Source organism: Lethenteron reissneri, chromosome 59, assembly GCF_015708825.2.
Source record: "Lethenteron reissneri isolate LAM-NWPU_2019-01 chromosome 59, ASM1570882v1, whole genome shotgun sequence".
NCBI lineage: Eukaryota > Metazoa > Chordata > Hyperoartia > Petromyzontiformes > Petromyzontidae > Lethenteron > Lethenteron reissneri.
The window spans coordinates 3,882,243-3,954,331 of record NC_083837.1 but is presented as its reverse complement, the minus strand read 5'-3'; the positions used below and the strand labels follow the sequence as shown (position 1 = coordinate 3,954,331).

Below are 72,089 nucleotides of genomic sequence, written 5' to 3'. Positions count from 1 at the left end.
GTTTCCTCCTCGCTGGCGGTTCCGTGCCTGCTGGCCAAAATGCCGATTAGGATATTAATCGACCAGGGATGTATTGAGCTTCCGTCGGGCAGACGCATGGCGTTTCTGCCATCGCCAGTTACGACTCGGACGGCGTTCGCCACGGTGCCGGCATTCGTAGAAAGAACGGTGCGCGTCCCTCCGGGGGCGCAAATGTTGATTCCTTTGAAACTTCGGCGGCCCTTCGCTAAGGGTATTGGGGCCCGAGGGGTTCTGTTGGGGCCGTCTAGGGCCGGGGTTAGTGGACCTCATTTACTTCCGCCCAGACCATAGTAAGAGGGGACGGTGAACCCTTCATCGCGGTCCTCAATGTGGGCTCGCAGACGGTGGTGGTCCCACAGGGGACCGTACTTGCTCACGCAACGCCGGTGCCAGGTGAGGAACCCGTCGCAAATCACGTCAGCGTTGTCCCTGCGCCGCGACCGCATTCGGACAGCGATGAAGGGTGGCTCGAGGCGCTTTGTGCGGGATCGACGGACCTGTCAGATTCAGAGCGTCAACAACTTAAAACACTACTGCGGGAATTTTCCGACGTTTTTAGTCGGAATAAATACGATTTGGGTTGTACTCACCTGCTGCGTCACCATATTGACACGGGTGACAGCGCGCCAATTCGCCAAAATCCGTTTCGGTTGAGTCCCGCCGAAAAGGACCATGTCAAATCGGCTGTTGATGACATGTTAGCCGCCGACATCATTTCTCCTTCCACCAGCCCTTGGGGAGCGCCGATCGTCCTGGTTAAAAAGCAGGACGGTTCGTTGCGGTTTTGCGTTGACTTCCGGCGTTGTAACAAAATTTCGGTTGCCGACGCATACCCGCTCCCTCGGATGGATGAATCGCTGGACGCCTTGGAGGGAGCGCGATTCTTTTCCACACTGGATTTACTTTCGGGATTCTGGCAGCTTCCTCTGGACGATGATTCTAAGCCTAAAACTGCTTTCCGAACACCGCACGGCCTGTTCCAATTCAACCGGTTGCCGATGGGCTTACACTCAGCGCCGGCAACTTTCCAGCGTTTGATGGAATTGGTTTTGGCTGGATTGCAATGGGAGTCGTGCCTCATTTATTTGGATGACGTTATCGTCTTTAGTAAAACTTTTGACGAACATCTCCAGAGGTTGCGGGCGGTTTTCCTAAAGATGCGGGCTGCTAATTTGAAATTCAAGCCCCAAAAATGCCATTTGTTGCGCGATTCGGTGCGTTATTTGGGGCACATCGTGGGACGCTCAGGTATTGCTACCGATCCCGCCAAAACGCAGTGTGTCAGCTCCTGGCCGACTCCCACCTCGGTGGGAGAGGTCAGGAGTTTCATTGGGTTCGCGTCGTATTACCGACGGTTCGTCGCTGATTTTGCGACAATTGCAAAACCCCTGCACGCTTTAACATCTAAAGGGGTTCGGTTCCACTGGGGTCAAGAGGAGGAGGCTGCTTTCTGCTCCCTTCGGGACGCCCTGGTAAAAGCCCCTCCCTTGATTTACCCAGATTTTTCTAAGCCCTTTTTGCTCGACACCGATGCGAGCAACACGGGTATTGGGGGTGTGCTTTCCCAGGTGGTTGATGGCGTGGAACGGGTGGTCGCGTACGGTAGTCGGGTGTTGTCTCCTGCGGAGCAAAGATATTGTGTCACCCATAGGGAACTGTTGGCAATTGTCTATTTCATCCAACAGTATCGCCCATATCTGTACGGTCGGCATTTCACCGTCCGCACAGATCATGCGGCACTACAGTATGCCCTGCGAGTTCAACAACCATCGGGACAGTTGTCTCGATGGTTGGAGGTTCTCCAGGACTTTGATTTTGAAACCACCTACCGTAAGGGCGTTCGCCATACGAATGCGGACGCTCTGTCGCGCATGCCAACCACCTCCGAATGTGCATGCCTCCTGGGGTCGGGACGTTGCAGGCCTTCAGGGGACGCATCGGTTCCGATCTTGGCAGCCACCGACGACGACGAACCATTGGTTACAAATTCGATCGAACAACAGGGAAGAGATTCCCTGTTGGGGTTGCCCGTCACCGAATGGGGGCGCCTCCAAATGGAGGATACCTCCCTCCTCGGGTGGCGTCGTCGCGTCGGGGGTGCTGGGCGGGTGAAGGGTGATTCGGATGCATGGGAAATGGTGCAAGGTCTGCTGATGCATTGGGACGGCAAATCCCAGCGACATCGGCTGGTGGTCCCTTCTGAGTTGCGAGGCAAGGTGGTGTGGGCCGCGCATGAGCGCCTATTACACCTGGGGACCCAAAAGACTCTTGCACTGTTACAACTTGATTTTTTTTGGCCTGGTATGACGAGGGATGTTGGGGATCTATTGGGATCATGCCCTCGGTGTGCGCAACGGAAACCGCCGGCGCGGGAGTCCAACCCGCCCTTGCAATCGATCAAAGTATCCAGAATAAATGAGCTTGTCGCGCTGGACATTTTGGGCCCATTTCCCGCCACCCCCAGGGGCAATAGGTATTTGTTGACAGGTGTCGAGTATTTTACGCGCTGGCCTATGGCCTGGCCCCTGGCCAACCAGTCGGCAGCAGCCATCGTGGAGGCCTTTGTTCAGGGATACGTCCTGGACAAAGGTGCTCCGGAGCGGCTGCTGACCGACCAGGGCAGACATTTTTCCGGTAAATTACTCAAACAAGTCTGTGACCTCTTAGGCACGAAGAAAATTCGTACCTCCCCGTATCACCCGCAAACTGACGGAATGGTCGAGCGCCTGCATCGCACCATAACGTCAATGATGTCACAGCAGGTCTCGGACTCGCAGACTGACTGGGACCTGCATATTCAAGGGGTCTTGGCGGCATACCGGATGGCACCCCATGCAGCTACGGGATTTTCCCCCTTTTACCTCATGTACGGTCGCGAACCCGACCCGCCTGTTCGCGCCCAGCTGCAGATCCCCGACCCGCAAGGGAAAACTAAATTGGCTGACGACGTCAAATTTAATCTGGCCAAATTAACAGAGGCGCGGGATGCTGCTATGCTAAACTCGGACCTCCGTCAAAAGGCGAATGAGCGCCTCAGGCTGGGTCGGGCGCACGTAATACAGTGGAAGCCGGGGGACAAGGCATGGTTACACTGTCCCCAAGTGCCCCTGGCTACCTCCCCTAAGCTGGCGCGGCCGTGGCGGGGCCCTGTGGAGGTGGTCGAAGTTTTGCGACCACAGTGCGTGCGCATTAAATGGGGGAAGCGGCGATGGTTCGTGCACCCCTCTAGGTTAAAACCCTTCGTTGCGGTACACAAACCCACTTCACACATGCGTGGCCGAACGTGTGGGGGGGTTGACCGACTCACTGGGTCCGTCTCCGTCGTTCTCACCTAATGCCTTGCCGGCCGTGCCACCTCCAGGTGCATCAGGACTGACGGGCTCACGCCCGACCACCCCTCCTGGGGATACCGACGGTCGCGCGGCATCGGATGAGGTCTCACTCCAGGACGGACAATTGCCACCTGACGGTCCGCCACCCGGGGTTACCCCGTGTGAGGGGCCCGCTGCAAGGACGCGCGCAAAAATGCGCAGACTGTTATGAGACCGGAAGATGTGTACATAGGTTGTGTTCATTGTGTGTTGTGTGGGTGGTGTGTTCCCTGCCCATTGAAATGTACATACGTTGGATTCACCTGGTGTTGTGTGTATGGTGGGTTCCCTGCAAATTGTATATAGGTTGTTTTTTTACGGAATTCGTATTTATTCAAGGGGGGGTGCGTCGGGTTGTTTTCTCTTCTTGCTGTTGCCTTTTGTTGTGTTCTTGTTGCTGTTCTTGTTATTGTTGGAAAATAGTGAGGCACACGCGCGGTCAAGGTGTAAATGCACTTTTATTGTCATTTTTGTATGTTGGCAGCCGGGACGGCTGCAAGCTATGCGGGGGGGGGGTGATGTAGGGGTGTTAAAGAGAGGGCCCGTTATGCATGGCAGCCTATGGAAAACAAACACAGTGGGCGGGGCTACGTAAGCGCACGGGGAGGTGCCCTCTACGACGTCCGAGCCAGACACCCTGGGGGGGGCTGGTTCGAACGTTATGATCCCCCGGGGCCCCACCCCTCAGGGAGGGGTTGGGTATAAAAGGGGATGTTCAAAGGGGCTCGAGTCAGTTATGTTAAGCTAAGGGAACAAGAAGGAAGACGTCTTAGATAGAGCCCTGGACTCCCCTGTTTCGATGTCCTTTTCAGGGCCGGACAGGATTGAGCCAGCGGCGTGGTCCCGAAAGCCAGAGCCGGTGCTCTTGTAAGAGCTGGTCTGGAACTCCGGGTACCGGGCCCGACTTACCAGTGTCGGGCCAGTTAGCCTCCCCTAGCCCATTAGTGGAGGATTCGGGGCTAGGACAGAGTTAGCTAGGGGTGTATTCCGAGTTATACGGGTGAGGGGGCCGAATACCCCTCGAGTGTTATATGCCCACTGTTGTACTGTAAAATAAACATACGTGTGCCTCAACCTCGGCGTCAAGCGTCTTCACCGGTACTTCACTAATGACGATGCTTCTGGAGGCGAGCTTGCGTGGTGCTTTAACCTTGTCCAAAACACGCACGCCTCGTATCGAATGCGTCTTGAGCCAGCAATGTCGACATCCCTGGGCTCATACTCTTAGCTCTTTCGGTAAAGTCACCATGTAGGTAAAAAATGAAATTAAAATTAATAAAAATAAAATAATAAAATCACGACGTTTCGGAGGCAACACAAGTCTCCGTCATCAGGTGGGACCGTCACTTGATGCGGCAAATCTGGCTGTGACGGTCCCACCTGATGACGGAGACTTATGTTGCCTCCGAAACGTCGTGATTTTATTATTTTATTTTTATTAATTTTAATTTCATCTTTTACCTACGTGACTTTACCGAAAGAACTAAGAGTATGAATCCTTGCAGTCACGAAAGCTTCAAATCTAGAATCCCTGGGCTCGTGTCCAGCACAGCAGAAGCTCTTCGTGCGTGCTTCGGAAAAAGGGGGACTGAGCACGTAGATTTGTTTTTGGTTTTTAAACCCACTGGGGTCTGATAATTGTTTTTTTAGCCTTCTATCTGGCAACAAAACTGACACCTTTTTTTACAAGGAGTCATGTTTGCATAGACCACAATACCTGCAGTCATAATGCAACAAAAAAACATAACTCTGATAATGATATGCACTGTCCTTGAAGTTGATTGGTCTACACCCGAGACAGCTTTCCTTAGAGCCTAGTCTCACATGGTGTTGGACCAGATGACGCCAAAAGGCGCACAACTCAAAAACAATGCACCATCAGAGTATGAGAGCTGGGGTTTGTTTATACTTTCGGTCGAAGCCAGTTACAATCTTCATAATCAACGTTTTTGGGTTTAGATCGCGTTATTTATAAATGTGTCGTAACCCTCCACCACCCGACACGGCCAATCAGTAAAAAAGTGTCACGTTGACAAAAGACAAATAGTTCACTGCCTTAGCCCACCGGTGTGTTGAAGCCACAACATTTACAATTTGAGTACGACGTTTCGCTGGTAATTGCATCATCGGGCAATTGCCCGATGATGCAACACACCAGTGGGCTAAAGCAGTGAACTATTTGTCTTTTGTCAACGTGACACTTTTTTACTGATCGGCCGTGTCGGGTGGTGGAGGGTTATGACACATTTATAAATAACGCGATCTAAACCCAAAAACGTTGATCATGAATACCATTGGTCGCGAAAGCATGCTACGTGTTAAACCAGTTACAATCTGCTTGCGCGTCTACCGACCGCGAGACATTTAAACCACTTTCATTGCTGCCAGCAGCAACATCAATGGAGCCGATTTGGAAACGAAACAAATTCAACAGCGACAAATAACCAAACACAATTCTAGATTTTAAGCTTTCGTGACTGCAATGATTCATATTCATAGGTTTTTTCGGTAAAGTCACGTAGGTAAAAAACATTAAAAAGTAAAATAAAATAAAAATCACGACGTTTCGGAGGCAACACAAGCTTCCGTCTTCAGGTGACTTTACCGAAAAAACCTAAGAATATGAACCAAACACAATTTTAAAAAAGCCTCGCGCTTCGGCACGTGGCTTTGCAAGCGTCACGTGGTGGTGGTCGTCGCGCCCGCCACGCCCTAAAGAGCTCCTTTCAAGGATACCATAACCGGGGGAAACAAAATTCAACGTAAGGTATTTTCGTAGCGTGCCCGGAGATTCTGCTGACAAGTCTCGAGCCAGACGCAGGCCAGCGCGATTGTGATTGAAGTGGAAAATATGATAATTGGTTTTTTACCCTTTTATCTGGCAACAAAACTGACACTTTTTTTTTACAAGGAGTCATGTTTGCATTGGCCACAATACCTGCGGTCGGAATGCAAACAAAAAACACAACTCTGATAATGTATGCACTGTCCTTGAAATTGATTGGTCCACACCCGAGACGGCTTTTCTTAGAGCCTAGTCTCACATGGTGTTGGACCAGATGATGTTTTTGTTTGGATTTCGACTGCAGGTATTGTGGCCAATGCAAACATGACTCCTTGTAGAAAAGGTGTCAGTTTTGTTGCCAGATAAAAGGGTAAAAAAACAATTATGATATTTTACTACTGGCAAAGGAGGTTCCGATGGTGGAAAATATCAGTTTCACAACCGTAAACACATTTGTTGTTGTTAATTAATATTCTTGGGACTTTCGGTAAAGTCACGTAGGTAGAAAATAAAAATGAATAAAATATAATAAAATAAAAATTACGAATAATAAATAGAAAATAATAAAAGCAATAAACCCACGACGTTTCGATCACAACAAAAGCGGTCTTCATCAGGCGGAGAGTAAAAGAGGAGAAATAAGAGAAGACTATGAATTCCTGCAGTCACGAAAGTGTTAAGTCAAAATGTGTTGTTCATTTGTGTGACCTGAACTTCTTTCGCACCGTACGTAGCCAACCGTGCGTACTTACTGGGCTTAGGGCAGAAGACATCGCTCGGAGGGGCAGTGGCAGTTGGTCAATGCTGATGGTGGCACGGCAGCGAGAGGATGAAATATATTTACATCTTCTTGGTTCTTTCGGTAAAGTCACGTAGAAGGGAAGCAATAAAAACATAAAAATAAAACACAATAAAACAATTCTCACGACGTTTCGGCCACAACGCAAGCAGCCGTCCTCGGGTGAAGAATGAAACGTCGTGAGAATTGCTTTATTGTGTTTTATTTTTATTATTTTATTACTTCCCTTCTACGTGACTTTACCGAAAGAACCAAGAAGATGAATCCCTGCAGTCACGAAAGCTTTAAATCGAAATTTTATTACGTTTTATTTTTTAATATTTTATTGCTTCCCTTCTACGTGACTTTACCGAAAGAACCAAGAAGATGAATCCCTGCAGTCACGAAAGCTTTAAATCGAAATTTTATTACGTTTTATTTTTTAAGATTTTATTGCTTCCCTTCTACGTGACTTTACCGAAAGAACCAAGAAGATGAATCCCTGCAGTCACGAAAGCTTTAAATCGAAATTTTATTACGTTTTATTTTTTAATATTTTATTGCTTCCCTTCTACGTGACTTTACCGAAAGAACCAAGAAGATGAATCCCTGCAGTCACGAAAGCTTTAAATCGAAATTTTATTACGTTTTATTTTTTAATATTTTATTGCTTCCCTTCTACGTGACTTTACCGAAAGAACCAAGAAGATGAATCCCTGCAGTCACGAAAGCTTTAAATCGAAATATATTTACATACATTGATTGATAGCTATTTTTAACACGTGTATTTATATATGGCTGAGCCATGCCCAACCCGTGGTGTTGGAGCAGCAGCACCAGCCAGAGAGGGACCCTTGCGATGGAGACTGTGCATGGGAGCTCTTCATCCAGCAGTGGATGGATCACGGCTGGTTACGATTTCAGCACTATCCCCATAATGCATCTTGCACAATGAGAGCGGATGTACACGCGTACGGCAATGGTGGTGACAAAAACCGGCATTTCACCGGCATCTGTACAACACGCAATCTGTACAACACACCAATCTCATTTGTCGAGTTCGACCGAGTCAATGGGCATCCAAACAAACACTCCGCTCGCGAAATGGACACTCGCGCGGCCAGATTCCTGTATAGACAGTCGTTTTTTTCGGAGAGAGAACCCAATGTGCTCTCCATTAAGCCCGACGTTCCGAATCAGAACATCGGCGCCACAGTATGCGCGGTCAGAAAAAAAAAATGAAAAAAATCCCCAATCGCCAGACGTGTAGGGCTTGATTTAAGGGACTTGAAACATGTGCCACTGAGTGAACTTAGGGGGGGGAGGTGGTGGCTCTGAGTGGGTGGGGGCGGTGGGGGGGGGTGCGTGTGAGTAGCAGTCAAATCGTGGTGCGGTAATCACCACGATTTGCCGGTGAATTTATTTCTGGAACAATGTTGAACTCGTTACCGGGGGAGTCTCTTGCACCGACTCGATGCGGGAGGAGGCCACGGTGGCTAGGAGATGTCGACTACCTCGCCTAGTATGCAGGAGGTTCGTGGCATCGATCCCTGACCCTGACCGCCTGCTGTGTATTTGAAGACAGCCAATTCGCGTGGAATTCTTCTCCGGGACCTCAAAGTTTTTCCATCCACATTTAGCAACGTCAATTTGGATGATGTGGCTGTTATCTGGCTGCTATGATAAGCCACGTTCGGTGAGCCAGCGTTTGTGGCCGGGTCGCTACCGAAAAAGAGCCACGTAGCTCAGTGGGTCTTACCCTGGTAAAACAAAGAAAATATGATAATTGGCTTTTTACCCTTCTATCTGGCAACAAAACTGACACCTTTTTTTACGAGGAGTTATGTTTGCATAGACCACAATACCTGCAGCCATAATGCAAAAAAACATAACTCTGATAGTGCATATATTATCAGAGTTATGTTTTTGTTTGCATTATGGCTGCAGGTATTGTGGTCTATGCAAACATGACTCCTTGTAGTAAAAAAAGGTGTCAGTTTTGTTGGCAGAAAAAATGGTTAAAAAAAAACTATTATCATATTTTTTACTGGCAAATGAGGTACCAATGGTGTAAATGCTTGCCCCGAGCTCTCATACTCTGATGGTGCATTGTCTTTGAGTTGTGCGCCTTTTGGCGTCATCTGGTCCAACCCATGTGAGACTAGGTTCTAAGGAAAGCTGTCTCGGGTGTGGACCAATCAACTTCAAGGACAGTGCACATATTATCAGAGTTATGTTTTTGTTTGCATTATGACTGCAGGTATTGTGGTCTATGCAAACATGACTCCTTGTAAAAAAAAAGGTGCCAGTTTTGTTGGCAGATAGAAGGGTAAAAATAACAATTATCATATTTTTTACTGGCAAATGAGGTTCCAATGGAGAAAGAAAATAGTTTGGTAGTTTTAGTTTAGACTGCGGCACAAACAAACGGTGATGCGGTTGCTCGACTCTGATGGCTCTGAACCGTTGGTGGGAATTCCACTTTCCTCTGATTGAGGGTCAGAGCTAAGTACACATTGTGGGTCGATAATGATACCCTTAAATTAATGCAAATTACTGCAGGTTTTACTTACACTCGCCGAGTGCCCTGCAGCTCAAGCTCTGAGTTATCACTGATGATTACAATGTGCTTCGTGGTGCTTTCAAAAGCAGGAAATGGCTCCAAATTTCTTCCGTGTGTATGCACGGCCTGTTTCCCCGAAAACGCGGCAGTTGCGTTCCTGAAGGACGCCGCGTCATCGAAAGATCACGTTCTAACAAAAATTAGAAATTTCGATTTAAAGCTTTCGTGACTGCAGCTACATACCGTTAACATTTCTTCCCTTTATTAATGCTACCCCTATCCCCTCCCTTTGATGCTAATCCTGCATAATGCACGGGCATAATATGACTTTGAAACCCCCCGCCCACCTTTTACGCATTTCACAAGTAGTACTAATCCCATATCTCAATTTCCCATAAATATGCTAAATTCCTCTTGATATGCAAATTATTTTGTCAAGGCGCTCTTCCCCCTCCAACCAGCAGCTTAAATATGCGCTCCAAGGCTGGGGTGCTTCATTCAGACGCTGTCTCCCCGACAGACCTGTTCTTCACCTGAGGACGGCTGCTTGCGTTGTGGCCGAAACGTCGTGAGAATTGTATTTTATAATGTTTTCTTTTTATTATTTTATTAGTTGGTAAAGTCACGTAGAATGGAAATAATAAAATAATAAAAATAAAGCCTAATAAAATATAATAATAATAAAAAATATTCTTTCATTATTTCCCTTCTACGTGACCTTACCGAAATAACCAATTAAATAATAGAAGATCAAGGGGCAAAGCGGAGTCCGTGATAGCACGCGAGGTGCGTAACGCAGGCCGGACAAAGACCGAGGGCGCGCGTGGGTAGCGTCTGAAAACATCCAGCAGCATCCCAAATGCCTCGTGTGATGACGACGACGACGATGATGCTGCTACTCGTGCTGCGACGTCGTTCCGTTCGCTCGATCGCGTTACAGCCAATTCGCAACCGCGCTATGAAATAAGTATAACCCGTAAAAACAAAGTTTTTCACTCTAAATCCTTTATATGGGTGGCGGCGAGAGTCCTCTCGTCCTCTGGCTTGAGATGGCTGCCACCTATGGGTCAGATGATTCTGCCACCATTAAGCAATTGGTAATTAAATATTTAATTTGTTTTCCCTAAACAGTGTAAAATTTTTGAAAAAAATTTTCACGAACATTAATTGTCTCGCACAACGAGTCTGTGTGCAAAATGTCAGCTCGATTGGATCACGGGAAGTGGGTTAAAAAACGACCGAAAGATTTGCATGGTCGTAAGCAAGCACGCAAGGAAGCAAGCAAGCATGCGAACTTAATATAAAGGATTTAAAAACAATGTGTGACCTCGTACGTTCGTCGCGTTATATCCAATTCGCGTTTGGAAAACAAGCGGCGTTACACGAGACCAGAATGAATGCACGTTGGACTTCTTTCGCACCGTACGTAGCCAACCGTGATAATCGGAGGTGCAGGGGTGTGAAGGACAACAAACAAAATACACAATGAACTAAAAACAAGAAACGCTGATTCTTAGGTTATTTCGGTAAAGTCACGTAGATAAAAAATTTAATTTAAATAGCTGTATCAGCTATCGTGCTGTGACGGTTCCACCTGAAGACGGAAGCTTGTGTTGCCTCCGAAACGTCGTGATTTTTATTTTTATTTTATTTTACTTTTATTAATTTTTATTTTTTACCTACGTGACTTTACCGAAAAAACCTAAGAATATGAATCCTTGCAGTCACGAAAGCTTCAAATCTAGAAAAAACTCAGAGCATTGCTGCTGGGGCCAGGAGAGGTAAAATGTCCACGTTCTCATGCCAGGAGCCGGTTTCTCCAAATGACGGCTGCTGCTGCTGCTGATGCTGCTGCTGATGTTGGCTGCTGCTGACACACCACACAAAGATTGCTGCTTCTCATTGCATCGAGTCGAAGGGCTTTGTTGTTGATGAGTTGGTGCCGGGGGGCGGGGGGGGTGAGGGATGTGAACTCTGCATCATCGAACTGTGAGTCACCCCACTCTGGGAGGCTTGGATCGTGAGCGCCCCAAGGTTCCTCGGCCTTGCAGCCAAACAGCCTCTCCAGGCCATTTCCCACAGCTCCAGTGCTTTGTGGGAATTGGCTTGAAGGCCACGTGGCTGGCACAGTCTGCATTGAAATTTCAACAAATGAACGTCATACAACGATAATATTAATGAATAGCAACGGGCGGTTGCGTGCGTACGCTTTAGGGACCTCGGGTGAACGACTCGTCAGCGAGCTGAGCCAAGAAATCACACAGAGTTGCTGGGCCACAATCTGGCAATCGTGTTCGGTGGGCGTCGTCTCTGACCGAGAAGAGATTTCAAATTGGTGTGGCGGAAAAATTCGCTCCGACTGATGTCTTTACTGGCAAAAGAGTCTCTCCCCCCCCCCCTACCACCACCTCCCACACCCCTCTAAAAATGAGTCAACACCAGCTGGCTAGACCCTTGCATCGGCATGACGGAAGCAGCAGACACACATCGAAAGTGACCCGGATTGCTCAGGGTCTGAACTTTAATCGTTGAGCAAAGGAACTTTCGTCAGCGTTTTTGCGCACCGAAAACCAACCACGTGGTTGAAACCCTTTCGTTGTTTCTGGCTCGCGGAATGGAATTTTCGGCGTCATCCACCGGGATAAACCTGTATCGCTAAGCGGCGAACTACGACGCCGAGGTCTGTCAACGTGCTGGATATGCTGTCCTCTCTCTTCTCCGGGTCCTCCGGCTTGTTTCCCCCTCCGCATGTAGAATCCACGTGCGTTGAGACTCGTCGGATTATTCGGCCGCGGTAAAATTGCCACGCGCGGTGAGCAACTTTGTCGCGCCGCGGTCGTTGATTTACCTGCAATATTTTGCTGTCTTTTCTTGGATTTTCTGTTTGCACATAGTCACTTGAAGATTTTTCGATTTAAAGCTTTCGTGACTGCAGGGATTAATCTTCTTGGTTCTTTCGGTAAAGTCACGTAGAAGGGAAGTAATATAATAAAAAAAAAACATAATAAAGCTCCTAGCTTGGCAGTGTCTCATTCTTCACCTGAAGACGGCTGCTTGCGTTGTAGCCGAAACGTCGTGAGAATTATTTTATTTTATTATGTTTTATTTTTATTATTTTAGTACTTCCCTTCTACGTGACTTTACCGAAATAACCAGCAAGATCACTTGAAGATGATTTCTTGTTCATGTTTATTGTGAAAATTCGGTCACAGTTCCTATGACCTGCACTGTTTCATTGCTTTCATGGCTTTATTTTGGTGATTTTCAAAAAGTTATTTGGTTTGGCCATGTTTGTTTGTTGTAGTACAGAGTTAGACTGATGGCCTTAATCTAAGTTGTCTTGTGGTTGTTGTTGTTGCTTGACTTGCATCCCACTGGGATTTTTTGGCACATTTTTGTGTACGGTGCTTTTTCTGCAATATTTTACTGTCTTTTCTTGGATTTTCTGTTTGCACTCAGTCACATAGTCACTTTAAGATGTTTTCTTGTTCATGTTTTTGTTTTTTTGTTTGTTGCGGTTGCACCCGATTCAAGAGCCGAATGGCTCACAGGGCTACACCTAATACATGAACTTTGAACTTTGTTTGTGGCCAGGTCGCTTCTGAAAAATACGTGAATGCCTTCAGTTGGGCTTCACCTGGTAAGATTAGAAAAAAAATCTTAGTTTTAGTTGCATATTTTAAAGTTATTTGTTTACATTTTGATTTAAAGCTTCCGTGACACTGTTTTTCAGACAACTCTGTTCTTCACCTGAGGACGGCTGCTTGCGTTGTGGCCGAAACGTCTTGAGAATTTTATTTTATTATGTTTTAGTTTTATTATTTCCCTTCTACGTGACTTTACCGAAAGAACCAAGAAGATGAATCCCTGCAGTCACGAAAGCTTTGAGAATTATTTTTTTATGTTTTATATTTATTATTGTATTACTTCCCTTCTACGTGACTTTACCGAAAGAACCAAGAAGATGATTTGGTTACCTTTCCTATACATTGCACTCCTGTCGTGTTTTTGCGTTGTGTTTGTTGTTGTAACTTTCTGAACCCCGTGCTCCTAATGGACATCTGTGCAAAAAAGAGCTTCGGCGCTCATCGGATTCCTCCTGCAGTATAAACACTGATTCTAATTCTCACAATCTTAATTTTGGAGCTTTCGTGACTGCAGGAATTATTCTTTGGTTCTTTCGGTAAAGTCACGTATGAAGATAAAATAATGGCTGAAACCCTTTTATCTGTATACGTGACTTGACCGAAAGAACCAAATAATAATTATCACAATTTTGCTCGTACTTTGCACAGTCGCCCTGAGCTAAGTACATTACATTTGCCATCCACTAAGAAGGACTTCGGAGATACGGCCGCGGCCACCCATCTGCACTAACAACAAGTTCCATCCTCCCACGCATGCTAAAAATCCACAATTACGCACCCACGGCTCCCAGCCAACGCTGCCATCCATCATCCCGACCTCCATCTGTTCTTGTGCACACCCTTTAGAAGAATCATCGTGACAATTTGGTTCCAGTTCGGACGACCACTGCCAAAACTCGGCCGTCCGTCTCCCCCCCCCCCCCCCCCGTTCGGCTCGCTTACCTACCGGGAAGTGAACCCTGCCGTGTCAGCCGCATTGCCATGGGGTGAGAGGGTGACCTACAATAAACTCAGTTGCAGGTTGAAGGGTTCCAGAAAATAAACAAGTCGAAGTTCATGTATTTGGTGTAGCCCTGTGAGCCATTCGGCTTTTGAATCGGGTGCAACCGCAACAAACAAAAAACAAAAACATGAACAAGAAAACATCTTGTAGTGAATATGTGACTAAGTGCAAACAGAAAATTCAAGAAAAGACAGCAAATTATTGCATAAAAAGCACCGTACACCAACGCTGTGTGCACAAATCCCGGTGGGATGCAAGTCAAACAACAACAACAACCACAAGACAACTTAGATTAAGGCCATCAGTCTAACTCTGTACTACAACAAACAAACATGGCCAAACCAAAATTTTTTTCGAAAATCACCAAAATAAAGCCATAACAGCAATGAAACAGTGATCATAGAAACTGTGACCGAATTTTCACATTAAGCGTCGTAAACAACATGTACTACCAAACTCTGCAGCCATAGCTGGCTGCATGAGTCACTCCACAACAGCAGCAGGAGCATCAGTCGGAGTATCAACATTTTTCAATGCACCTTTGAGATCAGCACACTAAATCAAAACACAGATCATACTTTGCAGCGATCATCCGGAGCGAAACATTGTATATTAGGCCACTAAATTGCAGTGGCAGCTACAACAACTCGACAATCATCATAACAATAATGACAACCAACATTAATACGACTTTGCTCGTTTCCCCCCCAAAACAAAAACTGACGATAACCATCCATCCCACTCGCTTCCCGTAAATGTTCATCCTGTCATCCGGCTGACGTAGACTTGCAGAGCAACCACAAACTACAATTTCACATTCGGGTGGCGTGGAAGGCAACCAGCGGGAACTACGCGGAGACTGAAACACATCGACCGCCGATCTCCACCAGTCCCCAGTGCGGCAACACAACTGGGAAATCACAGAAACAAACAAAATCCGCGAGCAATAATAACTATTATTATTGCCTGCTGTCATAATGATGACAGCGGACAAAAATGCAAGTTTGAAAGTGCATTGAAAAATGTTGATACTCCGATGCTCCTGCTGTTGTGGAGTGACTCATGCAGCCAGCTGTGGCTGCAGAGTTTGGTAGTACATGTTGTGTACATCGTTTATTGTGAAAATTCGGTCACAGTTCCTATGATCGCTGTTTCATTGCTTTTATCGCTTCATTTTGGTGATTTTCGATACGTTTTTTGGTTTGGCCATGTTTGTTTGTTGTAGTACAGAGTTAGACTGATGGCCTTAATCTAAGTTGTCTTGTGGTTGTTGTTGTTGTTTGACTTGCATCCCACTGGGATTTTTGCACATTTTTGTGTACGGTGCTTTTTCTGCAATATTTTAATGTCTTTTCTTGGATTTTCTGTTTGCACTCAGTCACATAGTCACTTTAAGATGTTTTCTTGTTCATGTTTTTGTTTATTGTTTGTTGCGGTTGCACCCAACTTTGAACTTTGAACTTTCTTTGTGGCCAGGTCGCTTCTGAAAAATACGCGAATGCCTTCAGTTGGGCTTCACTTGGTAACATGAAAAAAAATCTTAGTTTTAGTTGCATATTTTAAAGTGATTTGTTTACATTTCGATTTAAAGCTTTCGTGACGCTGTTTTTCAGACAACTCTGAGCACGGCTGCTTGCGTTGTGGCCGAAACGTCGTGAGAATTGTATTTTATTTTGTTTTATTTTTATTATTTTATTATTTCCATTCTACGTGACTTCACCGAAAGAACCAAGAAGATTTGCATCTGTTGCCGAGACCCCACTCTCTTCGGTCGCGTGTGCTTAGGCCCCGTCACGTGGGGCCATTTGGAACTGGGAGCCAGACGCGAGCTTCTTGCTGGGTTGGGTAATTCATCGGAGGCTCCGTTCATCAGCTCTGTCGCTTCAAGTATTTGGCGACCGTGCACATTTCATCAGGGTAATCGCACGGGTGAATTTTTAAATCGCCCCCCTTCCACCCCATCGCCTCCTCCTATAACCTCAAATAACCATTCACCGCACAGCTGTTCGTGTATCTGTTACATTATTACACAAACCGTTAATCTTGAAAACATGTGACACACAAAAACGAAAAATGTTCCCCTAAAGCAAGCGGATAGGGCCCGGCGGGAGGGGGGGGGATAGGATTGCGCTTAAATGGCATGTTGCTAAAAGATGTGGTTTTTCAGATTTTTTTGGGGGAAAACTCCAGAAAGTGGGTTGAGTCTCTTGGGAGAAAGTAAGAGGCTCGCGACGATCGTGAACTCACTTCGCCCGTAAGCCGAGCCAACAAACACAAACCAGACCGCCTTATCTGCTACTAAACCCAGATACAGCTCCGCCGTGCCTTGTTACATCGCCACCTGAACACTCCAAACGCCAACTCCACACTCTCGCAAATCACCGCCGCTGCTGCTGCTGCTTCTGTCGCTGCTGCTGCTTCTGCTGTGAACCGCGTAATCCCAAGTTTGGCATCTCCCCACGTGGGCGAACATGGAGCGTCGAGCGGCCGCGACAATGCTGGGCGTCTTGCTGGCGCTGTGCGCGCTCTTCACCTTGCCGGGGACGGCCGAGGGGCAGTCCTCCTACATCGACCGCCTGCTGCTGCACAGCAGGATCCGCGGCAAGGACGAAGGGTAAACAACGCTGGGCACACGCGCACGCGCACGCACGCACGCGCACGCACGCACGCGCACGCACGCGCACGCGCGCCACCCACACGCGCGGCACGCAGACACACACACAACGACAATTGTTCATCCGCAAAGCCCGGACCAAGACTGTTGGTCGTTAGAGCGCAGCGCCTATGAAGCAGAGGTCGGAAACGGGTTTTTCGTTTCCTTACCCGTACCCGTACCCGGCCGCACCAGGGTCGCAAATGGGTACCCGTGCCCGTACCCGGCCGGGTATGGGTACCCGTACGCTACCCGTACCCGTATCCTACCCGAAATGAGTGACAAACGGTTACTCACCAGTGACTCACGGCCTACCCGTACCCGTACCCGGCCGCACCAGGGTCGAAAACGGATACCCGTACCCGGCCGGGTACGGGTAGCCGGGTATCGGGTAGGGTACGGGTATCGGGTACCCAGTTGCGACCTCTGGGATGAAGCCACGTTGCAGGCGCGGGTGGATTGATTCTAGGAACTTGAATTGTGAGAAGAGACAAGACGTTGGGAAATGAGTGACAAACAGTTACTCCTAGATTTGAAGCTTTCGTGACTGCAAGGATTCATACTCTTAGTTCTTTTGGTAAAGTCACGTAGGTAAAAAAAAGTTAAATTAAAATTAATAAAAACAGTGACTCACCAGTGACTCACGGTCTACCCGTACCCGTACCCGGCTGCACCAGGGTCGCAAACGGCTACCCGTACCCGTACCTGGCCGGGTACGGGTAGCCGGGTATCGGGTAGGGTACGGGTATCGGGTACCCAGTTGCGACCTCTGCTATGAAGGGGGGTGGCCAGGCTCACCCTGGCCGCCTTTGTCTCTCTAGTTGCGATGTTTCCACACGGCATGCGGGTGCTCATTTTAAGGCCGAGTCGACCTAGGGGAGGCCCGGAACCGGTTCATATAATCGTCGCCAGTGTTGACCGTGAATAGGGAATGGAACCCGGGTGGTCGGTTTCGTAGCGTGGCGCGCTAACCGCTACACCACCGCTCCCCTTCACTGACACACACACACACACGCGCATGCACGCACTGACACACACACACACGTGCACGCACTGACACACACACACGCGCGTGTGCACGCACTGACACACACACACGTGCACGCACTGACACACACACACGCGCGTGTGCACGCAGACGCCAACGTTGGGCAAACGTTGGCACGCGGTTGGAATTTGGTGGACCCAACGTTCCCAGTTGAACTGGGCTCCTGCCGAGACCGGCAACGCATAGGAAGGATGTGGAGTGAGCAGTAGCAATACCTGCCCACGTGTTTTTGTTCCCTTGTTGCTCTCCCCAGCTTTGATTTTAACGCACGGTCATCGAGCACTCGGGGTGTGGTGTACGCACGTATGTAGAACTTCTTTCGCACCGTGCCTAGCCAAACCGTTCCAAGCAGAAGGACAACAAAGCGCACACGAAGAGAAGTTCTAAGGAAACGAGTGTATCAATCTGGTGCCGTAGCACTCAGTGGCGATGTGGAACCTCTTTTTGCCAGTGTCAAAATATAAGAATAGGTTTTACCCTCTCTGGCAATTAAACAGTCGTGTCGAGATGTGAAAAACACCAAACAGAAACTTTTTGCAAGGAATCTTATCCGCATTAACCACACGTGCTCGTGGTGAACATGCAAACACAAAACACGCTCTGATAATTGTATATGACATTGTCTTTTAAACCGATTTGTCCACACCGGGTACAGCTTTCTTTAGAGCCGAGTCTCAAGCAGTGTTAGACCAGAGGACAACGCCACAAGGCGAACAGCACAAAGCCTCCAACGGCTTCGTAACATCGGCAAGAAGCGCGTTCCAGACGGCCGCGAAAGCGCATCTGACCGCCGTATTTGTTCGAAGGCCGAGATGATGATGACCGGAGTTCACGTGACGACGGGTTCTCGATCCTTGACGACATCAGCGAAGTTGTCGATGTGCCCGTCTGGCACGAGGGGAAGTCAAAACCAGCTCGCAGGAATCGCAGGGCGCCACGTGGACAAACGCAGCAGTAGCAGCAGCAGCAGCAGCGGTGGCAGCAGCAGCAGTAGCAGCAGCGTGCACGCGCACACGTGCACGCACGCGCCTTGCAAGAGGTGTGATCACTTGCACGACGGCCCCTGGCTTGCCACGACCGCTAACCCTTCTTTTTAAATCCTTTATATTAAGTTCGCTTGCTTGCTTGCGTGCTTGCTTGCTTGCTTGCGTGCTTGCTTGCTTGCTTACGACCGTGCAAATCTTTCGGTCGTTTTTGAACCCACTTCCCGTGATCCAATCGAGCTGACATTTTGCACACAGACTCGTTGTGCGAGACAATTAATGTTCGTGAAAAAAAAAATTCCAAAATTTTACACTGTTTAGGGAAAACAAATTAAATATTTAATTACCAATTGCTTAATGGTGGCAGACAATCATCTGACCCATAGGTGGCAGCCATCTCAAGCCAGAGGACGAGAGGACTCTAGCCGCCACGCATATAAAGGATTTACAGTGAAAACTTTGTTTTTACTGGTTATACTTATTTGTGTTCTAAAGAAACGGCCGTGAATTTTGTCAACCCTCCCCCCCTACCCCCCATCGATATCTTTGACGGAATTTTCAATGAGATCGGGAAACTCTTCCCGCGGACCGTGTCCGTAATTTGTGAAGAGCTCACTTCATCTTCTTCCTTGTCGCACAGCCTGCCGATGTAGATTGCAGAGCCAACACTTGCATCCCACTGGGATTTTTGCACACAGCGTTGGTGTACGGTGATTTTTTTTCTCCTTATTCTTATTTGTGGATTGCGAGGTACTGTGTGGTTATATGGGCAATGTGAGTCTATGGCAATGTTGAGTCTATGGGCAGTGTTGAGTCTATGGGCAGTGGTGAGTCTATGGCGCAGTGTTGGATCAATGGTCCAGTGTTGGGTCTATGGTGCAGTGTTGGGTCTATCGGTAGTGTTGAGTCTATGGGCATTGTTGGGTCTATGGTGCAGTTTTGAGTCTATGGTGCAGTGTTGAGTCTATGGGCAGTGTTCGTCTATGGTGCAGTTTTGAGTCCATGGTGCATTGTTGAGGTTATGGTGCAGTGTTGGGTCCATGGTCCAGTGTTGAGTCGAAGTGCAGTCTTCTTCTTGTCGAACGGCCGATGTAGCTGCAGAACATCGACTACAATTTCACATGTAGGTGTTCAAGCCACAGACAACCGCGTCAGACGGACGTCTCCTTCTTCGTCCATAAGCAATGTTTTTGGGTTTAGATCGCGTTATTTATAAATGTGTCGTAACCCTCCACCACCCGACACGGCCAATCAGTAAAAAAGTGTCACGTTGACAAAAGACAAATAGTTCACTGCTTTAGCCCCACCGGTGTGTTGAAGCGTGAAACCACAACATTTACAATATTAGTTTTTTAACACTGTCCATAGACTCAACACTACCCATAGACTCAACACTACCCATAGACTCAACACTACCCAGAGACTCAACACTGTCCATAGACTCAACACTACCCATAGACTCAACACTGTCCATAGACTCAACACTGCCCATAGACTCAACACTACCCATAGACTCAACACTACCCACAGACGCAACACTACCCATAGACTCAACACTACCCATAGACTCAACACTACCCATAGACTCAACACTGCCCATAGACTCAACACTACCCATAGACTCAACACTGCCCATAGACTCAACACTACCCATAGACTCAGCACTGCACCATAGACTCAACACTGACCATATACTCAACACTACCCATAGACTCAACACTGCCCATAGACTCAACACTACCCATAGACTCAACACTGCACCATAGACTCAACACTGACCATATACTCAACACTACCCATAGACTCAACACTACCCATAGACTCAACACTACCCATAGACGCAACACTGCCCATATACTCAACACTACCCATAGACTCAACACTACCCATAAACTCAATACTACACATAGACTCAACACTACCCATAGACTCAACACTACCCATAGACTCAACACTACCCATAGACTCAACACTACCCATAGACTCAACACTGCCCATAGACTCAACACTACCCATAGACTCAACACTGCACCATAGACTCAACACTGTCCATAGACTCAACACTACCCATAGACTCAACACTACCCATAGACTCAACACTGCCCACAGACTCAACACTACCCATAGACTCAACACTACCCATAGACTCAACACTACCCATAGACTCAACACTACCCATAGACTCAACACTGCCCATAGACGCAACACTGACCATATACTCAACACTACCCATAGACTCAACACTACCCATAGACTCAACACTACCCATAGACGCAACACTGCCCATATACTCAACACTACCCATAGACTCAACACTACCCATAGACTCAATACTACACATAGACTCAACACTACCCATAGACTCAACACTACCCATAGTCTCAACACTACCCAATTTTTTTTATAAATGTTGTGGTTTCACGCTTCAACACACCGGTGGGCTAAAGCAGTGAACTGTTTGTCTTTTGTCAACGTGACACTTTTTTACTGATTGGCCGTGTCGGGTGGTGGAGGGTTACGACACATTTATAAATAACGCGATCTAAACCCCAAAACGTTGATTATGAATAATATTGGTCGCGAAAGCCTGCCACGTTCTGGATGACCGCAGTCGCCACACCACTAACGGAGAGTTTGTGTCGTAAGATGCCGTTGTACATTTTCATGGAGTTGTCTGTGGCTTTGCGACGTGCGAGAAAACTTGTTCTGGAAACTGCAAGCAGCTGCCAGAGCTGCTTTGTGTTTCGAGCCAAGATGACTGCATGCGGTAGAGAATGCTTCAACGTTTTTGGATGATCGCATATTATTGTTTTTATTCACGTGAGATCGCACCGGATGATGTCTGCTTGTCAAAAGGCTTCGCGTGAGCGTGCCAGATAAAATTTTACGGGGGGTTTTTTGGGGGTTTAATTTCAAACGCACGTTTCGTGCGCGCGTATTGTCTTTGGCGGCACACGATGAGCAGAGGGTAAGCCGAGGGGTAACTTCGCAGTAAACGCGGAAAGTTGAGCTAAAGATGCGCCCACGTTGACTCAACAGTTCCACGCGCACGGCCCAACGTTGGCCTAACGTTGGGCCATGAGCTTGAAGGTAACCTGCCCCACTTGGGGCATGAGCTTGAAGGTAACTTGCCCCACTATGAGATGTTAACTACCTCGCCTGGTATGCAGGAAGTCGTGAATTCGATCCCGACCCTGACGCCTGCTGTATATTTGCAGTTTGCGTGTTTCACTCATCATCATCATCACGGTGGCTAGGAGATGTTGACTCCCTCGCCTGGTGTGCAGGAGGTCGTCAGTTCGATCCCGACCCTTGACGATCCAATGTTTTATATTTGGAGTCTGCGTGTTCCTTCTCCCCGTGGTCACGTGGATTTTCCTCCGGGTCCGTCAGGTTTTCCCTCCCACATTTAGAATCAACTTCACACGTTTTTTTAAATCCTTTAAATTAAGTTTGCTTGCTTGCTTAGGACCGTGCAAATCTTCCGGTCGTTTTTTAACCCACTTCCCGTGATCCAATCGAGCTGACATTTTGCACACAGACTCGTTGTGCGTGACAATTTATGTTCGTGAAAATTTTTTTCCAAAATTTTACACTTTTTAGGACAAAAATATTATATTTAATTACCAAATGCTTAATGGTGCAATGCAATCATCTGACCCATAGGTGGCAGCCATCTCAAGCCAGAGGACGAGAGGACTCGAGCCGCCACGCATATAAAGGATTTAGAGTGAAAAACTTTGTTTTTACGGGTTACACTTATACAGTATTTGGCTGCTGTCGTGCGTGTCCACGTGACGACGTTGATGACTCAAATTTGTTGAGCTATCATTTGTGACAGCCATGAACGCTTCTGGAAACAAAGAGCCACAACACCAAAGAAACATTAAATGATCTCAAACACAACTGTCGGCAGTGGCAGAGCATGCTTGTCAACAAGGACACTCAATTGATTTTGATAATGTTGAAGTGTTGTGTAAAACGAATTATTACTGGCCAAGACTAATTAGAGAATCCATTGAAATTGAGAGAAACAGAAAAAAATTAAATCGCTCTGACAGCTACAGGCTTAGTGCGGCCTGGAAGCGTATTATCAAATAAATACAATTACAATTCCTTATAAGGGAAACAAATAGCAATGAATAACAATTGAATGATTACCAATCTATATAATTACAATACCCTCCCCATCTTTGCCTTGAATCACTGCACCAGATTGAATTGAATTAAATGATGACGTCACCCTGATGCTGCTCTATTTAATGTAGTGTAGTAGTGTATAGTGTAGTGTAGTAGTGTATAGTGTAGTGTGTAGTGTAGTAGTGTATAGTGTAGTGTAGTAGTGTATAGTGTAGTGTAGTAGTGTATAGTGTAGTGTAGTAGTGTATAGTGTAGTGTATAGTGTAGTGTAGTAGTGTATAGTGTAGTGTGTAGTGTAGTAGTGTATAGTGTAGTGTAGTAGTGTATAGTGTAGTAGTGTATAGTGTAGTGTAGTAGTGTATAGTGTAGTGTGTAGTGTAGTAGTGTATAGTGTAGTGTATAGTGTAGTGTAGTAGTGTATAGTGTAGTGTAGTAGTGTATAGTGTAGTGTATAGTGTAGTGTAGTAGTGTATAGTGTAGTGTATAGTGTAGTGTAGTAGTGTATAGTGTAGTGTAGTAGTGTATAGTGTATAGTGTAGTGTAGTAGTGTATTAGTGTAGTGTATAGTGTAGTGAAGTAGTGTATAGTGTAGTGTAGTAGTGTAGTGTAGTAGTGTATAGTGTATAGTGTAGTGAAGTAGTGTATAGTGTAGTGCATAGTGTAGTGTAGTAGTGTATAGTGTAGTGTGTAGTGTAGTAGTGTATAGTGTAGTGTATAGTGTAGTGTAGTAGTGTATAGTGTAGTGTATAGTGTAGTGAAGTAGTGTATAGTGTAGTAAATGATGACGTCACCCTGATGCTGCTCTATTTAAGAGCGGAAGCAACAGGAGAGCTTCACCATTCTTGCCCGATGAAGCTGATTGTAATTATCAGCGAAACGTCGGACTACTCAAATTTTAAAATGCTGTTGATGCTCTCTTCAGCACACCGGTGGGCTAAAGAAGTGAATTAATTTGTCTTTTGAAAACGTGACACATTTTTTACTGTTTGGCCGTGTCGGGTTCAAGTTCAAGTTCATGTATTAGGTATATAGCCCTGTGAGCCATTCGGCTCTTGAATCGGGTGCAACCGCAACAAACAAAAAACAAAAACATGAACAAAAAACATCTTAAAGTGAATATGTGACTGAGTGTAAACAGAAAATCCAAGAAAAGGCAGCAAAATATTGCAGAAAAAGCACCGTACACCAACGCTGTGTGCAAAAATCCCAGTGGGATGCAAGTCAAACAACAACAACAACAACCACAAGACAACTTAGATTAAGGCCATCAGTCTAACTCTGTACTACGACAAACAAACATGGCTAAACCAATACACTTTTCGAAATCACCAAAATAAATCCATGAAAGCAATAAAAAAACAATCAAAGGGTGGTGGAGGGTTACGACACATTTATATATAACGCGCTCTGACCCAAAAAACCTATATTATGAATAGCTTACCTTGTTAAAAACAACCAAAAAAATGCGTTTCAGAGGGCGGTGGGGCTCGATGGCTGACGGATAAGAAATTAATGATCGCTGGGGGATTTTGTGGCGCTGGCCACAGCCCGAATGTGTGTACCGTGCAGATGGTGACCAACACGAGGAAGACGTTCTATTCTTCCTGCCAGACGTGGTACCGCAAGATGGTCTGTGGCAATCCCACGTGAGTAACCCAAGGCCTTAATTTTAATAAATATGCTCAAAATGTCCCCCCCCCCCCAATATGGTGCTATTAACAATATTTAAAAAAAAAAATAATTGCTATGCTATGTAAATAAAAAGAACAATTTGCTAAACCTTGGCCACAATAAATGGACTTTTTCATCTTCACTATGGGAACCTCATTTGCCAGTAAAAATATGATAATTGGTTTTTTACCCTTCTATCTGGCAACAAAACTGACACCTTTTTACAAGGAGTCATGTTTGTATAGACCGCAATACCTGCAGTCATCTGGTCCAACCCATGTGAGACTAGGCTCTATGGAAAGCTGTCTCGGGTGTGGACCAATCAACTTCAAGGACAGTGCACATCATCAGAGTTATGTATTTTGTTTGTATTATGACTGCAGGTATTGCGGTCTATGCAAACATGACTCCTTGTAAAAAGGTGTCAGTTTTGTTGCCAGATAGAAGGGTAAAAAAAAAAATTATCATCTTTTTCATCTTCTTGGTTCTTTCGGTAAAGTCACGTAGAATGGAAATAATAAAATAATAATAATACATTTACATAATAAAATAATTCTCACGACGTTTCGGCCACAACGCAAGCAGCCTGTTCTTCACCTGAGGACGGCTGCTTGCGTTGTGGCCGAAACGTCGTGAGAATTATTTTATTATGTTTTATTTTTATTATGTTATTACTTCCCTTCTACGTGGCTTTACCGAAAGAACCAAGAAGATGAATCCCTGCAGTCACGAAAGCTTTAAATCGAAATTTTATTATGTTTTATTTTTATTATTTTATTATTTCCCTTCTACGTGACTTTACCGAAAGAACTAAGAAGATTAATCCCTGCAGCCACGAGAGCTTTAAATCGAAATTTAACTGGACTTTTCTTCATGTAACAATGAATAGATTTCTGTGTATACGATTGTGGTTATGGTTGTACTTTATTAATCCCTAATCTCAGCCAATGCATACAATGAAACAAGAAAATATAAAAAAAACAGAGCAATGCAATACAATACACTATTATACATTTTTGTAAAAATAAATAAAAAGTCCATCCCAAGTGTTAGTAAATTTTTTTATATTTTAGGCAGGAAATTAGTTTTCAAATTTAGATTGTTTTTCTGGGGGGGCCCTAGACCCCTGGAAGATTTGGTCCCCCCCCCAATATTGACTCCATGGCTACGGCCTTGGAGTAACCCCCCCCACCCACACCATACCAACACAGCCGCCATTCGTCACTAAGTGACGGTGACGTCACCACGGGGCCTGTGCCAGGCCAGGTGCACTTTGAGGCCACGTGAAGTGTCGAAGGCTCGCTGATGACAGGAGGTGTCGTAACAGACCCAGCAAAAAACAGACCCAGCAGGCACTGTGGGTTGACCGTCTGAAGTGCCTACTGGCAGATGCACCCTGCATCTGCCAGTAGTCGTTTTATCTGCCAGGGGCTCCGCTCGTTGTTGTGAGCGTCGCTCCTCTTGCCTCCAAGTGCCCAGTGGCGTCCTTTACGAGCCTCCTCCGCAAGAGGCCTACCTTGACACCCCTCCGCTCACGCAGCCATAGACACCAATCGGGCATGGGGGCCGTCCATAAATGACGTCACGCACCTAGGGGAAGGGGGGGGGTCAGACATTTGTGACGATGTGTGACGAGGGGGGGGGGGGGAGAAATGTGACGTCACATCAAAATGCGCAACTTTAAATAAATATAGACAACACGTTCTACTTAATTGAATAGACTTTTTAATAAATGTCTCCTCCTACAACATCAGAGTGCAGCGCCACATTAAATACGCACTACAATGACAATAGTTTAAAGCTATTTGAAGCATTTCGATTTAAAGCTTTCGTGACTGCAGGGATTCATCTTCTTGGTTCTTTTGGTAAAGTCACGTAGAAGGGAAATAATGAAATAATAAAAATAAAACATAATAAAATAATTCTCACGACGTTTCGGCCACAACGCAAGCAGCCGTCCTTCACCTGAGGACGGCTGCTTGCGTTGTGGCCGAAACGTCGTGAGAATTATCTTATTGTGTTTTATTTTTATTATTTCATTACTTCCCTTCTACGTGACTTTACCGAAAGAACCAAGAAGATGATTTGAAGCATGTGTTATTTTTTTTGGGGGGGGGGGGCAGAGCTTTGTGACTTCATATTTGAGGGGGGGTCTGACTTTTTTGACGTCATGTAACGAGGGGGGGGGGGTCAAAAATATTCCAAAATCGCGTGACGTCATTTATGGACGGCCCCATGCCCCAATCTTAATTTGGAGCTTTCGTGACTGCAGGAATTACTCTTTGGTTCTTTCGGTAAAGTGACGTATAAAGATAAAATAATAAATTAAATACTAGCACACGACGTTTCGATTGCAACACAAGCAATCATCATCAGGTATAAATGAAATAGCAACACAAATCTAGTATACTTAGAAATGTAATGTAATACAACGGAGAGTCGGATAAAATAACAGTCAACACCCTACCTGGTTGATTACGTTCTTCCTGAGAATGCTAAATTTGAGAGAGAGATAAAACACAGAACCAGAAACATATAGACAGACATATAAGCAGACAGATATCACAGAGATACATAGAGAGAGAACAAACATAGGCACACAGAGAAATGCCATGCCCCGTTTGCCATCAAGATGATGAGCGCAGGACGCTGCGAGTGATGTCCATAAGGAAAGAAGTGGCGATAAAATCGCTCCTCACGTGTCACGTGACATCATAGGTGCAGCCTCGCCTCAAAAATAGCTCAAATCGAGAGTTTGCGTGTCTCTCTCTCATCATCATCATCACGGTGGCTAGGAGATGTTAACTACCTCGCCTGGTATGCAGGAGGTCGTGGGTTCGATCCCTACCCTGACGCCTGCTGTATATTTGGAGTTTGTGTGTGTGTGTGTATGTGTCTCTCTCTCATCATCATCACGGTGGCTAGGAGATGTTGACTACCTCGCCTAGTATGCAGGAGGTCGTGGGTTCAATCCAGACCCTGACGCCTGCTGTATATTTAGAGTTTGCGTCTCTCTTTCTCATCATCACGGTGGCTAGGAGATGTTAACTACCTCGCCTGGTACGCAGGAGGTCGTGGGTTCGATCCCTACCCTGACGCCTGCTGCTGTATATTTAGAGTTTGCGTCTCTCTCTCTCTCATCATCATCACGGTGGCTAGGAGATGTTAACTACCTCGCCTGGTATACAGGATGTCGTGGGTTCGATCCCTACTCTGCCGATGCCTGCTGTGTATTTGGCGTTTGTGTGTGTCTCTCTCTCATCATCATCACGGTGGCTAGGAGATGTTAACGTTCTCCTGCATACCAGGCGAGGTAGTTAACATCTCCTAGCCATCGTGATGATGAGAGAGACACGCAAACTCCAAATATACAGCAGGCGTCAGGGTCGGGATCGAACCCACGACCTCCTCCATACCAGGCGAGGTAGTTAGCATCTCCTAGCCACCGTGGCGCCCCAAGTACTGAGAGAATGTTTCTGAATATTGCTCACTCCTTTGTCACCTATACGAATAATCCTGAAACATATTGTTTGGCGACGCTGCTGGCTGCCGCTGCATTGGCAGCGCGAGCAGAAATTATAATAAAAATAATTATACAAAAACTTAACATGTTGGTCAATAACAGCACTGTCTGTTTTTAAAAAAAAAACATTATATATAATAGACGTTTCGGGCAATGGCCCTTGTTCTAAGTAGATGGACCATTACTCTAAACGCCTCCTATAATTTTTTTTTATATTTTTTTACTTTTAAGGCCACAGTGTGGTTGAGGCACATGCTGTTTTAAATCCTTTATATTAAGTTCGCGTGCTTGCTTGCTTGCTTAGGACCGTGCAAATCTTTCGGTCGTTTTTTAACCCACTTCCCGTGATCCAATCGAGCTGACATTTTCCACTCAGACTCGTTGTGCCAGACAATTAATGTTCGTGAAAAAAAATTCCCAAAATTTTACACTTTTTAGGCAAAAAAAATATATTTTACATATATTCAAATAGAACGCATTCATGGCTTTGGCTGAACGTCAGAGTGCAAGAGCCCAGAGCGTAACCCCTCCACAGGCCGTGGCGGAGTAGCGCAGTTGGTAGCGCCCTCGCTTCCCATGCCAAAGGTCGCGGGATCGATCCCCGCGTCCTCCACAGGCGAATATATTTTTTAATCCTTTATATTAAGTTCGCCGCCATGCATATAAAGGATTTATAGTGAAAAACTTTGTTTTTACGGGTTTACTTGTTTGTTGTTGTTGTGTGTTATCCCCTGAGACAAAAGCATCGGTCTGTTGTTTTAGCTGCCCGACATCTGACAAAAACAACAACAACAACAAAACCCTCACTCTTGGCCTAATTGGGTTAAAACCGGCACCTGAGAATAACATTTTAGTCACGTGGGAAAATAATAAGACAAAAAGATTGATCGACTTCTCCGCCGAGAGCAATCGGAAGCGAATGTGACGTTTGGAACGGACGATACGGCGTGCGATCACGTGATCCACGGGAGCGGTGGTGCAACGGTTAGCGCCGCGCTCCGGAACCCGGACCGCCCGAGTATCGATCCTCGCGCACGGCCAACGCCGGCGACGATTGTCTCAACTCGGTTCTGGGCTTCCCCTAGGTCGACTCAGCCTGAAATGAGTACCCGGTGCCTGCCGGGGTTTTTTGTTTCTTCCGCCCTCCACATTTAGAAGCGTCCGCTGCTTTCAATTCCGCAGTGATGGCGAGCCACGAAATCACGTGTGACCAGGTCGCTTCTGGAACATAGCTATATAGCTCAGTGGGACTTACCTGGTGAACATTACAATTGGCGTAGGCAGGGCCGGATCAAGGTTGTGGGGGGGCTTTAGGAGCTGCAACCCAGGGGCGTCCGCCAGCTGGAGGGCTTTCAGAGATGAAATGAAAAGTGATTTCGTTCGTGAATTGCCGAATTGTATTTGTTTGTTTACCTTGTTAAAAAATAAATTTAAATTTTCTTTAACTTTGGTTTTACTCTTGAAAAAATAACTGGGGGGCGTCCTCACAGTGCCTGTATTTTTGCACACAGCGTTGGTGTACGGTGTTTTTTCTGCAATATTTTGCTGTCTTTTCTTAGATTTTCTGTTTGCACTCAGTCACATAGTCACTTTGAGATGTTTTTTGTTCATGTTTTAGTTTTTTGTTTGTTGCGGTTGCACCCGATTCAAGAGCCGAATGGCTCACAGGGCTATACCTAATGCATGAACTTGAACTCACTCACACTCACTCACCCACTCACCCAATCACCCACTCACTCACCAACACACTCACTCACTCACACACCCACTCACCCAATCACCCACTCACTCACCCACTCACTCACCCACTCACTCACACACTCACACACATTTTCTGTTTGCACATAGTCACTTTAAGATGTTTTCTTGTTCATGTTTTTGTTTTTTGTTTGTTGCGGTTGCACCCGATTCAAAAGCCGAATGGCTCACAGGGCTATACCAAATAAATGAACTTGAACTTGAGGCTAGGGACCTACACAATCTTAATCCGGCCCTGGGAGTAGGTATAGGTAGGTCAAAGGAGACAAAGGCGGCCGGGCGTGGTTGATAGCCACCCACCCCCTCGTGTGCCGTGCCGGCCTTCACAGGTTCTGCTCGCAAACAGCACTTGCCCCAACCGCCCGTGAAGGCTACACGGGTGGTCTTTATCTTTGTGTTTCACAGTGACCGGCGTAAATTTGCAGTCCTTGTTGGGGAATAAAAAAAAAAGAAAAACACAACTGCCAACATTTAAAGAACACATTGGCTCCTAATTCAATGCGGGTACACGTGTGAACACCAGCATTCTGTTCAGGAATGTGCTCAACTAATTAAGGTCGACGAGACCGATCTTGAAAAAGTCGTTTCAAACTGAGCCGCTCATTTCAATAAAAAACAACAAAACTATCTGGGAATGGCCCTAAGCGGGCCCAGATGCATTGGCAATGAGTGCAGAGAACCGATTAGTCCTGCGGGGTCGTTTTCACCGCAGACGCCGGCTGACTGCGGTTCAGCCCCAACAATTCGTGGGCCCCACCGCTCAATTGGCGGCGACATCGGCCGTGGTCCTCCGGGGAAGGGCTGCTGTGGCTACGTGGGGTGCGTTTGGCCAAACCTCGGCAGAAAATAACAATTCCCGCGCGTGGCGTGGATGTGTGTCTGTACCAGGGGCGGTTTCTTCATTAGGGCGATTGGGCGACGCACCACCAATGTCATTCAACCACAGAGTCACGCTAGCCGTCACTGTGCCTCTGGATATAGTCCAATCAGCGTCATGTCACGTTTTGTGGAGTACCGCCTCTTTTTGGGCAATTTCACTCCGGCTGAGAATCGCCCCGAGTGGCCCCATAGACTTACATTCAAAGATGTTTTTTTTCGACCGGGGGGTGCTCCAATGCATTCTCTATGGCTTCCGGGAGGGCTCGCCCTAACGTGCTTACTTCATCATACCGTGTAAGCACGTTTCATCCAACAATATAATTTGTCGCCACCTAGTGGAATCTTTAATAAAAAAAAACTTGAGTGGATTGTAATAATAGTGAGTATAGAAACAAACAAGATGTATTGTAAGAGTCACTTTATTTTTCATTAATATTAAAGAAGTGAAGTTGCCTTTACATACTTAAGCTGTTAATTTATCCATTGCATGGGTGGACCTTATCCTTATCAATCATCCAGACATTTGCCCCCCCCTGAGAGACTTTGCAGGAGCCGCCACTGGTCTGTACGTACGTGCGTCGAACCTCTCTCGCACCGCACGTAGCCCATCCTGCTAGGGGGTCGTGTACGTAGGACTTCTTTCGCGCCGTACGTAGCCAGCCGCGCTAATGTATGCATGTTCAAGTTATTTTGCCACCCCATATGTTAGCCAGCTGTGCTGATGCCGATGTGTGTACGTGGAACTTGTTTCGCTCCGTCCGTAACCGGCCGTGTTAATCGGAGGTGTTGGGTTCTAATCGGACGTGTTGGGACTATATATTCTCGGTTCTTTCGGTAAAGTCACGTAGAAGGGAAATAATAAAATAATATAAATATAAAACAATTAAAATTCTCACTACGTTTCGACTGCAACACAAGCAATCGTCATCAGGTGTGAAATATTTATTTATATTATATTTATATTATTTTATTATTTCCCTTCTACGTGACTTTACCGAAAGAACCAAAAATATGAATCCCTGCAGTCACGAAAGCTTTAAATCAAAATGTTGGGACCAATTGGAGGAGCTGTTAATGCTACCCCCCTTCCCCCTCCATTTGATGCTGCTTAATCCTGCATAATGCACGGGCATAATATTAATTTGAAACCCCCCCATCCACCTCCTACGCATTTTCCATATGCTAAATTCCTCTTGATATGCAAATTATTTTGGCAAGGCGCTCTTCTTCCCACCTCCCCCCCTCCAACCCAGCTTAAATATACGCTCCAAGCTTGGTGGTGTTTCATTCTTCACCTGAGGACGGCTGCTTGCGTTGTGGCCAAAACGTCGTGAGAATTATTTTATTATGTTTTATTTTATTATTTTATTATTTTACTATGTTTTATTTTTATTATTTTATTATTTTATTATGTTTTATTTTTATTATTTTATTATTTCCCTTCTACGTGACTTCACCGAAAGAACCAAGAAGATGAACTGGGGCTATCGGAGGTGTACAGGCGGCTAATCGGATGTGCCTTGTCCCGTTTCTTTCAGCACAATCACCTACGAGTGCTGCCCTGGCTACCTCCCGGTGGAGGGAGAGAAGGGATGTCCTGCCAGTAAGAACTTGTACCTTTCCACCCATTATTCACAACACGAACCTCGATTGTTTTTTTTAAATCCTTTATATTAAGTTCACTCGCTTGCTTGCTTGCGCGCTTACGACCGTGCAAATCTTTCGGTCGTTTTTTAACCCACTTCCCGTGATCCAATCGAGCTGGCGTTTTGCACACAGACGCGTTGTGCGTGACAATAAATTTTGGTGAAAAAATTTTCCCAAAATGTTACACTTTTAGGATTTTTTTTTGTATATTTAATTACCAATTGCTTAATGGTGGTAGGCAATCATCTGACCCATAAGTGGCAGCCATCTCAAGCCAGAGGACGAGAGGACTCTAGCCGCCACGCATATAAAGGATTTATAGTGAAAAACTTTGTTTTTACGGGTTAGTTTTTTTAATTTGTTTTAAATTGTAACTCCACACAAACCCTCGGTGTAAAGCACAAACCGTGAGCACGCAGGGAGGGGCCGAGGGGCGAGGGGATGCAGAAACTCCGCGGACAAAAGCCACCAGGGTTCAACACTCCTGGGTTTCAGGAAGGGTGGAAGACACACGTACGCTTTCACGGCCAATATTGTGATTCGTGATTAGTTTCCTCTCGGGGTTAGGTACAATGTCAGTTTGTATTCTTAGGTTTTTTCGGTAAAGTCACGTAGGTAAAAAATTAAAATTAATAAAAGTAAAATAAAAATAAAATAAAAATCACGACGTTTCGGAGGCAACACAAGCTTCCGTCTTCAGGTGGACCTGTCACAGCAGCTTGTGTTGCCTCCGAAACGTCGTGATTTTTATTTTATTTTTATTTTACTTTTATTAATTTTAATTTTTTACCTACGTGACTTTACCGAAAAAACCTAAGAATATGAATCCTTGCAGTCACGAAATCTTCAAATCTAGAATTAATGTCAGTTTGGTTAAACACGTAGGCTTTTGCGACAAATATTAACCATAATAGAGGTTTTGTGGTTTAGATCGCGTATATCTATGAATGCGTCGTTAAAACCCGCCTCCACCCGACACAGCCAATTAGTAAGGTTTGTCACGTAAACAGAACGTGCCAACACCGGTTGTGTGTTGTAGAGGAAACCCACAACAACATTTGCAATTATAGTGTTGGGTATAGTGTAGTGTATAGTGTAGTGTATAGTGTTGTGTATAGTGTAATATAGTGTAGTGTATATTGTAGTGTATAGTGTAGTGTAGTAGTATATAGTGTAGTGTATAGTGTAGTGTATAGTATAGTATATAGTATAGTGTATAGTGTAGTGTATAATGTAGTGTATAGTGTAGTGTATAGTGTAGTGTATAATGTACTGTATAGTGTAGTGTAGTAGTATATAGTGTAGTGTATAGTGTAGTGTATAGTATAGTATATAGTATAGTGTATAGTGTAGTGTATATTGTTGTGTATATTGTAGTGTATAGTGTAGTGTATAGTGTAGTGTATAGTGTAGTGTATAGTGTAGTGTATAGTGTAGTGTATAGTGTAGTGTATAGTGTAGTGTACTAGTTCTTCACACCGGTTGTGTGTTGGAGAGTAAGCCCACTGCAACGTGTAGCCTTAACAGACTGTCGGGGCAAGTGCTGTTAGCGAGCACACCCACGCACACACAAAATAACGGTTCGAACGAGTTGCGCCGAGGATGCCACCCCAACCCACCCCACCTTGATAATTGTTTTTAACCTTCTATCTGGCAACAAAACTGACACCTTTGTTTACGAGGAGTCATGTTTGCATATACCACAATACCTGCAGTCGTAATGCAAACAAAAAGCATAACTCTGATAATGTGCATTGTCCTTGAAGTTGATTGGTCCACACCCGAGACAGCTTTCCTTAGAGCCTAGTCTCACATGGTGTTGGACCAGATGACGCCAAAACGCCCACCTTGCCGGCCACGGCCTTGTCTCTCCACCACCGCAGTCCTGCCGCTGGGCACCATGGCGGAGACGCTGGAGGCCGCGGGGGCGACCATCACCGCGGCCCACATGGAACAGGCCGACCTGGGCAGCGTGCTGGCCGGACGCGCCGCCTTCACCGCCTTCGCGCCCGACGACAACGCCTGGAAGGGGGTGGAGATGGTGAGCGGGAGCTTGGCATGGGAAGAATGTTACCTGCCCTCGCGGGGCCTGTAGCACAGGGGCGGTTTCTTCATTAGGGCGATTGGGCGACGCACTACCAATGTCATTAAACCACAGAGTCACGCTAGCCGTTACTGTGCCTCTGGATATAGTCCAATCAGCGTCATGTCACGTTCTGTGGAGTACCGCCTCTTTTTGGGCGATTTCACTCCGGCTGAGAATCGCCCCGAGTGTTCCCATAGACTTACATTCAAAGATGTTTTTTTTCGAACGGGGGCGCTGCAATGCATTCTCTATGGCTTCCGGGAGGGCTCGCCCTAACGTGCTTACGTCATCATACGTAAGCACGTTTCAGTCAGCAATATTATTTGTCGCCACCTAGTGGAATCTTTAATAAAAGAAACTGAGTGGATTGTAATAATAGTGAGTATAGAAACAAACAAGGAGATGTATTGTAAGAGTCACTTTATTTTTCATTAATATTAAAGAAGTGAAGTTGCCTTGACATGCTTAAGCTGTTAATTTATCCATTGCATGGGTGGACCTTATCCTTATCAATCATCCAGACATTTGCCCCCCCCTGAGAGATTTTGCAGGAGCCGCCACTGCTGTAGCATTTGTTATAATAGAGGGGCCCTAAATAACGAAAGCAACCAACCACGGTAATATTAAAACACACGCATTTTTTTACTTGCATAGTAACGTAATTGTACTTTTTCGTTTGCAATACGGCCAGATAATTTAGCGACAAATCGCTAACCCTAAACGCCCAGCCGTTCGTAAAAGTTGAAGGCGGTATAGTACTATAGTAATTGAGCTAGTGCAGAATCACTTAAACCGGAATTGATAGCTTGAAAGCAGTTAGCGCGGGGCCCTTGAAAGTGCGGTGCCCGTAGCATTTGTAGCTACTTTTGCTACGAGGATAACACTGTGTAGCAACATATTTTTTGTTCCTGGGTAGTAAGTGTTATTTCCTAATTCCTCAAAAGTACAGAAAATGGCTATTATTCCCCACAAACTTTGCTTTGTGACCACGACAGTGATATTTTTTTATTTACCTATTTTCCAGAACATTCCAGATAGATTCAGTGCTGAGTAAACTTGGAGTAACTTCTCGAACATTCTAGAACTTTCCAATAATATAAATAGTAGTATAAATACAGGGGCCTTAAGCCCACCAGTTCAGTTGAGTTCCAGCTGCCTAAGTGGATACATATCTGCATTTTCCTGAGATGGAATCAAGAGGCTGCAAGCATCCGGCAGACGCATTTTGCTATGTCTGCGGCCAATTTATCAAGACAACAGCGAAAAGGTACTATTTGGGACAGCAGGGACACCAAGGCGCACTACCACAGGCGGGACTGGCCACAGCGGACTGAGTTCTCTGTGGGGAGGAACAGCGTCAAGTGAGAGCCACTGGTGGACCCCCGGAAGGTGCTGATGCCACCACTGCATATCAAATTGGGCCTTAAGAAACAATTTGTCAGAGCTGTAGATAAGGAGTCGGCAGCCTTCAAGTACCTTCAAGACTTCTTCCCTAAGCTGTCTGAGGCAAAGGTCAAAGCCGGTGTCTTCGTCGGACCACAGATAAAGAAGATCCTGGAGTGCAATGAATTCCCCAAGAAGCTCACGAGTAAGGAGAAACCGGCTTGGAACAGTTTTGTCGCAGTGGTTTGTGGCTTCCTCGGCAATCACAAGGTCGAAAATTATGTGGAGCTAGTTGAGACTCTGGTAAAGAACTACGGCACGATGGGCTGTAGGCTGTCCCTCCAAGTCCATATTCTTGATGCTCATCTTGATAAATTCAAGAAGAACATGGGAGTATACTCGGAGGAGCAAGGCGAGCGCTTCCACCAGGATATACTGGACTTTGAACGCCGCTACCAAGGACAGTATAACGAGAACATGATGGGAGACTACATTTGGGGGCTGATTCGTGAAAGTGATTTACAGTATAATCGTAAATCTCGAAAAACGACTCACTTCTAAATTTTAGTAGTAATTTTTGTATTACTTTAGTATAAACACATGTTAATTTTGATTCATATGTTCTCTTTTTCTGACTTCATGAGAACGAAAAGAAACTAATTCGCCCGTTTTCTCATTGAAAATGGCTCCTGGTATAAATTTGCACGTGCTGAGCCACTTTGTTGAGCGAAAATTTGGTGGCCAGGTGGCTTTTGAAAAATCGCTACATAGCTTAGTGAGCCTTACCTGGTAAAATAAAAAAAATTGTTCGGTTTAAATTTTATTTTAATTTTCCCCTCCACATTTAGAATCAACATCACGCGATTGGAGTATTTGGCTGCTATCGATTTCTGCACGATAAGCCACTTCGTTGAGCTATCACTTGTGGCAAGTTCACTTCTAAACAAGTATAACCCGTAAAAACAAGGTTTTTCACTATAAATCCTTTATATGCGTGGCGGCTAGAGTCCTCTCGTCCTCTGGCTTGAGATGGCTGCCACCTATGGGTCAGATGATTGCATGGCAGCATTAAGCAATTGGTAATTAAATATAATATTTTTGTCCTAAAAAGTGTAACATTTTGGAAAAAATTTTTCACGAACATTAATTGTCACGCACAACGAGTCTGTGTGCAAAATGTCAGCTCGATTGGATCACAGGAAGTGGGTTAAACAACGACCGAAAGATTTGCACGGTCCTAAGCAAGCAAGCGAACTTAATATAAAGGATTTAATAAAGGATTTTAAAAGCGCTACATGGCTCAGTGGGGTCAAATGAGTACCTGGTGCGGTGTGTAGTGAACATTGCCACTTTAGAGACAAAGGCGGCCGGGCGTGGTGCTGGCCACCCACCCCCTCGTGTGTTGTTTCGGCCTTCGTAGGTTGCTGCTCGTTAACAGCACTTGCCCCTACAGTCTGTTGAAGACTACACGGGCGATATTTGTCTTTGTTTGCTGCAGACCGGGTTAGAGAAAACATTTACATGACCTCTTTTTGGTTCTTTCGGTAAAGTCACGTAGAAGGGAAATAATAAAATAATAAAAATTTAACATAATAAAATATAGTTTTATTATTTTATAATAAAATATTATTTTATTACTTCCCATCTACGTGACTTTACCGAAAGAACCAAGAAGATGAATCCCTGCAGTCACGAAAGCTTTAAATCGAAATTTTTTTGAAGTCATTCGTTTACCTTCCCTACACTTTGCGCCGCTATTGCATCGTTTGTTGTAACGTTTCTGACCCCCCCCCCATGCCCCCTTCCTGAGACATCTGTAACCAAATCAAGAGCTATAACAACTCATCGGAATTCCTCCGGCATCAACACGCGCACATATTCCGATTTGCGCAGAGCGAGTCGGAGATCCGAGACTCCATGTCGTACTCGCTGGTTGACCGCCGTCTCCTCGGGAGGGACCTCAAGCACGGCATGACGCTACCGACACTCAAGGAAGACGAGCTGCACGTCCACCACTTCTCCAACGGGGTGAGGGCACCGTCCGCCCCGCTCACCACTCCCCGCTCAACGCTCACCGCTCACAGCTTTGCACTCACCACTCACCGCTCTCCACTCACCGCTCTCCACTCCACACTCACCGCTCTCACTCACCGCTCACCCCCCTCCGCGTTCACCGCTCACAGCTTCGCACTCACCACTTACCGCTCACCACTCACCACTCACCGCTCACAGCTCCCCACTCACCACTCCAGCTCACCGCTCTCCGCTCACCGCTCACCCCCCTCCCCCGCTCATCGCTCACAGCTTCGCACTCACCACTCGCCACTCCACGCTCACCACTCACCACTCGCCGTTCCACGCTCACCGCTCTCCGCTCACCGCTCACCCCCCCTCCCCGCTCACCCGCTACTCACGCTTCGCCACTCACCCACATCCACCGCTCACCACTCGCCCACTCCACGCTCCACCACCTCACCACTCGCCCGTTCCACGCTCACCGCTCCTCCCGCTCACACGCTCACCCCCCTCCCCGCTCACCGCTCACAGCTTTGCACTCACCGCTCTCCACTCACCGCTCTCCACTCACTGCTCTCCCACTCACCGCTCACCCCCCCTCCGCGTTCACCGCTCACAGCTTCGCACTCACACTTACCGCTCACCACTCACCACTCACCGCTCACACTCCCCACTCACCACTCCAGCTCACCGCTCTCCGCTCACCGCTCACCCCCCTCCCCGCTCACCGCTCACAGCTTTGCACTCACCACTCACCGCTCTCCACTCACCGCTCTCCACTCCACACTCACTGCTCTCCACTCACCGCTCACCCCCCTCCGCGTTCAACCGCTCACAGCTCGCACTCACCACTTACCGCTCACCACTCACCACTCACCGCTCACAGCTCCCCACTCACCACTCCAGCTCACCGCTCTCGCTCACCGCTCACCCCCCTCCCGCTCAAGCTCACAGCTTCGCACTCACACCACTCGCCACTCCACTCCACGCTCACCACTCACCACTCGCCGTTCCACGCTCACCGCTCTCCGCTCACCGCTCACCCCCCTCACCGCTCACCGCTCACAGCTTTGCAATCCACCGGCTCTCCACTCACCGCTCTCCACTCCACACTCACTGCTCTCCACTCACCGCTCACCCCCCCTCCGCGTTCACCGCTCACAGCTTCGCACTCACCACTTACCGCTCACCACTCACCACTCACCGCTCACAGCTCCCCACTCACCACTCCAGCTCACCGCTCCCCGCTCACCGCTCACAGCTTCGCACTCACCACTCACCGCTCACCACTCGCCACTCACCACTCACCACTCACCGCTCCCCACTCACCACTCGCCACTCACCACTCACCGCTCCCCCCACTCCACCCACTCGCCACTCACAACACTCACCGCTCCCCACTCACCACTCTCCACTCTCTCCGCTGTCCACGGGCGAGTTATCCTGGGTGGCTAGGAGATGTGATCTCCCTCGCCTGGTATGCAGGAGCTCGTGGGTTCGATCCCGACCCTGACGATGCCTGCTGCTGTTTATTTGGAGTTTGCGTGTCTCTCTCTCAACGTGGTGAGATGTTGACTACCTCGCCTGGTATGCAGGAGGTCGTGGGTTCGATCCCGACCCTGACGATGCCTGCTGCTGTATATTTGGAGTTTGCGTGTCTCTCTCTCAGCGTGGGCGCGTGGATTTTATCTCTGGGTCCTCTGGTTATTACCGTCCATCTCTGATTAGCACGGCTGGCTACGTCTGGTGCAAAATAAGTTCCACATACATACATACATTTAGAATCGTATGTATGTTTGTTGAATTTCTTTCGCACCGTATGTAGCCAACAGGTCAAATCAGCGTGCGTTTAGAGTATTTGGCTTCTGCTATCAATGTCCACATGATGATAAGCCATTTCGTTGAAATCTCATTTGTGGTGGCAAGGTAGCTTCTGACAATAGAACTATACACTAGCTCAGCAGCAAAAAAAATCGAAAAAATACTATAATCTTAATCCATAATTATCATAATTTGGGCTGGATCGTGATGTAGATATGTCAACATTATTATTTCTGTATTAAATTTCGATGTAAAGCTTTCGTGACTGCAGGGATTCACCTTCTTGGTTCTTTCGGTAAAGTCACGTAGAAGGGAAGTAATAAAAGAATACAAATTTAAAATAATAAAAATAAAACATCATAAAATAATAAAAATAAAACGTAATAAAATAATAAAAATAAAACAATACAATTTCGATTTAAAGCTTTCGTGAGTGCAGGGAATCATCTTCTTGGTTCTTTCGGTAAAGTCACGTAGAAGGGAAATAATAAAATAATAAAAATAAAACATAATAAAATAATATAATATAAAATTCATCTTCTTGGTTCTTTCGGTAAAGTCACGTAGAATGGAAACAATTAAAATAATTAAATAAAACATAATAAAATAATCTATTATGTTTTATTTTAGCATTTTTATTGTTTCCATTCTACGTGACTTTACCGAAAGAACCAAAAGCTGATGACTAATCTACAACTCGCATCGTAACAACTGCCTGATTACTAATCTAGTATATAATTACATAACCCGCCCACCCACCTCAAATCTTTGCACCTGATGAGTTAATGATGACGTCACCCTGCTGCTGCTGCTCTATATAAGCAGCAGGGTGACGTCATCATTAATTAATGATGACGTCACCCTGCTGCTGCTGCTCTATATAAGCAGCAGGGTGACGTCATCATTAATTAATGATGACGTCACCCTGCTGCTGCTGCTGCTCTATATAAGCAGCAGGGTGACGGCATCATTAATTAATGATGACGTCACCCTGCTGTGCTGCTGCTCATATAAGCAGCAGGGTGACGTCATCATTAATTAATGATGACGTCCCTGCTGCTGCTCTATATAAGCAACAGGGTGACGTCATCATTAATTAATGATGACGTCACCCTGCGCTGCTGCTCTATATAAGCAGCAGGGTGACGTCATCATTAATAATGATGACGTCACCCTGCTGCTGCTGCTCTATATAAGAACGGGAGACACAGCAGAGCCCATCACCATTCTGGCGAATTGCCCCGATGATGCTGGATGCAATTACCAGCGAAACGTCGTGCTACTCAAAAATTGTAAATGTTGTGGTTTCACGCTTCAACACACCGGTGGGCTAAAGCAGTGAACTATTTGTCTTTTGTCAACGTGACACTTGATTATTGTTTTTTTTACCCTTCTATCTGGCAACAAAACTGACACCTTTTTACAAGGAGTCATGTTTGCATAGACCACAATACCTGCAGTCATAATACAAAACAAAAAACATAACTCTGATAATGTATGCACTGTCCTTGAAGTTGATTGGTCCACACCCGAGACAGCTTTCCTTAGAGCCTAGTCTCACATGGGTTGGACCAGATGACGCCAAAAGGCACCGTGTCGGTAGTGGAGGGTTACGACACATTTATAAATAACGCGATCTCAACCCAAAAACGTTGCTTATAAAAAAAGCCTAGCTTCGATACGAATTCCCCTCCACCCCACCCAACCCGAGCCCTATTAACCAGGGCGGCCGCTTTGATTCGAACCGGGGAGCCTCTGTGACTTTACCGACAAAACAAAGAATACGAATCCTTGCAGTCACGAAAGCTTCAAATCTGGAACTCTGTGACGAGCTTCAAGTCGCCACCGCCCTCCGTTGTGACCTCTGACCCCGACCCCCCCCCCCCCCACCACCGACAGATCATCACAGTGAACTGCGTACGGATCCTAAACCCAACCTGCTCGCGTCCAACGGAGTGGTACACATTGTCGAGGCCATCATCCCCCCGGCGAGCGCCAGCATCCGCGCCATCCTGGAGAGCGACAGCCGCTTGAAGACCCTCACGGTGAGGGGGGGGCAGGGGGGGTGGTGACGCGGCACGTGGAGCGAGCTCGACGGCCTGTTGCAGAGGGCTCGCGGTTCGAATCAAAGCGGACGCCCTGGTTAATAGTGGGTTGGGTTGGGGTGGAGTTTCGATTTAAAGCTTCTTTCGTGACTGCAGGGATTCATCTTCTTGGTTCTTTCGGTAAAGTCAAGTAGAATGGAAGTAATAAAATAATAATAACTATTATTTTATTATGTTTTATTTTTATTATTTTATTATTTACTTCTACGTGACTTTACCGAAAGAACCAAGAAGATCGGGTGGAGTTCATAAAAAGGATTTGTTGGTTTTGTTCCCATGTTAGATCGCCCCCCTCCACTCCTGTTGCCCCCGCACTCAGCGGGCTGCCTCTCTCGTGCGAGCGCGTGCGTATGCATGACACAGAGACCCATAGACTCGCACAGAGACCTATAGACTCACACAGAGATGCACCGACCCACCACAGAGACCCATGGACTCACACAGAGACCCATAGACTCATACAGAGACCCACAAACTCACACAGAGACCCAGGACTCACACAGATACCTATAAACTCACACAGAGATGCACCGACCCCACACAGAGACCCATGGACTCACACAGAGACACATAGACTCACACAGAGACACATAGACTCACACAACGTCCCATGGACTCACCACAAAGTCCCATGGACTCACACAGGACCCACAGACTCACACAGAGAACCATGGGACTCACACAGAGACCCACAGACCCACACAGAGACCCACAGACTCACACAGAGACCCACAGACCCACACAGAGACCCACAGACTCACACAGAGACCCACAGACTCACACAGAGACCCATAGACTCACACAGAGACCCACAGGCTCACACAGAGACCCATAGACTCACACAGAGACCCACAGACTCACACAGAGACCCACAGACTCACACAGAGAACCACAGACTCACACAGACCACAGACTCACACAGAGACCCACAGACTCACACAGAGACCCATAGACTCACACAGAGACCCATAGACTCACACAGAGACCCACAGACTCACACAGAGACCCACAGACTCACACAGAGACCTACAGACTCGCACAGAGATCCATAGACTCACACAGAGATGCACCGACCCACACAGAGACCCACACACTCGCACAGAGACCCACAGACTCACACAGAGACCCACACACTCACACAGAGACCCACACACTCACACAGAGACCCATAGACTCGCACAGAGACCCATAGACTCACACAGAGATCCATAGACTCACACAGAGACCCACACACTCGCACAGAGACCCATAGACTCACACAGAGACCCACTGATTCACACAGAGACCCACACACTCGCACAGAGACCCACAGACTCACACAGAGACCCACACACTACACAGAGACACACACTCACACAGAGACCCATAGACTCGCACAGAGACCCATAGACTCACACATAGATCCATAGACTCACACAGAGACCCACAGACTCGCACAGAGACCCATGGACTCACACAGAGACCCATAGACTCGCACAGAGTCCCACTGACTCACACAGAGACCTATAGACTCACACAGAGATGCACCGACCCACACAGAGACCCATGGACTCACACAGAGACACATAGACTCGAACAGAGACCTACAGACTCGCACAGAGACCTACAGACTCGCACAGAGACCTATAAACTCACACATAGATGCACCGACCCACACAGAGACCCATGGACTCACACAGAGACCCATAGACTCATACAGAGAACCACAGACTCACACAGAGACCCATGGACTCACACAGATACCTATAAACTCACACAGAGATGCACCGACCCACACAGAGACCCATGGACTCACACAGGACACATAGACTCATACAGAGACCCACAGACTCACACAGAGACCCATGGACTCACACAGATACCTATAAATTCACACAGAGATGCACCGACCCACACAGAGACCCATGGACTCACACAGAGACCCATGGACTCACACAGAGACCCATAGACTCATACAGAAACTCATAGACTCACACAGAGACCCACAGACTCACACAGAGACCCATAGACTCACACAGAGACCCACAGGTTCACACAGAGACCCATAGACTCACAGAGACCCACAGACTCACACAGAGACCCACAGACTCACACAGAGACCCACAGACTCACACAGAGACCCACAGACTCACACAGAGACCCACAGACTCACACAGCGACCCATAGACTCACACAGAGACCCACAGACCCACAAAGAAACCCATATGCACGTCGATTATACACGTGGGGGGAAAACCCGGAGAAAAATGAAAGAGACCAAATTTACTATTTGAAACTTGTTTCTATTTTACCAGCGTGGCCCACTGAGCTATGCAGATCTTTTTCAGAAGTACCCTGGCAATAAATTACAGCCCTCCGCAGTGCCTTAGGAGCCGTCCATAAATGACGTCACCCACCTAGGGGAGGGGGTAAGAGGGGGTGGGTATGAGAAATGTGACGTCACATCAAAATGCGCAACTTTAAATAAATATAGAGTTGTTATAACAATTAGTGTTGTTATAACAACTCTAATTGTTATAACAACACTCCTACAACATCAGAGTGCAGGGCCACATTAAATACGCACTACAATGATAATAGTTTAAAGCGATTTGAAGCATTTTTTTTTTTCAAAATGGAAATATGGTTTGGGGGGGGGGGGCAGAGCTTTGTGACGTCATATTTGAGGGAGGGGTCTGACTTTTTGTGTGACGTCATTTACGAACGGCCCCTTATCATATGGACATTTATAGCAGGCGAATAATCAAAACGCTAAATGGGGGAGGGGAAAACAGGAAGACCCCAGAGAATACTTCGCGTGACCACAGGGAGAGAGAGAGATACAAGCAAACTCTAAACTAACTCTAGATTTGAAGCTTTCGTGACTGCAAGGATTCATATTTTTAGGTTTTTTTTCCGGTAAAGTGACGTAGGTAAAAAATTTAAATTAATAAAAGTAAAATAAAAAAAATAAAAATCACGGCGTTTCGGAGGCAACACAAGCTTCCGTCTTCAGGTGGAACCGTCACAGCTCACGATAGCTGTATCAAGTGAGAGAAATTCCAAGAAAACAGTATTTGTAAGCGATGGGTATGACCTTGTTATCTCGGCATCTCTCGAGGAAGGCCAGCGTCTCGAGAAGCTGTGACTTCTTGTCTCGTTGTCTGTTAAAAACTCTCACAGATAGGTGGAATTCCTCCCCGTAGAGAGTGTTCACTCTAGATTTGAAGCTTTCGTGACTGCAAGGATTCATATTCTTAGGTTTTTTCGGTAAAGTGACGTAGGTAAAAAATTAAAATTAATAAAAGTAAAATAAAAATACAGCGAGCGTGCTGTGACGGTTCCACCTGAAGACGGAAGCTTGTGTTGCCTCCGAAACGTCGTCATTTTTATTTTATTTTTATTTTACTTTTATTAATTGTAATTTTTTACCTACGTGACTTTACCGAAAAAAACCTTCTTCTTCTTGAGTGCTGCCTAACGGCGTGTGCGACTTGACGATGATATCGGTCCCGGTCTAGCACGGCGTGTAGAGTTTGTGCTGCAGTTGTTAATTGTAGCCATGTTTTGATGTTACTGAGCCATGTTTTTGGCCGTCCTGGTCGTTTTTTCCCTTCGATTTTTCCTTCCAGGATTTGCTTTAATAGCTGGTATTTGTGGTCGTGTCGGGCAATGTGGCCTAGGTAGTAACACTTCCTGCTAATGACGGTCTTCAGCAGTTGCCTGTCAGTGCCCCCATATCTTGCACAACTTGTGTATAAAAACCTAAGAATATCCAAACAAACTCTTTCAACTTGCAGATGTCACCAGGCAAAAGGCCCCACCGAGTTGCATAGCTGACAAGCCACGTGGCCATCACAAAATGGCGGCTCAATGAGGCGGCTTGTAACGTTGCTAATCGACGTCTCCTAGCAACTGCGGTGTTTCTATGACGACGTGCCGGACGAGGTAATCGACGTCTCCTAGCAACCGCGGTGTTCCTATGACGACGTGCCAGATGAGGTAATCGACGTCTCCTAGCAACCGTGGTGGTTCTATGACCACGTACCGGACGATGTTATCGATGTCTCCTAGCAACCGCGGTGTTTCTACGACGACGTGCCGGACGAGGTAATCGACGTCTCCTAGCAACTGCGGTGTTTCTATGACGACGTGCCGGACGAGGAAATCGACGTCTCCTAGCAACCGCGGTGTTTCTATGACGACGTGCCGGACGAGGAAATCGACGTCTCCTAGCAACCGCGGTGTTTCTATGACGACGTGCCGGACGAGGTTATCGACGTCTCCTAGCAACCACGGTGTTTCTATGACGACGTTCTGTCTGCGCAGTCAGCGCTGCGATCAGCCGGCATGCTGGAGACGGTGGGCGACGGCGTTGGACCCTACACCGTGTTCGCTCCCACGGACGAAGCCTTCCAGAAGCTTCCCAAGGAGATGCTCGCACGCATACTCGCCGACACCGTCGCTCTCAAAGGTGTGCCGGAGGGCAGGGGGAGGGGAGGGCCGAGATGCTGTGCAGAAATAGAGGGAATGTATCATTTCGATTTGAAGCTTTCGTGACTGCAGGGATTCATCTTCTTGGTTCTTTCGGTAAAGTCACGTAGAAGGGAAATAATAAAATGATAAAAATAAAACATAATAAAATTTCAATTTGAAGCTTTCGTGACTGCAGGGATTCATCTTCTTGGTTTTTTCGGTAAAGTCACGTAGAAGGGAAATAATAAAATAATGAAAATAAAATTAATAAAAATAAAACATAATAAAATAATTCTCACGACGTTTTGGCCACAACGCAAGCAGCCGTCCTCAGGTGGAGAACATGTCTGTCGAGAAGACAGAGTCTGAATGACACACCCCAGGCTTGGAGCGTCTATTTAATTATAAAATTATATAAAAACAAAACATAATAAAATAATTCTCATATATTATATTATTTTATTATTATATTATTTTATTTATTATTACGTTTTATGTTTTTATTATTTCCCTTCTACGTGACTTTACCGAAAGAACCAAGAAAATGTATCATTTGTTAGAATTCATGTCGTGGGACCTCCTTTGCCAGTGTCAAAATATCAGAATAGGTTTTTTTTTTTCCCCCTTTTATCTGGAAACTAAAAACAGGTCTGTTAAGTTGATTTGAAGCTTTCGTGACTGCAGGAATCCATACTCTTGGGTTCTTCGGTATAAGTCACGTAGGTATAACTGCATTAACCACAATACTTGTGGTCAAAATGCAAACAATAACAGAGTATGTTTTTTACCACGGGAGAACACGCAAATAGCAGGCGTCAGGGTTAGGATCGAACCACGACCTCCTGCATGCCAGGCGAGGGTAGTTAACATCTCGCGACCGAGACACCCGGCGTATGGCAGCAAGAGCGGTCCAATGGAATGCTGTTGCAGGCGGTCACACGTTTGGCGCAGCAGTCCTTCACCCGACCGTGCGCGACAAATGAATGAATGAATCGACGGACGAATCAATGAATGAATTGACGAATGAATCGACGAACTAATCAGTGAACGCACGTATAAAAGAATGAACTAACTAACTAACGGACGAACTAATTAATTAACGAGTGAATGGAACTATGAACGAATGAATGAACTGATGAACGAGTGGCTGAACGGATGGATGAACGATTGAATCAACGAACGAATCAATGAATGAATTGAAGAATGAATAGACGAATGAATGAACGAAACAGATTGACGAGTGAACGAACTGACGGACGCACGAAAGAATGAACAGACGAGCGAAACGAACGATGTAAATGAACGAACGGTGGAGACGAATGAACGAACGAATGGACCGCTGAACGAATGATGAACGGACAGGCAGAGCGAGTGAATGAACGAATAAATGAACGAACGGTGAGACGAAATGAACGAACTAACGGACGAAGGAATGAACGGATCGCTGAACCAACGAATGAACGGGTAGGCGACCGAATGGACGAAACGAATAAATGAACGAACGTGGAGACGAATGAACGAAACTAACGGACGAAGGAATGAATGGATCGCCTGAACCACGAACGAACGGGCAGGCTGAGCGAGCGAATGAAACGAATAAATGAACGAACGGTGAGGACAAATGAACGAACCTAACGGACGAACGAATGAACGGGTCGCTGAACCAACGAAACGAACGGAGGAGGGCGAACGAATGAACGAACGAAAAAATGACACGATACGAACGGACAGACGAGCGAAAGGACCGCTGAACAAACGAACGAAAGACAGGAGGATGCGAGCGAGCGAACGACTCGACGAGAGAACGACCGCTTGCGTGCATCACCCCTCCCCCGTAGCCCTGCTGCAGCACCACGTGGTACGCGTGGCCCAGTGCTCGGGGGCCTTGCTGGGCCCGGTGCGTCACGACAGCGTGAGGGCTCCCGCTGCTTCTCGGCTGCGCCCCGCCGGGGTCACGGTGGACGGTCGCGCAGTCGTCGACCAGGCGGACCGCGTGGGCCGCCAATGGCGTCGTCCACGTCATACAACGGGTGCTGCTGCCCGACTCCGGTGAGAGGGGTGGGGGGCCAGGGGGGAGTGGGGTGGGGGGGGAGGGAAGGGGGGGGGGGCACAACAGAGGGCGGTGACGCGGACGGGCACGTGGAGCGAGCTTGACGCTGGTCGCCATTGCTTCGCGGTTCGGTTCAAGGTGGCCGCCCTGGAAAATAGCGGTAGGGGTGGAGGGATTGATAATAAAGAGGTTTTTTTTTTCCCGCAGGTTAGAGCGCCCCCACCCCACAGACTCACACAGAGACTCACAGACTCGCACAGACATGCACGGACTCATACAGAGACCCACAGACTCACACAAGCCCCAACAGACTCACAGGGACACACAGACTCACACAGAGACCCAAAGACTCACACAGAGACCCACAGACTCGCACAGACATCAACGGACTCATACAGAGACCCACAGACTCACACAAGCCCCAACAGACTCACACAGGGACACACAGACTCACACAGAGATCCACAGACTCACACAAGCCCCACAGACTCAAACAGAGATCCACAGACTCACACAGACACCCACGGACTCATACAGAGATCCACAGACTCACACAGAGACCCATAGACTCACACAGAGACCCATAGACTCACGCAGAGATCCACAGACTCACACAGAGACCCATATACTTACACAGACACCCACGAACGCACGACCTCCTGCATACCAGGCGAGGTAGTTAACATCTCCTAGCCACCGTGATGATGATGAGAGAGAGACACACACAAACTCCAAATATACAACAGGCAATAAAACATAATAAAATATTTATTATTTTATTATGTTTTATTTTTATTATTTTATTATTTCCCTTCTACGTGACTTTATCGAAAGAACCAAGAAGATGAACATGTATAAAGGCTGCATGGGGGGTTCGTTGCAGCGAAGAGCACACTGGAGCTGATCGATGACCCCGACCACACGGCGTTCAAGGACATGTTCGTGCAAGCTGGACTCAAGAGCTCACTGCGGGCCGGTGCAGCCTACACCATGCTGGCCCCGACAAACAAAGCCTTCGGTGGTGAGGAATCTCCCACTCGCCCGTGCCCCCTCCTGCATCACGACACAGCCACGACGTCGTGGGGTACAGGAGGTCGTGGGTTCGATCCCGACTCTGACAATGCCTGCTGTATATTTGGAGTTTGTGTGTCTCTCTCATCATCATCACGGTGGCTATGAGATGTTAACTACCTCGACTGGTGTACAGGAGGTCGTGGGTTCGATCCCGACTCTGACAATGCCTGCTGTATATTTGGAGTTTGTGTTTCTCTCTCATCATCATCACGGTGGCTATGAGATGTTAACTACCTCGACTGGTGTACAGGAGGTCGTGGGTTCGATCCCGACCCTGACCATGCCTGTTGTATATTTGGAGTTTGTGAGTCTCTCTCATCATCATCACGGTGGCTAGGAGATGTTAACTACCTCGCCTGGTATGCAGGAGGTCGTGGGTTCCATCCCGACCCTGACGCCTGCTGTATATTTGGAGTTTGCGTGTCTCTCTCTCATCATCATCACGGTGGCTAGGAGATGTTAACTCCTTCGCCTGGTGTACAGGAGGTCGTGGGTTCGATCCCGACCCTGACCATGGTTCAAATCAAAGCGGCCGCCCTGGTTAATCTCCCCAGGTTGGGGGGGAGTTAATAAAAAAAATGATTTTTTTTCTCGGCGTTGCGCTTTCGGATAGCAGGGTCCCTCCTCTCAGCGTCCTCGTCCGAGATGAGCGCGGCCATGAAGAACCACGTGCTCAAGGGCAGCGTGCAGCTGCACGAGCTGTTCGGCGGCAAGATGCTGGAGACGCTCTCCGGCAAGAAGCTCCGCGTGTTCATCTACCAGAAGGTTCTGTCGTGGCGACGACGACGATGATGATGATGGTGATGACGACGATGATGACGATGACGACGATAATGACGACGACGATGACGATGATGGCGATGACGACGACCGATGACGACGACGATGATGGCGATGATGACGATAATGACGATGATGATGACGACGACCGATGATGGCGATGATGACGATAATGACGATGATGATGACGACGATGGCGATGACGACAATGACGACAATGATGACGACAATGACGACGATGGTGATAACAACGATGACGACGATGATGACGACGATGATGATGACGACGATGACGACGATGGCGATAACGATGACGACTATGATGACAACGACGATGACGCCGGTGGTAACCACGACCACCGGCAGGTCCCGGACTGGCCCCATTGGGCGGCAGTCCGTGGGGAAAATGGCCGCGGTGTGGGTCCGGCCCATTGGGAGGGCCGGTCGCTCTGTGTGGAGAAAGTGCAAAACGTTATCGGGGTAAAAAGAAATAAATATTGATACACAAAATATAGATATTTATTTATTTATTTTATAAAAAATATATATATACCGTTACAAAAAATACATGTATTATATATATTTAAAAAAATATGTAAAGTTTCATTTAAATTATTTGAATTATTCAATAATTAAAACTATTTGCATTTTAATTAAAATGTTTTTTTTTTATTTCTACATCAAGTTTTATTTTTCACCTCAATTATTGTCCAATTCCTCTAAAGTGCACGCTGTATTGCTTATTTTATGCTCTCAGCTGCCATCGGAATCCCTTTCCTCAGCAGCCGCCCCAAAAATTATCCATCTCATCGGCAACACCATGTGTTAGCTTGCACGCATCCCCCTGTACTCTAGCTGTGAGATAAAACCGGAGATACCGGAGGGAAACCCACTCAGAACACGGGGGAAAGCCACCCGAGTCTGGGATCGAACCCAGGAACCTCCTTGCTGATGAGGCTCTATCACTTATCGAGGGGTAATCCTCCAGAGAGTCGCTCCTGATGAGGTAGTCAAAATCATCGGCTAGCGCCTTTGGCGTCGAAACAGGATCGGCGCTCGCTTGCAAGCCATCAATCCGTGGCCACCCTTCAACAGCAACGTATCCCCTGGTGAACCCACAGTCAATCCGTTATACGGGGGGGTGGGGGGGAAGATTTGTCTACGTTCTCTGTGGGTATGCACACACGCACGGGCGTGTGTGTGTGTGGAGATTCAGTGCCGGATTATCCTAGGAGAAAAAGTAGCTAGACAATTTCGATTTAAAGCTTTCGTGACTGCAGGGATTCATCTTCTTGGTTCTTTCGGTAAAGTCACGTAGAAGGGAAATAATAAAATAATAAAAATAAAACATAATAAAATTTCGATTTAAAGCTTTCGTGACTGCAGGGATTCATCTTCTTGGTTCTTTCGGTAAAGTCACGTAGAAGGGAAGTAATAAAATAATAAAAATAAAACATAATAAAATAATTCTCACGACGTTTCGGCCACTCAGGTGAGGACGGCTGCTTGCGTTGTGGCCGAAACGTCGTGAGAATTATTTTTTTATTTTTATTATTTTATTACTTCCCTTCTACGTGACTTTACCGAAAGAACCAAGAAGATAGATAGACAATGCTACGGGTCCCGCACTTTCAAGGGCCCCACGCTAAATGCTTTCAAGCTATCAATTCCGTTTGAGTGATTCTGCACTTGCTCTATCACTACAGTACTATACCGCCTTCGACTTTTACGAACGACCGGGTAGTTTAAGGTTTAGCGATTTGTCAAATTATCCGGCTGTGTAGCAAATAACAAGTATAACCCGTAAAAACAAAGTTTTTCACTATAAATCCTTTATATGCGTGGCGGCTAGAGTCATCTCGTCCTCTGGCTTGAGATGGCTGCCACCTATGGGTCAGATGATTGCGTTGCACCATTAAGCAATTGGTAATTAAATATAATATTTTTGTCCTAAAAAGTGTAAAATTTTGGAAAAAACTTTTTCACGAACATTAATTGTCACGCACAACAAGTCTGTGTGCAAAATTTCAGCTCGATTGGATCACGGGAAGTGGGTTAAAAAACGACCGAAAGATTTGCACGGTCCTAAGCAAGCAAGCAAACTTAATATAAGGACGGCTGCTTGCGTTGTGGCCGAAACGTCGTGAGAATTGTTTTATTATGTTTTATTTTTATTATTTTATTACTTCCCTTCTACGTGACTTTACCGAAAGAACCAAGAAGATTAATATAAAGGATTTTAAAAAAATACAATCACTTTACTATGCAAGTAAAAAAATGTGTGTTTTAATATTTACGTTTTTTTTTATGTAGGGCCTCTTAATACCAACTTATGCGCTGTGAAGGTTACGTGGGAAGCGGTGACGCAGTCGTTAACCCGCCACGCTTCAAACCCAGCACCTTCCCTTCCAATTCTCGCTCACGGCCAACACCAGTGGCGATTATCTGAACCGGTCCTGGGGCGTCCCCTAGGTCGACGCAGACTTAAATGAGTGCCTGGTTGCGGTGCGTAAACATCGCCACACCGGGGGGAAGCTTTCATAGGTGCTCGCTAACAGCACTTGCCCCAACAGTCTGTTAAGGCTATCGGGTATCTGTGTCTTTGTAGGCCTTGCGGGGCGAGCGGTGGCGCAGTGGTTAGCGACCCGAGTTCGATTCTCGCTCATCGCCACCAACAATGACGAATATCTGAACTCGTCTTTGGTCCTCCTCTAGGTCGACTCAGCCTCAAATGAGTACTTGTTGCGGTGTGTAAACATCGCCACTGGGGAGACAAAGGCGGTCGGGCGTGGTGTTGGCCACCCACCCCTCGTGTGTTGTTCCGGCCTTTATAGGTGCTCGCTAACAGCACTTGCCCCTACAGTCTGTCAAGGCTATACTGGGGATATTTGTCTTTGTGTGCCTGTGCGTTGGCTGGGTCTGACTTTTTGTGACGCCGTGTGACGAGGGGGGGGGGGGTCAAAAATCGTCCAAAATCGCGTGACGTCATTTATGGACGGCCCCAAACAGCTTTTGGTTGGCCGGATAGAGGGGGCTAAACGGGCGCGGCACGGGCTAGAGAAGAGATGGAGTGATGTGGTACAGGAGGACGTGGAGCTGAGTGGATTTGCCGATGACTGGTACCAGCGGTGTCAAGGTCGGCCTCTGTGGAGGAGGCTCGTGAAGGACGCTACTGGGCAGTTGGAGGCAGTCGCCCTCCAACAACAACGGAGGGCGGAGTAGTGATGCTCACAACAACGAGCCGGGTGGTAAAGCACAGCAAGTTAGCACAGTAGGGGGCACAGGTGGTGGTTCGGCCACTCAAGTTTCAAGTTTTTCAAGTTTCATTTATTAGGTATAGCCCTGTGAGCCATTCGGCTCTTGAATCGGGTGCAACCGCAACAAACAAAAAAACAAAAACATGAACAAGAAAACATCTTAAAGTGAACATGTGACTAAGTGCAAACAGAAAATCCAAGAAAAGACAGCAAAATATTGCGGAAAAAGCACCGTACACCAACGCTGTGTGCACAAATCCCAGTGGGATGTAAGTCAAACAACAACAACCACAAGACAACTTAGATTAAGGCCATCAGTCTAACTCTGTACTACAACAAACAAACATGGCCAAACCGAAAAACTTTTCAAAAATCACCAAAATAAAGCCACGAAAGCAGCTCATCTCAGTCAGTCGACCCGTGCCACCTGCTGGGTCTGCCCCGTGACCTCCTGCCAGCGGGCGTTCGACACTTCACGTGGCCTCAACGTGTACCTAGCCTGGCACAAGCGTCGTGGTGATGTCACCGCCACTTAGTGGTGAATAGCGGTTGTTGTTGTTGTTTGTTTTTGTTGTTGGTGTGTGTGTGTAGGCCATCTGTTTGGAGAATGCGTGCGTGTCGCCCAGAGTGAAGCATGGCCAAACGAGTAACATGTTCTCCCTCGATCAAGTCGTGCGGGCCCCGACCAAATCACTACTGGACCTGCTCAAAGCCGACAAACGATTCAGGTTCATAATCATGGGGGGGGGAGGGGAGGGAGGATGGGTTTTTGTGGTGAGATCGCGTGAGTGTAAATGTGTCGTGAAAGCCGTCACCACCCGACGCAGCCGATCGGCGAGGGTTTGTCGCGTGAACGAAACGTGCCCGACACTCGGACGTTTTCACGTAGAAGGGAAATAATAAAATGATAAAAATAAAACATTGTAAAATAAGATTCTCGCAACGTTTCGGCCACAGACAGTGGTGAGAATTTTATTTTATTATGTTTTATTATTATTATTTTATTACTTCCCTTCTACGTGACTTTACCGAAAGAACCAAGAAGATGAATCCCTGCAGTCACGAAAGCTTTAAAGCGAAATTTTATTATGTTTTATTTTTATTATTTTATTACTTCCCTTCTACGTGACTAAAGAACCAAGAAGATGAATCCCTGCAGTCACGAAAGCTTTAAATCGAAATTTTATTATGTTTTATTTTTATTATTTTATTACTTCCCTTCTACGTGACTTTACCGAAAGAACCAAGAAGATGAATCCCTGCAGTCACGAAAGCTTTAAATCGAAATTTTATCATCTTTTATTTTTATTATTTAATTACTTCCCTTCTACGTGACTTTACCGAAAGAACCAAGAAGATGAACCCCTGCAGTCACGAAAGCTTTAAATCGAAACAAAGGGCATTGTCTCTGGTGTTGGGCCGATCAGTTTCAAAGACAATACATAATCTTGATTTGAAGCTTTCGTGACTGCAGCAATCCATACTCTTTGGTGTTTTCGGTAAAGTCACGTAGGTAGTAGAACAAGAAAATAAATCACAATTTTATTCTACACCCACGTGACTTTGTCTCCCAGCGCCACAACATCGCTGCTGCTGATGCATCGTGATGGGGTCCTTGGTTCTAGATTTGAAGCTTTCGTGACTGCGAGGATTCATATTCTTTATTTGTTTCGGTAAAGTCACGTAGGTAAACAATTTAAATTAATAAAAGTAAAAATTTACTTTTATTAATTTTAATTTTTAATTTTTTTTAAGTTAAATTTTACTATGATTAATTTAAATTTTACATTTTAAAAAGTAAAAATGTACTTTTATTAATTTTAATTTAACATTTTTTAAAAGTAAAAATGTACTTTTATTAATTTTAATTTAACATTTTTTAAAAGTAAAATTTTATTTTTATTAATTTTAATTTAACATTTTTAAAAGTAAAATTTTACTTTAATTAATTTAAATTTAACACTTTTAAAAGTAAAATGTTACTTTTATTAATTTTAATTTTCATTTTTTACCTACGCGACTTTACCGAAAAAACCTAAGAATATGGGGATCTTGGTGACGGAACGCTTCCCGATCCGCATGCCCCACTCCCTGCCCCCCCACTCCCTGCCCCCCACTCCCTGCCCCCTCTCCCTGCCCCCCTTTCCCTGCCCCCCTCTCCCTGCCCCCCACTCCCTGCGCCCCCCACTCCCCCCCGGACTGGGCACAGCACGCTGGTGGACATGGTCAAGACGTCCGGACTCACCCAGACGCTCAACAAGGCGGGCTTCTACACCCTCTTCGCTCCCACCAACGCCGCCTTCGAGAAGCTGCGCTCGGGACGGCTCGCCCCGATCTCGGGTAAAGAGCAGAGGTCGCAACCAGGTACCCGATACCCGTACCCTACCCGATACCCGGCTACCTATACCCGGCCGGGTACGGGTAGCCGTTTGCGACCCTGGTGCGGCCGAGTACGGGTACGGGTAGGTCGTGAGTCACTGGTGAGTAACCGTTTGTCACTCATTTCCCAACGTCTTGTCTCTTCTCACAATTCAAGTTCCTAGAATCAACCCACCCGCGCCTGCAACATGGCTTCATCCCAGAGGTCGCAATCGGGTACCCGATACCCGTACCCTACCCGTACCCGGCCGGGTATGGGGAGGGTATGGGTAGCCGTTTGTGACCCTGGTGCGGCCGGGTATTGGTATGGGTACGGGTAGGTCGTGAGTCACTGGTGAGTCACCGTTTGTCACTCATTTCGGGTAGGGTACGGGTAGGGAACGAGTACCCGTACCCGGCCGCTGTTAGCGAGCACTCACTCACACTCACTCACACTCACATTCAGTCACTCACATTCACTCACTCACAAAGACAAAGATCCCCCATGTAGCATTAACAGACTGTCGGTGCAAGTGCTGTTAGCGAGCACTCACACTCACTCTCACATTCACTCACTCACAAAGACAAAGATCCCCCATGTAGCCTTAACAGACTATAGGGGCAAGTGCTGTTAGCGAGCACTCACACTCACTCACTCACACTCACATTCAGTCACTCACACTAACTCACTCACAAAGACAAAGATCCCCCATGTAGCCTTAACAGACTGTTGGGGCAAGCACTCACACTCACTCACTCACACTCACTCACATTCAGTCACTCACACTCACTCACACCAATCTCCCCTTCCCGTTAATTTACACCATCCCTCTTCCCAACTTATTCCTTTTCTTCCTCCTCCCTCCTTCCTCTTCTTCCTGCTTCCTCTCCTTCATTCTCTCCTTCATTCTCTTCCTCCTCCTCCTCTTGTTCCTCTCCTTCTTCCTTCTTCCTTCCTTCTTCTTATTATTCCGTACGGCCGATGTAGATGCAGAGCGACAGCGGCAATGTCAAATGCGGGTGTCCGAGCCAGATGACCGCGTCAGGAAGCGCAGAAGCTGTGTCTGTGATGCAGAGGTCGCAACCGGTTTTTGATTCCTTACTCTTACCCGTACCCGGCCGCACCAGGGTCGCAAACGGGTACCCGTACCCGTACCCGGCCGGGTACGGGTACCCGTTCTCTACCCGTACCCGTACCCTACCCGAAATGAGTGACAAACGGTTACTCACCAGTGACTCACGGCCTACCCGTAACCGGCCGCACCAGGGTCGCAAACGGGTACCCGTACCCGGCCGGGTACGGGTAGCCGGGTATCGGGTAGGGTACGGGTATCGGGTACCCGGTTGCGACCTCTGCTGTGATGTCTCCTTTCTGTTCTTGTGTTGATCGGGGCATCGCGTCATTGCACGGTGTCTGCTCTGGATGAACACAGTCGCACATTCTCTCGCGATCTCTCCCCGTGGTGGTCGCGGGGATTGTTCTCCGGGTTCCTCCGGCTTCAGCAAAGCCAAGGGCTTAAAATGACTTTTACACTTACTTTAACATTTTATCTACAAAATTACATCTTCTTGGTTCCTTCGGTAAAGTCACGTAGAAGGGAAGTAATAAAATAATAAAAATAAAACATAATAAAATAATTCTCACGACGTTTCTGCCACAACGCAAGCAGCCGTCCTCAGGTGAAAACTAGGTCTGTCGAGGCGACAGCGTGTGTGCTGTTTCATTCAGACGCTGCAGTCACGAAAGAAGCTTTAAATCGAAATTTAAGCTATTGTGATTTATAATGACGACGACGATGATGATGACGATCTGCAGGTAGCGCGAAGCAGCAAGCCGAGATTCTGAAGTTCCACGTGACGAATGGCGTGGTGGTGAAGGGCGGGGTGCCACCAGGCTCCGCCACTTTCCTTACCACGCTGCAGGGTGGTGGCCTGGAGCTCGTGCAGGTGAGGAGGGGTGTGGTGGCGGTGGTGGGGGAGCTGGCGCGTGGGTTTGATCGCGACCCTGACGCCTGTTGTGCACTTCTAAAAAAAATAACCCGTAAAAACAAAGTTTTTCACTATAAATCCTTTATATGCGTGGCATCGGGGCGGCTAGAGTCCTCTCGTCCTCTGGCTTGAGATGGCTGCCACCTATGGGTCAGATGATTGTGTGCCAGCATTAACCAATTGGTAAATAAATATTTTTAAAAAATTCCCTAAAAAGTGTAAAATTTTGTACAAAAAAATTCACGATAATTCATTGTCACGCACAACGAGTCTGTGTGCAAAATGTCAGCTCGATTGGATCACGGGAAGTAGGTTAAAAAACGACCGAAAGATTTGCACGGTCCTAAGCAAGCAAGCAAGCGAACTTAATATAAAGGATTTAATAAGTATAACCAGTAAAAACAACGTTTTTCACTCTAAATCTTTTATATGCGTGGCGGCTAGAGTCCTCTCGTCCTCTGGCTTGAGATGGCTGCCACCTATGGGTCAGATGATTGCATTGCACCATTAAGCAATTGGTAATTAAATATAATATTTTTGTCCTAAAAAGTGTAAAATTTTGGGAAAAAATTTCACGAACATTAATTGTCACACACAACGAGTCTGTGTGGAAAATGTCAGCTCGATTGGATCACGGGAAGTGGGTTAAAAAACGATCGAAAGATTTGCACGGTCCTAAGCAAGCAAGCATGCAAGCACGCAAGCACGCAAGCAAGCGAACTTAATATAAAGGATTTAAAAAGAAGAAGACGTTTCGTTCAGGGGGCGAGAGCTGCCGGGTCAATTGCCTTAAGTCCTCGTGGTCAATCGGACAAAGATGGAGCTCACGGGCATCATCTTCTTGGTTCTTTCGGTAAAGTCACGTAGAAGGGAAATAATAAAATAATAAAATAAAACATAATAAAATAATTCTCACGACGTTTCGGCAACAACGCAAGCAGCCGTCCTCAGGTGAAGAACAGGTCTGTCGGAAAGACAGCGTCATTCAGTCATTCCGACGCTGTCTTTCCGACAGACCTGTTCTTCACCTGAGGACGGCTGCTTGCGTTGTGGCCGAAACGTCGTGAGAATAATTTTATGATGTTTAATTTAATTATTTTATTACTTCCCTTCTACGTGACTTTACCGAAAGAACCAAGGAGATGAATCCCTGCAGTCACGAAAGCTTTAAATCGAAATTTTATTATGTTTTATTTTTATTATTTTATTATTTCCATTCTACGTGACTTTACCGAAAGAACCAAGAAGATGAATCCCTGCAGTCACGAAAGCTTTAAATCGAAATCTCACGGGCATCATGCGGCGCTTTCAGAATGCGCTTTAGTTGGTCGTCTGGAACGTTCTTCCTTCCGATATTAGGAAGCCCGGGGGAGCTACTCGCTTTAAGTCGTCTGTGTTGAAACTAATTTCTTTAGAACTGCTTTGTGTGTTTAGTTTGTTGTCCTTCCGCTGCACCTTCGATGAGCCTCGGTTGGCTACGGTCGGTACGAAAGAAGTTCAGTATATATGCGAGTGTATGAGTCTCTTTGCAAGTTTGTGGGTCTCTGTGTGAGTCTATGGGTCTCTATGCAAGTCTATGTGTCTCTGTGTGAGTCTATGGGTCTCTTTGCAAGTCTATGGGTCTCTGTGTGAGTCTATGGGTCTCTATGCAAGTCTGTGGGTCTCTGTGTGAGTCTATTGGTCTCTTTGCAAGTCTATGGGTCTCTGTGTGAGTCTATGGGTCTCTTTGCAAGTCTATGTGTCTCTGTGTGAGTCTATGGGTCTCTTTGCAAGTTTGTGGGTCTCTGTGTGAGTATATGGGTCTCTATGCAAGTCTATGGGTCTCTGTGTGAGTCCATGGGACGCATACGTACTCACACATTGGTTATCTAATTGACAGACTTGCCCATGTTAGGGGGAGTTGTGGAATTCCACGGATGGGCCAAGGCCACCAAAAGAAATAAACACCAACCAAAATTCTCATTTCTATGTAACGTTGAACCTCTTTTGCATTCGTATGTAGCCTACCGCGCTAATTGGAGGTCCGGGCAAAGGATAAAAAACGAAATACAAAAAGCAGTTTGTCAATATAGATTACGATTTAAAAGTGCGCGGCTCCAGTGGGCTTCCTAACATCGGAAGGAAGGAACGTTCCAGACGGACGTAGAAGCGCGTCTGAAAGCGCCGCGCAACGACGGCTCGTAGCCAAAACCTGCTGCTGTTGCGAGGATGACGCCCGGAGTTCATTACACACGCGCGCGTCTCTTACGTTATATTTAGAGAGCTGTGCCTTAGCTCAAGGCGCACTCTATCGCAGAATTTAAAAGCGGTAACGCAAATACAGAGGGATGTAGATGCCAAGGGCGTTTCAAGGGCCGAGGAATGAGTGACCGTGACAGAGGGCACGTGGGGGTCACAGAAGGGCTAACGGGGAGAGACGGGACGGAGTGGAGGGTTGCTCGATGGACTGGAAGACGCTTGGTCATGTTCTGACGAACAATGCAACATACTCATCGGTAACACTGGTCAACAAAAAATAAGAATTTTTTTTTTCTGGCCTGGACTTTTGCAGCTGTTCTAGGCTAATTTCAGGGTGCTGATTTTCCAAATCTGATCTCAGATTTGCTCTATCCCATCTCATTTTTAAAATCCTTTATATTAAGTTCACTTGCTTGCTTGCTTGCTTACGACCGTGCAAACCTTTTGGTCGTTTTTTAACCCACTTCCCGTGATCCAATCGAGCTGACATTTTCCACACAGACTCGTTGTGCGAGACAATGAATGTTCGTAGAAAAATGTTTCCAAAATTTTACATTGTTTAGGGAAAACAAATTAAATATTTAATTACCAATTGCTTAATACTGGCAGACTATCATCTGACCCATAGGTGGCAGCCATCTCAAGCCAGAGGACGAGAGGACTCTAGCCGCCACGCATATAAAGGATTTATAGTGAAAAACTTAGTTTTTACGGGTTATACTTATTAAATCCTCTATATTAAGTTCGCTTGCTTACTTAGGACCGTGCAAATCTTTCGGTCGTTTTTTAACCCACTTCCCGTGATCCAATCGAGCTGACATTTTCCACACAGACTCGTTTTGCGTGACAATTAATGTTAAAAAATTTTACACTTTTCAGGACAAAAATATTATATTTAATTACCAATTGCTTAATGGTGCAATGCAATCATCTGACCCATAGGTGGCAGCCATCTCAAGCCAGAGGACGAGAGGACTCTAGCCGCCACGCATATAAAGGATTTATAATGAAAAACTTTGTTTTTACGGGTTATACTTATTATGTAATCGGCATACCCCATTTTCATTGATTTTACCCGGAATTAACTCTGTCACTTATGATTGCAAGTTGTTGCGAGTCAGTGACTGCTTTAGTGTTAAAATATGGTGCTGTATTTTTAGGATAGTGTGTTTATAATATCATTTTATGTAGATATCCACATTTATTTCATATTTTTCTTCTGCAGTTTTTATTGAAAATGCAATATTTGATATCTCAAAAACTGATGCCAGATTTGGAATCAGCACCCTGAAATTAGTCTAGAACAGCTGCAAAAGTCCAAGCCAGAAAAAAAAGTTTTTTTGTTGACCAGTGATATCTCAAACACCTGATGTGATAGACAAAAACTGATGCCAGATTTGGAATCGGAACCCCAAAATTACCTTAAAACTGTTGGAATACCTTATGCCAGAAAAAGTGTGTTGACCAGTGTAATCATTCCGGAGAGCAATGTGTTGTTGTTGTTATTGTTGTTGCTGTTGATGTTGTTGTTGTTGTCGCGTGTGGCAGACCCGGGAGGGCGTCCTCTCTGTTGCTGGCCAAGACGTCGTGCAGGCGGATTTAATGGCCACGAACGGGGTGATCCACGCCATCGACTCCGTCCTGCTGCCCTCTGGTGAGAACTATACTCTTAGTTCTTTCGGTAAAGTCACCATGTAGGTAAGAAATGAAATTAATAAAAATAAAACAATAAAAATCACGACTTTTCGGAGGCAACACAAGTCTCCGTCATCAGGTGGGACCGTCACAGCCAGATTTGCTGCATCAAGTGAGGCAAGGATTCAAGATGTAAGCCCTTAAAAGCGAGTTGAGGGGGGAGGAGAGGGGGGGGGAGCTCATCAGAATGTGGTAGCCAATGAATGGAATGTATCGGGAGGGAGGGAGGGGGGCAGGTGAGAACTATCAGTATAACTAAACTATGAACTAAACTATGAACTAAAACTATTTTATTTCGATTTAAAGCTCTCGTGACTGCAGGGATTCATCTTCTTGGTTCTTTCGGTAAAGTCATGTAGAATGGAAATAATAAAATAATAAAAATAAAACATAATAAAATTTCGATTTAAAGCTTTCGTGACTGCAGGGATTCATCTTCTTGGTTCTTTCGGTAAAGTCACGTAGAATGGAAACAATAAAAATAATAAAATAAAACATTATAAAATAATTCTCACGACGTTTCGGCCACGACAGACCTGTTCTTCACCTGAGGACGGCTGCTTGCGTTGTGGCCGAAACGTCGTGAGAATTATTTTATTATGTTTTATTTTTATTATTTTATTATTTCCCTTCTACGTGACATTACCGAAAGAACCAAGAAGATAAAAGATTATTTTTACTTTACCAGGTGAGGCCCCCACTGGGCTATATAAAGCTCAGTGGGGGCTGTACCTGCTCGACGATGGGGCTTATCATCACCACGTGCAAATTGATATCAGCAGACAATTTCTGCTGACGGAAAACAAAACCGCACGTCTCGGCACGAATGAGTGGCCAGGTAAGGGTAGGGGGTCAGGTTAGAGGGGTGCGTAGGGGATAGGTAAGGGTAGGGGGTCAAGATAGAGGGGTGCGTAGCGGATAGGTAAGGGGAGGACGTGAAGCAATTTTAAGTTAAAACTAAAAACTCACCTTTTCAAACTCGCTTTTACTTAACAGGTCCCTGCGGGGTGGGCTGGTAGGAACGAACAAATGAATGGCTATAATAAAATGAAATGGCGGGGGTACGATACGAAGGGAGAGTTTGAGGCCTAGTTCTAGGCTTTAGGCCTAGCTGTAGGCTTTAGGCCGCTGTGAGTTAATTTTTAATTTAAATGTTTTAATTAAAAACTATCTCAGGGAATTATAAGGGAATGTTACACTTGTTTAGCCAGGAAAGCCTCACTGAGTCTAAATGTTTTTGTAGGGTCCTGCCAAGTGTTTGCAGTAGGGAACGATGTTGCTACACCTAATCGGACATCAGACGGACAGACGGACGATATAATCTATTGTAGGCTGGTTCACTTCGTTCCTACCAGTAATATTATTTTATAGTGTTTTTTTTTAATAGGCCTTCTACAGCCATTCATCATGATTCTAGATTTGAAGCTTTCGTGACTGCAAGGATTCATATTCTTGGGTTTTTTTCGGTAAAGTCCTCATTTACTTGATACAGCTATCGTGCTGTGACGGTTCCACCTGAAGACGGAAGCTTGTGTTGCCTCCGAAACGTCGTGATTTTTATTTTATTTTTACTTAACTTTTATTAATTTAAATTGCTTACCTACGTGACTTTCCCGAAAAAACCTAAGAATATTCATCATGATGCAATTTTGTTTTGTGTGGACATTGCTTTTATTCTTCTTGGAATTTAGTCTTTTAACAATGTTTTTTTCTTTCATCTGGACGGCACTTTGAGTGGCATCCTTTGCCCGAAATAGTGCTCGAGAAATAAAGACTTGATTCATTGATTGAAGAAGGGGAGGGGAGACCACCATATGGTTCTAGATTTGAAGCTTTCGTGACTGCAAGGATTCATACTCTTAGTTCTTTCGGTAAAGTCACGTAGGTAAAAAATGAAATTAAAATTTATAAAAATAAAACAATAAAAAACTAAAAATCACGACGTTTCGGAGGCAACACAAGTCTCCGTCATCAGGTGCGACCGTCACAGCCAGATTTGCTAACCCTAATCCTTGATGCAGCAAATCTGGCTGTGACGGTCCCACCTGATGACGGAGACTTGTGTTGCCTCCGAAACGTCGTGATTTTTTCTTTTTTATTGTTTTATTTTTATTCATTTTAATTTCTTTTTTTAAATCCTTTATATTAAGTTCGCTTGCTTGCTTGCTTGCTTGCTTGCGTGCTTGCGTGCTTGCTTGCTTAGGACCGTGCAAATCTTTCGCTCGTTTTTTAACCCACTTCCCGTGATCCAATCGAGCTGACATTTTGCACACAGACTCGTTGTGCGTGACAATTAATTTTCGTGAAAATTTTTTTCCAAAATTTTACACTGTTTAGGGAAAACAAATTAAATACTTAATTACCAATTGCTTAATACTGGCAGACAATCATCTGACCCATAGATTGCAGCCATCTCAAGCCAGAGGACGAGAGGACTCTAGCCGCCACGCATATAAAGGATTTAGAGTGAAAAACTTTGTTTTTACGGGTTTACTTGTTACCTACGTGACTTTACCGAAAGAACTAAGAGTACCATATAGTTCGTTCGGACGACACAGAGGCACCGCTCGCATTCGTGAAGTTTACATTTTTCGGGGGGGGGGGCGTTTCCTCTCTCTCTCAACAGAATCCGATTCGGTGGCGATCAAGGTCGTTCAAGGCAAGCACGTGGTGACGCGCACCCTGAGAAAGGCTGACAAGATTTCACCCGCCAGCACGGGGTAGACGTGGGACCCCGTCAGCCAGCCAGCCAGCCAGCTTGCCTGCCTGCCTGCCTGCCGACCACCCTGCCTGTCTGCCTGACTGACTGCCTGACTGACTGACTGTCTGCCTGACTGCCTGCCTGCCTGACTGACTGACTGTCTGCCTGACTGCCTGTCTGACTGCCTGACTGCCTGACTGCCTGACTGCCTGACTGACTGACTGCCTGCCTGACTGTCTGACTGCCTGACTGCCTGTCTGACTGCCTGACTGACTGCCTGCCTGACTGACTGACTGCCTGCCTGACTGACTGACTGCCTGACTGACTGCCTGCCTGACTGCCTGACTGCCTGCCGACCACCCTGCCTGCCTGCCTGACTGACTGCCTGACTGACTGCCTGACTGCCTGCCTGCTTGCCTGCCTGCTTGCTTGCCTGTCTGACTGCCTGCCTGACTGACTGCCTGACTGCCTGCCTGCCTGACTGCCTGCCCGACTGCCTGCCTGACTGCCTGCCTGCCTGCCTGACTGCCTGACTGCCTGACTGACTGCCTGCTTGCCGGCCGGCCGGCCACCCTGCCTGTCTGCCTGCCATCAGAATCGGCCCCAACGCGGCTCTACGCCAGGGGCAAAACGCGGCATTCAGATGGGCTGGCTGGCAGTTGCACGCTCTGATCGCTGATAGAAAACGCGTTGACATCACCGTGCTAACGTGTTCACGTTGTTGCAGTGGCAGTCACGAGCACAAACTCGCACGGTGTTCTCTCTGTCACGAGTGTCCAGTTCCCTGTCCTTGCCCCACACCTCCGATGTGCACGGGTGGCGACGTACGGTACGAAAGAAGTTCAGCATGCGTAAATGCGTGCAACTCGCTCGCGCACACTCGCCCACTCACCCACCGACTCTCGCATTCACCCACTCACTCACTCACCCATCCACACACACACACCCACTCACACACTCACACACACACACACTCACTCACCGACTTTCTCATTCACCCACTCACACACGGCAGGTGAGGGCACATTCACTCGCCCACTCGCCCACCGACTCTCTCATTCACCCACTCACTCACTCATCCACACACACACACCCACTCACACACTCACACACACACTCACCGACTCTCTCATTCACCCACTCACTCACCCACTCACACACTCACCCATCCACACACACTCACCCACTCACACACTCACCCATCCACACACACTCACCCACTCACTCACCGACTCTCTCATTCACCCACTCACACACTCACCCATCCACACACACTCACCCACTCACTCACCGACTCTCTCATTCACCCACTCACACTCACCCATCCACACACACTCACCCACTCACACACTCACACACACACACTCACTCACCGACTCTCTCATTCACCCACTCACTCATCCACACACACACACCCACTCACACACACCCACTCATTCACCGACTCTCTCATTCACCCACTCACTCACCGACTCTCTCATTCACCCACTCACACACACACCCATCCACACACACTCACCCACTCACTCACCGACTCTCTCATTCACCCACTCACTCACCGACTCTCTCATTCACCCACTCACACACACACCCATCCACACACACTCACCCATTCACTCACCGACTCTCTCATTCACCCACTCACACACGGCAGGTGAGAGCACACTCACTCGACCACTCACTCACCCATACACACACACACACAACCACTCACACACCGACTCTCTCATTCACCCACTCACACACTGCAGGTGAGAGAACACTCACTCGACCACTCACCCACTCACTCACCCATCCACACACTCACCCACTCACTCACCGACTCTCTCATTCACTCACTCACACACGGCAGGTGAGAGCACACTCACTCGGCCACTCACTCACTCACCCATCCACACACACACTCACCCATTCACACACACACTCACCCACTCACACACCGACTCTCTCATTCACCCACTCACACACTGCAGGTGAGAGAACACTCACTCGACCACTCACCCACTCACTCACCCATCCACACACTCACCCACTCACTCACCGACTCTCTCATTCACTCACTCACACACGGCAGGTGAGAGCACACTCACTCGGCCACTCACTCGCTCACCCATCCACACACACACTCACCCATTCACACACACACTCACCCACTCACACACCGACTCTCTCATTCACCCACTCACACACTGCAGGTGAGAGAACACTCACTCGACCACTCACCCACTCACTCACCCATCCACACACTCACCCACTCACTCACCGACTCTCTCATTCACTCACTCACACACGGCAGGTGAGAGCACACTCACTCGGCCACTCACTCGCTCACCCATCCACACACACACTCACCCATTCACACACACACTCACCCACTCACACACCGACTCTCTCATTCACCCACTCACACACTGCAGGTGAGGGCACACTCACTAGAACACTCACCCACTCACTAACCCATACACACACTCACCCACTCACACACCGACTCTCTCATTCACCCACCCACACACTGCAGGTGAGAGCACACTCACTAGGCCACTCACTCACTCACTCACCCATCCACACACTCACCCACTCACACACCGACTCTCTCATTCACCCACCCACACACTGCAAGTGAGAGTACACTCACTAGGCCACTCACTCACTCACCTATACACACACCCACTCACACACCGACTCTCTCATTCACCCACTCACCCTCTGATACTCAGTGCCGCATCTACGATTAGCACGGTTGGCTACGAACGGTGCCAAATAAATTCAATGTACACACATTCAACTTGCTCACTCACCACTCACCTTAGCACTCACCCACTCATCACACTGAAGGTCACAAGAACACACTCACTAACCCACTCACTCACTAACCCACTCACTCACCCTCTCACACACTCACTAACCCACTTTCTCACCCACTCACTCACTAACCCACTCACTCACTAACCCACTCACTCACCCTCTCACTCACTCACTAACCCACTTTCTCACCCACTCACTCACTAACCCACTCACTCACTAACCCACTTTCTCACCCACACACACACTAACCCACTCACTCACTAACCCACTCACTCACTAACCCACTCACTCACTAACCCACTCACTCACTAACCCACTCACTCACTAACCCACTCACTCACTCACCCACTCACTCACTAACCCACTCACTCACCCACACACTCACTAACCCACTCACTCACTAACCCACTCACTCACTAACCCACTCACTCACCCACACACTCACTAACCCACTCACTCACTAACCCACTCACTCACCCTCTCACTCACTCACTAACCCACTTTCTCACCCACACACACACTAACCCACTCACTCACTAACCCACTCACTCACTAACCCACTCACTCACTAACCCACTCACTCACTAACCCACTCACTCACTAACCCACTTTCTCACCCACTCACTCACTAACCCACTCACTCACTAACCCACTCACTCACTAACCCACTCACTCACTAACCCACTCACTCACTAACCCACTCACTCACTAACCCACTTTCTCACCCACACACACACTAACCCACTCACTCACTCTCTCACCCACTCACACACACACTCATCACACTGAAGGTCACAAGAACACAATCACTAACCCACTCACTCACTCACCCACTCACTCACTAACCCACTTTCTCACCCACACACACACTAACCCACTCACTCACCCTCTCACCCACTCACACACACACTCATCACACTGAAGGTCACAAGAACACAATCACTAACCCACTCACTCACTCACCCACTCACTCACTAACCCACTTTCTCACCCACACACACACTAACCCACTCACTCACTAACCCACTCACTCACTAACCCACTCACTCACCCTCTCACCCACTCACACACACACTTACCACTCGCCTTAGCACTCACCCACTCATCACACTGCAGGCCACAAGAACACACTCACTAACCCACTCACTCACTAACCCACTCACTCACTAACCCACTCACTCACTAACCCACTCACTCACTAACCCACTCACTCACTAACCCACTTTCTCACCCACACACACACTAACCCACTCACTCACTCACCCACTCACTCACTAACCCACTCACTCACTAACCCACTCACTCACTAACCCACTCACTCACTAACCCACTTTCTCACCCACACACACACTAACCCACTCACTCACTAACCCACTCACTCACTAACCCACTCACTCACTAACCCACTCACACACACACTCACCACTCGCCTTAGCACTCACCCACTCATCACACTGAAGGTCACAAGAACACACTCACTAACCCACTCACTCACTCACCCACTCACTCACTAACCCACTTTCTCACCCACACACACACTAACCCACTCACTCACTAACCCACTCACTCACTAACCCACTCACTCACCCTCTCACCCACTCACACACACACTCACCACTCACCTTAGCACTCACCCACTCATCACACTGAAGGTCACAAGAACACACTCACTAACCCACTCACTCACTCACCCACTCACTCACTAACCCACTCACTCACCCTCTCACCCACTCACACACACACTCACCACTCGCCTTAGCACTCACCCACTCATCACACTGCAGGCCACAAGAACACAATCACTAACCCACTCGCTCACTAACCCACTCGCTCACTCACCCACACACACACTCACACACACACTCACCACTCACCCATTCATCACACTGCAGGTCACAAGAACACAATCACTAACCCACTCACTCACTAACCCACTCACTCACTAACCCACTTTCTCACCCACACACACACTAACCCACTCACTCACTAACCCACTCACTCACTAACCCACTCACTCACCCTCTCACCCACTCACACACACACTCACCACTCGCCTTAGCACTCACCCACTCATCACACTGCAGGCCACAAGAACACAATCACTAACCCACTCGCTCACTCACCCACTCGCTCACTCACCCACACACACACTCACACACACACTCACCACTCACCCATTCATCACACTGCAGGTCACAAGAACACAATCACTAACCCACTCACTCACTAACCCACTCTCTCACCCACCCACTCACTCACTAACCCACTCACTCACCCTCTCACTCACACACACACTCATCACTCACCTTAGCACTCACCCACTCATCACACTGCAGGTCACAAGAACACACTCACTAACCCACTCACTCACCCACCCACTCACTAACCCACTCTCTCACCATCTCACCCACACAATCACTAACCCACTTACTCACCCACACAATCACTAACCCACTCACTCACGAACCCACTCACTCACTAACACACTCACTCACTAACCCACTCACTCACTAACACACTCACTCACGAACCGACTCGCTCACCCTCTCACCCACACACTAAACCACACAATCACTAACCCACTCACTCACTAACCCACTCACTCACTCACTAACCCACTCACTCACTCACCCACTGACTCGCTCATTCACCCACTCACCCTCTGATACACAGCACATCCGATTAGCACGGTTGGCTGCGTACGGTGCTAAAGAAGACCAGCGTACACCCAGTCTGAATGTATTACTTTCATGTAACAAATTAAACGTTACAATTAAACCTCCCCCTGCAGCCTCGCGTGTCTGATCACTGAACCAGGAAGGTCCTTTGGGCTACTGCGCTTGCCGTTGCAACAGCGACTGAATGGCAATGCCCGCGTAAGATGGCACTGCCCGCGTAAGATGGCACTGCCCTTGTGAGATGGCACTGCCCTTGTGAGATGGCACTGCCCTTGTGAGATGGCGCTGCCCTTGTGAGATGGCGCTACCCGTGTGAGATGGCGCTGCCCGTGTGAGATGGCACTGCCCGTGTGAGATGGCACTGCCCGTGTAAGATGGCACTGCCCGTGTGAGACGGCACTGCCCGTGTGAGATGGCGCTGCCCGTGTAAGATGGCACTGCCCGTGTAAGATTGCACTGCCCGTGTAAGATGGCACGGCCCGTGTGAGATGGCACTGCCCGTGTGAGATGGCACTGCCCTTGTGAGATGGCGCTGCCCTTGTGAGATGGCGCTGCCCGTGTGAGATGGCGCTGCCCGTGTGAGATGGCGCTGCCCTTGTAAGATGGCGCTGCCCGTGTGAGATGGCGCTGCCCTTGTGAGATGGCACTGCCCGTGTGAGATGGCGCTGCCCGTGTGAGATGGCGCTGCCCGTGTGAGACGGCACTGCCCGTGTGAGATGGCACTGCCCTTGTGAGATGGCACTGCCCGTGTAAGATTGCACTGCCCGTGTAAGATGGCACTGCCCGTGTGAGATGGCGCTGCCCGTGTAAGATGGCACTGCCCATGTGAGACGGCACTGCCCGTGTGAGATGGCGCTGCCCGTGTAAGATGGCACTGCCCGTGTAAGATTGCACTGCCCGTGTAAGATGGCACGGCCCGTGTGAGATGGCACTGCCCGTGTGAGATGGCACTGCCCTTGTGAGATGGCGCTGCCCTTGTGAGATGGCACTGCTCAGATCTAACGGTGGACTCACATCTTATCACGTCAGGTGCCAATCAGACGTGAATCTGATTCCGATCATATCAGATTCCAAGAACACAGGATGAGATGTTACTATCCTGTGTGCAAGCACTTCCAAGAGTTCATGAACAGTGAGCCTGGTGAAATTTAGGGTGTTTCGGCCTTTCATACTATGCACCCTCCCCAAAGGCGGCCAGCGACAGGGTGATCAATCCTACGCTTGCGTCCCATTCCCAATTAGTCATAGGAGTTGCCTTGTTGTTGGTAGCCAACATCCCATGGGACTATGCATGGCAGGGGCGTCCTCCTCCCTGAGTCAAGCATTGTTGACTGCATACCTCCTGGCCCTCTCACTTTGGGGCCCAGCTGGGGTCTTTCCTCTTCATCCAGAGCCACTGACTGCTGCCTTCTGCCGCCTCCGATACAGCTCTGATTGCCGAACGCTGACTCTGGCCCTTAATTCCCGGAGCCAGATTGCTATTAATTTTCTATCGTGCCCATCGCTCCAGTTTAAACGAATATTCGGATCCGAAACAAGCCTGTCGCATGAGGGGCCGTCCATAAATGACGTCACGCACCTGGGGGGGGGGGGGGGTTCAGACATTTGTGACGATGTGTGACGAGGGGGGGGGGGGGTTGAGAAATGTGACGTCACATCAAAATGCGCAACTTTAAATAAATATAGACAACACGTTCTACTTAACTAAATAGACTTTTTAATAAATGTTTTCTCCTACAACATCAGAGTGCAGCGCCACATTAAACACGCACTACAATGACAAGAGTTTAATAAAGCGATTTGAAGCATGTTTTATTTTTTTTGGGGGGGGGGGGGCAGAGCTTTGTGACGCCGTGTGACGAAGGGGGGGGGTCAAAAATCGTCCAAAATCGCGTGACGTCATTTATGGACGGCCCCTAATGGTAACGCGGCAGGCAGATTTTGCGTTGCTAAGGAAAGCAAACAGCGAAAAAATATTAAGTTTAAGACCGAAGCTTTTGTGACCAATATCATCCATAATACAGGTTTTTTGGGTTAGATCGCGTAAATATATAAATGTGTCGTTAAACCCTCCACCACCCGACACGGCCAACTAGTGAGGCTTGTCACGTGAACAGAACGTGGCCAA

General features: G+C 47.1%; 1 pseudogene; it reads left to right on the top strand.

Annotated features, from left to right (window-relative positions):
- The first annotated feature begins 16,355 nt into the window (after positions 1 to 16,355).
- LOC133357755 (transforming growth factor-beta-induced protein ig-h3-like) lies at positions 16,356 to 64,537 on the top strand (annotated as a pseudogene).
- The last annotated feature ends 7,552 nt before the right edge of the window (positions 64,538 to 72,089 follow it).